This window comes from Arachis stenosperma, chromosome 3 (assembly GCF_014773155.1).
Source record: "Arachis stenosperma cultivar V10309 chromosome 3, arast.V10309.gnm1.PFL2, whole genome shotgun sequence".
Taxonomy (NCBI): Eukaryota; Viridiplantae; Streptophyta; class Magnoliopsida; order Fabales; family Fabaceae; genus Arachis; species Arachis stenosperma.
In genome coordinates, this window is record NC_080379.1 from 37,875,008 (window position 1) to 37,947,096 (window position 72,089).

Consider the following 72,089-nt stretch of genomic DNA (forward strand, 5'->3'; position numbering starts at 1 on the left):
TTTGTTTTCTCAAAGAAACTTAGGAGATATGTTTGCTTTTGTCTCGTATCGAGTTAAGAGACACTTTATTTTTATTCTCTTGAGTAACAAAACTAGAAGTGAAGTAGAGAGGAAGAAGTGACACACAGATGTATCTTGGTTCAGCTACCTAGTACAATGTAGCCTACATCTAGTCTCCATCATAATTATGATGGGATTTCACTAACTTTTTCAACATATTACATACACCAATGTTTTTCTAGGATCTACCCAATCCTATCTGGGACAAATTCATATTCTAACACAATCTGAATTTGACTAGATCTCAATCTAGCTTTCAACAGTAAAGTGCTAACCCAACTTACAAGGGAATCTCCACAGGATCATGACTTAAAACAGAAATATGTATAAAGAAAATCTGAAACATCTTATGGCTTTTTCTCCAAGTTTTACTCACTATTTTTTACCTCTCATTGGCTTTTTCTTACAAACCTCACCATGTTTGCCTTTTTTCAATGAGACTCAGACAGACTAAATTGAGAAAAAGAGAATACTAAATGAGAACCATGAAGAAGAAGAACTCAAAAGCTTAGGAAGCTATAAGAACTGAACATTGTGCTTCGTTCTTACTCTCTTGCCTTCAACCCTTGGCCATTCATCCTTATTATAGAAGAGTGAAGCTTCCCAGGTTGAAGCTAGTTCACAGTCCATACTATCTTCTTCTCCTTCACAGAGCTTGCAATGGCTTTGTCTGTGAGGAGAGAGAAATCTGAATCGGTTGCATGCAACTTACCCATTCTCTCTCATTCTTTTTTCAAGTTTCTTCAATCTTGACCGTAGAGCCTTGCTTTAGCTTCAAGTTTTATTTCTGAGCATTGATGAGCTTCTAACAATTGTTGACTTTGCTTTCTTCATTGTTGCTTGTTCTGTTCTTGGTTCTTGGAAGATTTCTCCTTGATTCCTTGGTGAAGCACAAAAGAAGAAAGAAATTTTTTTATGTGTTCTGACCGAAGAGTGACTAGCTTCTTGGTTGTAGTTCTTTATTCTTGATTAGATTTGAAAACAAGCTTTTTGTTCTTCACACCATCATAGCTACTGTATTTTTTTCTTTCTTTCTTCCTTGTTGGAAGGTGTGACCAAAGTGAAAGAGAGAGGAGAGAGAAGAAAGAATTTGGCTTTCGGTGGAAGCGTCAAAAAAATTAATTGGAATGTATTTGGGGTTTAAGTGTCTGAAAGTTGGAAGTGTAGTTGATTACCGAATGGGCCTGGATTTTTATTTGGGCCATGTAACTTGTGGCTAGGTTCAGCCATTTCCTATCTTGGATCAAGATTGGGGTATTTAGTGTAGACTTGTTTAATGGGTGATCAATCTGTAAGTCATATTGTGTGCATATATGGGCCAGACCGGGTTTGGGCTGGATCTCAAGTTTCTTAGACCAATTTGGTTAACTTATTTTCTTGCACACTAAACTAAATAAATTAAACAAATAATTGACACTTAGCTTATAATGTTTGTTCATCACAGAAATTTGTTTTCCAAACTCAACAAATCTAGATCAAAATATCCAATAAATCAAATTATTTCTAACTTAAAGTAAAATAAATATAATCAAATAAAAATATTAAATAGTTTATTATATTCACATAAAAAAACGAATATTGAATTCGCGTAATAAAAATATCTCAACCTAAATGTTATTGTTGTCTATAACACAATCTAATAACATAAATTAATTTAACCCTCTTCTAAACAAATTTGACATAAATCTATCTAACACTAAAATACCTAGCCATTAAAAAAAAAAAGAGACAAAGACCAACCCCAAAGCCCAATGCCCTGGCTACGTGCCATGTCTCATTCAATTGGCCAATGTTCCCTGAACACAAAACTTGGCGGCTTGACATAATGCTCAAAGCAAATCCATCAAGATATGCAAGAATCTAAAGAAAATCTCTCAAATGAAAGAGATCACATATGCATGCTTTACATATGCTTCTTTCAACCATATCTTATATGCTCAGAATACAAAAACTGTACGTGAATATCTCATATGTACAGTACCTGAGATCTTATTTTAAATATAAAAAAAAATACTCAAAATAGTTCTTGAAATTTAAACCCCTACTCAATTTGGTCTCCCACTTTAATCAATGACAAACTAAATCGCTTAAACTCGAAAACGTGCATCCCTGTTAGTCCCTTGGAGAAGAGCCGTGTAAACATTAATGATATGGAATGTCAAGTGCCAGGTTGGTATCCTAGTTGTATGCTGATATGGGCCAAATTTGAATATTATTCAAATTGGTCTGAAATTAGTTTATGATACTCAAATTAGTCCATTTTCAATTATAAAATCCTAATCCCCAAATTCTTGTCTTCTTCTCTTCGTCCTCTCTTCTCGTCTCTAAAACCCAAAAATCTAAAACCTAAACAAACACCAAAAGCAATTACAAAAGCAAGTAGCACTATTATCATCATCATCAAAGGTCTTAACATCACTCTCCAAGCTTGATGGTTATTAGTGGCTAAGAAAAGGGGGTTGAATCTTAGCCCATTTTTTCTGCTGTATCGTATTTTTAGTTTCTCATAGAAACTTAGGAGATATTTTATTTTTGTCTCGTGGTTATCTGAGAGACATTTTCATTTTGTCTCCTAAGCAATAGAAACAGAATTAAGGTAGAGAAGAAGAAATAACACCCAGATGTATCTTGGTTCAGCTACTAGGTACAATGTAGCCTACATCCAGTCTCTATCACAACAATGATAGAATTTCACTATCTTTAACAGATTATTACAATCATTAATTCTTTCCCTAGGATCTACCTAATCCTATTTGGGACAAATCCAGATTCTAAACCTAATCTGAACTTAACTAGGACTCAAACCTAACTTTCAACAGCAAAGTGCTAACCCAATTTGCAAGGGAATCTCCACAGGATCATAAAACAAAACAAAAAGATGTACAAAGCAAACCTGAGACATCTTATGGCTTTTTCTTATAGTTTAACTCACTGCCTTTTTTCTCTCATTGGCTTTTTCTTACAAACCTCACCATGTTTGCCTTTTACAATGAGACTCAGACAGATTAAACTAAGAAAAATAAAATACTAAATGAACTACATGAAGGAGAAGAACTCAAACAGCTTGGGTAGCTATAAGAGTGAACTCTGTGCTTTTTACTTACTCTCCTTATCTTCAACCCTTGACCGTTCACCCTTAATATAGAAGAGTGAAGCTACCATGGTTGAATCAAGTTCAACCCTCACACTTTCTTCTTCTACAACATCAGAGATAGCATCAGCTTCATCAAAGAGGAGAGAGAAGACCGATTCTGTTGCATGCAACTCACCTCTTCTCTCTCATCCTTTTTCTTCTAGCTTCATCAATCTTGACCATTGATCTTGACTCTGGCTCCAAGTTTTGATTCTGAACGTTGATGTGCTTCTGAACCAAGATGGCTTCACGTTCTCTATTGTTGCTCGTTCCATGCTTGTGACCTTGTAGCTTTCTTCTTGGTTCCTCGGTGAAGCACAAATGAGAAAAGAAACTTTTGATGTGCTTTGACCGAGAGAGACTAGCTACTCAGTTGTAGCCCCTTTTCTTTGCTTTGATTTGGCAATACCCTTTTTCCTTTCAAAGCTCCAAAGCCTCTGTACTTTCCCTTTTCTTTCTTTCTTTCTTTCTTGGAAAAGTGAGTGACGTGACCGAAGCAAGAGAAAGAAGAGAGAGAAGAGAGAAATGATAGCTTTCGGTGAAAGTTTCAAGTAATTAATTGAATTGAATTTTAAAGTTCCAGTTACCAAGAGTGGGAGAACTGTATGAAACTTGTGGTCATTTTACTGATTGGGCTTGGTTCCTTTCTTTTGGCTCTTTTTCTTTCTTCAGCCACTAACTTTGAGTCAAATTTGTACAAGGCTGAATTTGTTTATTGATCAAGATGAGCTTGTTTAATTGGGCCAATATAAAACTTAATTTACTTTTCTGCACACTAAACCAAATACATCAAACAAACAATTGGTAATATTTTAATAAACATCTTATTAACATTTTAATAATGTTTAATCATCATTTTAATATTAGTTTTTCAAACTCAATAAAGCTTGTCATCCTCCAATTGAAATCATGCAAAATTTCTTTCGGAATACGTATCGCACAAACTAGTTTTTCACATCCATCAGCCTATCAGAAGACATTATAATGGATTCCATACTGCAAAATAACAAACACATGTGAATCCAACCTCAAATTGAAATCATCTTTATATTTTTTTCAAAGACATAACTTTACCTCATAGTTTGGACAAAGATAAAATAGTCTACCTGAATTTTCTGTCGTCATTGAGTACTTTATCACCGTCTGAAACCCGCACTTGCAGAAAACAACGTTCTTACCTCTCTTATTGCGCATTCTATTGCTGTTGTAAGGTCTCCCAGTAAGGTTGTTCCTACTTGAGTTACTTTGAGTTCTCTTCGCACCTCCTATCATCATACACGCAGAAGAGAAAACAAGAAGAATTGGAAAATAAAAGAGAGGATGAAGAGGAAAATACAAGAATTTGAAGATTAGGATTTTATAATTGAAAATGGACTAATTTAGGTATTATAAACTAATTTCTAATACCAATTTGAATCATATTTAATTTTCGTCCACATCAACATACAGTTGGAATGCTAACTTGACACTTAACGTTTTAAATCATTAACGTTTACACGGCCTTCTCCAAAGGACTAATGGGGATGCATATTTTCGAGTTTAGGAGATTTAGTTAGTCATTTATTAATAAAGAACTAAATTGAGTAACAATTTAAATTTCAAACCATTTTAAATATTTACTCTTTAAATATATCTTGAGTAGATCCAAAAACTATTCAATTGTGAAGTTACTTATAATGAATGTTCACCATTCAAGACATAGCCAAAATGTCAATGGATATACAATATCCAAGATGTGATGTATTGTATAAAATGGTAAATACCATATTACACATAAATATAAATAAAATATTTTTTTTTGTTATTCACAATATTTTTCGGTTTGATAGATTAAGGATTAATTCGTTGTGAATCGAAATTCAATTTAAGAGTTTGCCACAAGTTAATAAATACTGCATACATAAAGTGGGATTCAAAACCCTAGTTGTTTAAGCAAATAAAATACTTATTTAATTTATATAAAAAAATCCAAAGAAATTACATAGTCCAAATCTGAAAAAAGAAAAAAACACAGAAAAAGAAAACAAGTGGGTAATTTTTTCTGGGTGTTAAATATTCACGCGGAAAACGAATTTTTTGTCAAAAAAAAAAAAGCGTGAACGATGTCGTTTCAAGAATCAGATAGCAAAAGCCCTAATTCCATCAAAATGGAGAGCGGATAAGATATTTCCATGGTTTACCCATTTCCATTTTCCGTAGGTAGCTTGTTCATGTCTTCAACCTTTAATGCTTCATATTTCTTCTGCTAACATCAATCACAATCACAAATTCACAATGTACACAAATGTTTCCAAAGCCCATGCATTTCCTCTCGCCGCCAAATTTTCTTCGCAACCCAGATGCTTCAATTCACCCATCGCCTTAAAACCACGATCTTTACCTCATCACTATAATCAAAAACCCTCCCAAAACCCTAGCTTGAAGAAGGTAGTCAACCCCCGTGGCTTGATGCTAAAATTTGCCAGAAGATATTGTAAAGCCAGAAGCTTCTCAAGCTCTTATGCTGGAAAAATGGATGGAGGGACTAGTTCTAATGGTGCTGGAAAACAACTTCCTTGGTTAGCAGCCAATGAAACCAAAGCGTTGGAGAGAGCGAAACCGAATAAGATTAGTAGCTCTATTCAGGAAGGTTCAGGAAAGAAGGTGAATACCAAGTCCTCTTGGGAGCAATCGGTTGAGAGGTTAGAGAAATCACTAGTTCATGATCATGAAGGTTTTTCTAAGCCAGGACCATCATTAGCAAGTAAAGAAAGGAATAGTGGATTGGCTGAGAAAGTGAGAGTTCAGAGGACTGTGAGAAGTGATTATGGAACCAGGTATGGGAAGTTTGATAATCATGATGATGGTGAAGTAGGTGATGGTGAAATAGAGGAAGCCATTGATGATCCAAGGTGGGATAACATAAAGAACAGGTACAGGGGGATGGGGGAAGCAAAAGTTGGATCAGAAAGGCCTGAGTTTAGAAGATGGAATAAGCAGGAAAATTGGGGTAGAAAGACTTGGAAAGAGGCCACAGAATCCACTGTGCCTAAGATTGTTGGTGAGGGAATCTATGGGGTTGGACCGGTTTTGGCTGCACTGTCAGCTGAACGTAGGGAATTCTATGCATTGTACGTGCAAGAAGGTTTGGATTTGAGTAGTAACAATAGGAAGAAAAAGGACAAGAAAGGATTTGAGAAAGTTCTGAAGATTGCGGAAAAGGTTGGTTTAACTATAAAAGATACATCAAAACATGATCTAAATATGGTAGCTGATAACCGTCCTCATCAGGGTTTGGTATTAGATGCTTCACCACTGGAGATGGTAAAAATAATGCAATTGGATCCTGTTTCTGTTGATGAAGGGAAGGGTTCTCTCTGGGTAGCCTTGGATGAAGTTACCGATCCTCAAAATTTAGGGGCAATAATTAGGTCTTCATACTTTTTTGGAGCTTCTGGGATAGTGTTATGTGCGAAGAATTCAGCTCCATTGAGTGGTGTTGTCAGCAAAGCAAGTGCAGGCTCACTTGAATTAATGGAACTTAGATATTGCAAGAATATGATGCAATTCTTGGTGTCTTCAGCTGAAAATGGTTGGCGAGTTCTTGGGGGATCTGTCTCCTCTAGAGCTATTCCTTTGGATGAGGTTGAGCCTGGTCCACCAACTATTCTTGTTTTGGGCAGTGAGGGTACTGGTTTGAGGCCTCTGGTAGAGAGATCATGTACTCAGTTAGTTAGGATTCCTGGGAACATTCCTTCTGATTTAGATAATAGTGAAGTCAACGATGTGAACCATGAGAGCTCTGGTAGAGAGTTCCTGTCATTTTTGGCCGTGGAAAGCTTAAATGTGAGTGTTGCCGCAGGCGTTCTTCTTCATCACTTAATTGGGAAAAATTCGGCTGGTTCTTTGCCAGACGGGTATACACAGACCAACTCATCTGAGTGAGATTGCAGGGGGATAGTTTCAACTTTCATGTAGTCTTCTGTCTTCTCACCTTAGTGTCTCATGAATCATTGTTCCCTTCTTTATTACTATTATTTTCAATATAGTTATGTTTCTCCTTATCTTTAGCTTGACCATGTTACCATTTTATGATCATTTAAACAAGTTTTTCTGATCATAAGTGAGGTGAAATCACAAACTTGACTGATTTTCAATGTGAAGCCTAAATCTATTTGTGACAATATTCATAGCAATGATCACTTGAACCAATAGTTGAAACTTGTTTTGGCTTCAACTTCCAACCTATCTGACACTATTGATTTACTTCATGTTGAGTTTGAATTATTCTTTCAAGCTTCATATGTGAGCTTTTATGTCTCAGGTTTATTACATTTGAAAATTTTTTATTTGCCAGTAAAGTTGACAGGCTGCAATCAATAAAAGCGAATTGAAGCTGTGTAATGGTAAAATTGATAGCCGAGACTTCAAATATTTTAGGAGACACTTGGATTGATTAATTCCAGGGAGTGATTATGGTAAACGTAACTGCAGCATTACAAGTCATCATTTGCGATGCTTAAGCAGGTGAGCTTACATTTCATGTGCATTAAACACAGCAGTCCAGTTCTGTGAGGGACTTTGATTGTTGTTGCTCCTGGATGCATTTTCATGTCAGTAGTTTAGTTATGACCGCTTAATTCCATGGCATATGAGGTTTTCCTCAACAGAAGTTGATATAATGGTATTCTTCCCTGTAAATGCTTTCCAAACTAACGCTTGCTGTTTTATAACTTACAATTAGGTACACTTGGTAAGCATGATTCTTGAATGCCCTCCAATGCAGCTCTTACTTACTCTTCCGCTGTTTGCAATTGGGCTGCTGTTGCTGTCTCCAGTACTATGCAGATGAGTCGGACAAAATTGGAAAGATACAAAGACGATTCGCATATTGTCTTAACAAAATTGGAACGATACAGAGACGATTAACATGGCTCTTTGCATACGGGTATGGGGGAACTAAGATGATACAGACCTTTTGCACTTGCAATTGCCATCATCATTCAATAATAGACAGACAGATAGACCATCAACACATCCCCCCAAGGGTAGTGCCATTTTTCTTTCCATAAAGTGCTTGCTTCTTGTGTCCATAGTTGATAGTTTACAGTTACAATGACTCAATAAATAAAGGGACTATTCAAGTGAAGCAAGTTTTTTCACAACATGAGAGGATGTTAGTCAATAGCATAAATATCATGGTTCATTGATTCATGGTTAGCTTGCATTGCATAAAATAATATGAATGAAGGGAAATGGGAAATGGAAAATGGGCCACATTAGCAGGGTGAGCGGTATTCCATTAGAATTTGAACATCAAAATCAATAATAGCTGGCATTGGCAATATCATGTGATTAAGTAAGGTGGGGGCACAGTTACACTTGGATCCCAAGTTGCGTTTCTGGAAATCGTTTGTTCCATTCCAAATTTCCAATGCATCATTTTCATCAGAGACGAATACCGAATATACGCCTTATGTGATTGTGATGCCATGGTCATGGTCCCATTTAGTTTTCATTAGTGTGGTATTATAGTAGGTGATCCTTTTCTTATGTTATAATAATATTAAAACCAGCATGATTTTCAATAATTGTCAGCTTCTGCAAGAGCTATTTCCTTCGAATTAATAAATAATCTTGTTTTGAAGTTTAATTACGATTCCAATTACAATTTTCGATTATGATCTTTTTTTTTTTTAGTATTAAAAGCAGGAGCATGCTTCATGGATCCCCACATGGGCAATCTGTAGACACCAAATTACGAGATTAGATCTTCTGTTTTCTGCTTTGTCCCTAAGCTCCTTCCGAAATCCTACGTCATTTTTAAGCATATTCATATTTTGCGTTACAGATTTTTATTAAAAAACACATCTGAAGATACATAATATAATCATTTGAAAAATAAATGAGAGAATCCATCCATTGTTATGGTATTAATCACTAGGGCTAGTGACTCCATCGGCCCATCCTTCGGCTTTTTGTTTGGGCAAATTGAGTTCTAGGAGGAGTTGATATTTAAAATGATCTTCGAAATTTGACACCGACTCAATTTGACCTTCCAATTTTTAATTGGGTACCAATTTATGTTCAACTCCGTCACGGAAGTAATGATGTGGCACCCAAACCTCACCACATACCTCTCCTTCTTTCTCTTACCATCACCATCACCACCTCTCTTCTACTAACACTCTCTCTCCCCCAACAAACAACAGCATTCACAATCCACCAACACTCACATATTTCCACCGCCATAGCTTTGAAGAGCATAATACCTACACTCATCATTCTTTCATGACAGCAAGCAAACAGCAAGCCAATGAATGTGACATCGTTAAGGGAAACACCATGAACCACTATTTGTGAAAAGAGTTACAATGCTTGCTTACCGTGACCATTCATCGCCATGCCGCAAATAACGGCACCCCAAGAAATAACATCCTTATGCACAATCATGTTGAAAATCTTGAACCCCATTTTCATGTAACTACACTTAGCATACATGTTGAACAATGCATTCCCAATGTTACCATCAATCACAATGTCACACCACCTATTGCCCCAAATTCGAAGTACCCTCAGAATCACCCTCACCCATTGCACCCATCTTTGTGTTCCTATTAAGAGGAATCTAAAGTGTGGTGTTGTATTTTTTTTTTCTATTTTTCTTCAATTTGTTAATGTTAATGATTGTTAATTTGTTGGGAAAGAAAGACGTTGATAGAGGGAAGATGGTGATGGTGATGGTAAGAAAGAGAAGATCAAATAATAGAAAGGTCCTTCATAAATGGCGGTGAAAATGTGTGGGTGTTGGTGGGTTGTGAATGTTATTGTTTGTTGGGAGAGGGAGGGTGTTGGTAGAGGGGAAGTGGTGATGGCGATGATAAGAGGAAGAAAGAGAGGCATGTGGTGAGGTTTGGATTTCATGTCATCACTCTGGTGACGGAGTTGGACGAAAGGACCAATCTGAACCACGTCTTAAAATTTTAGGGTATAAATTGAGTCAATTGAAAATTAGATGGTTAAATTGAGTCGGTGGTCAAATTTCAAGGATCATTTTGAATATTAACTCGTTCTATAAGAGGTAAAATTAATAGGTCTGATATAACATTCAACAAGACTGTTACAGTTAAAGTTTTGGTTGAATAATTAAATATGTTGTCTCTGAATATATTGCATCTGGATTCAAATTTTGGTAATAACTAAATAGTGAATAAAATCTTTAAATCTGTGTGTATAATATAATGTCTAAAATTGAGAGTTGTTCAGTCTATCCAAAAAAAATCAATAGAACTAATTTTGTACCATAAGGACAAAGAAAGAAGGATCATTTAACATGGCTTTCTTTAGCCCTTCACATAGATTAGGATACAAATACAATTGTGGCAGAGATAGATCAGATTAGAATATTTGGACAGAGAATTGCACCCTCGAAGTTGCTTCTCTTGTCCTCCACTATTGTACTATCTCTTATTATCTCCTTTAAAAAAAAAAAAAGGATGATTGTACTTAATTTGCTTCAATGATTCTAGCTAAATCTAATCCGAGTGTTATTTTCCACGTCCAAAAATAAAATTAATTTGAGATATGCTGGATATGAGGGTACACGTTATTATATTGTGAACTAATCACATCTTTTTTCTAATTAGTAAGATTAAGCATTGCTCTATATGTTAAAAAGTTACATGTAACGTAAGTAATAACACATATGAAAGGGGCATGTGCAAACTTCCGTGTTCTAGTTGTCGTTATAGGTTGTAAAATAACTTTTTTTTAAAAGGAAAAAGAAGAAAATTTAAGGGTTCAAATATATCATAATAATAACTAATAAAGAACTATATAAATGCGAGGAATAATATTCGGATCCTAAGAAAAGCATCTTTCATGTTTATTGGGTGATTAAAGACCGAATAAGCACGTGACACCTTGCATGCTACCATTGTTCCCTTCAAACGTATGAATAACCACCAATCCAACGGTCTCTCCCCCTCTTCATCAGTCACAAACTCACAATATTCAAAACAAATTTCGAAACGAAAATGAAATGTTAAGTTATTGTATGATTAAAGATATTTATTTTAATAAAACATTACGTTAAAATTCTTTAATTATTGTTCTAACAAAAAAAAAAAAATCTAAAAGCCTTCTTTATCCTTCCCTTTTCCAAACTTTCTCTTTCAGACCTTCTTTTTTTTTGAAAGAGACTTTATTAATATAAATTTGGTTAATAGTTATAATATTTTCAAAAAATCATATATAACTTTGTTTGGTTATCAAAAGGCCAAATACTTTAAATTAGTTTCTCAAAAGATACTAATATAAGTCAGAGTATTTATTTTGTCAATTAAATAAATAATTGTGTAATATATTATCACCTAACAATAGAATGACTAATTTGTCTTTTATGAATTAATTTAAGGTATTTTAGTTTTAGAAGATAAATTCTTACACAAGTTATTTTTGAGAGGGGCCTAAAAAGAAAAGAAAAAAAAATAAAATTAAGGGCCTAAAAAAATAAAAAATTAATATATTTTTAATATTTATTTTATATAGTTAAGTTGGAAATATAAAATTAGGCGGTCTGACCATCATAATTCATAAGCTCCTTCTTCCGTTCATTCTCTCTCATCCCAGCTTGTTCTGTGTTGCGCTGTGCTGTGCTGTGCGTTGCGTTAACATTTCTCTTTCTCTCTCTTCCCCAGTTGCTGCTGCTGCTGCTTCTGCTAATTGCTATGCTTGTTTCCTTCTTCTGAAGAGAGACCCAACAACACATTCTCTAACACAATGCCTTCCTTGGACACTCTCGATTGGTTTCTCTTCTCCCTCAGCAGGATCTTTTGTACTCCATTCGCCGTTTTCATTCAGATCCAGGTTTTCCATCTCTCCTTCCCTTTCTCTATCTCTCTAATTTTTTCACATACCCATTAATAAAAAAATGTTCCATTTTACCCCCTTTTGCGGCAATTGTTTAGCCGAACGAGCTTTTGAGTCGTCTATTTGACTGCAAATTCAGTTCAACTGCTATTATTTATCTCTCTATTCTTTTTGTTCTGTTTCAATTATAGTCATTTCTTTATAACACTTGATGAGTTGGTGTTGTCAGATTCTGTGAGGTAATTCTTGTTCAATGTTACATGTTATTTCCTTCCTATCATCTCACGAACCGTGACCTGATAGAATTTCGGGAGATACAATGTGAACTTGATACAATTTTGGTTACAACAACCAAACTTCTCACTTTTTGGTTTCTTTCTTTCTTTCTTTAGAGACCAGAATGGAGGTCTCAGTGGGGCACAGCTAAACTGTGATTGTTATTTTAGTTTTGGATTAGGAATTTAGGATTGGTGGCTTACTTTGCGTTTGTTTCATGGCGTGTGATTCAGTTAGCTTTCCAATTTCTACTTTTTCTCTGGAATGTATTCACTGAATTTATCGTTCAATAATCATACTTGAATTGAGAAATAAGTTTGCATCCTACCGTGGCATGTTCACATATATGACTTGATATCCGCAATCCCTGTTGTTGAGAAACCTAGTAGGCTTTGAAGTCACATCTAGAATATACTTCACTATAAGCAACATTGTAGAATTTAGAGATACAAAGTTCTACTTCTACATTATTAAAAAGGCTTTACCCAAGTTCAAGGCGATTAACTGAAGTGAAATTCCATGGTTACTGAATGAAGTGGAATGAATGAAGGTAATGCAACCTTACGTATTTGAATACATGCCGGATAAATTAATGACTTGACAGCCTTTAAATATAAACGATGTTGATCTTGCCTTGAATAACAATGATATTGATCTTGTGTAAGGTTTCTAATTTTCCTTGAAATCTTGTTCTGTATTCCTGGCCCCATGATGATCAGGAGAAAATCTACCGTGCTACCATGTCATAAAAACTACAATTTTTTTTCTCAGGGATGTTTAATTTGTTTAGCACTTGCTTTGGGTTGGGCTCTTGCTGCTTATGTCAGGTATTCACGGCTAATGACAAAGTTCAGATTACTTTCGTGGTCACATCAATGAAAAATTTACGGTATTTTCCCCCCTCACAGGAACAGAGAGATAAAGCAAATGAACGATGCTATGAGGAATGGCAATAGCTTTCCTTTCCTTTATCATGACATTAATGAACTTGAGCACTCCAATCAGGTCAATCTTCCAAGAGTATCAGTAGTTATGCCTCTAAAAGGCTTTGGAGAACACAATCTGCATAATTGGAGGACTCAGGTGAGAATTCACAGAACACATTACCGGAAGTTATCTGATGGTGCTATGCGTTCTAGGCTACATTTTCTTTTTCAAGTTTCCTATGAATTATGATTTAGAAATTCAAAGTTTAACTTAATCTTATTATGTATTTATGTATTTAACATGCTTTATTATGCATTATCCAGATTTCTAATTTCCAAGTGTAAGTTGTTTGGTTTCTTGGTACTGCAGGAATACTAATTATTCCTGTTTTTCAGTAATCTGTATAAAGGTTTACTATTGGTTTTATTGTAATGATAGAATATCCTTGTTAACTAATGGTAGCAGTTTATTTTGTTTAGTGTTAACCATTGTTGTATCTTTTTCTTTCAGAAGGTTTCCCCCTAAACTTTTCATTTCAATAGAAAGTTTTGGTTTATGCAGATAACATCTCTTTATGGTGGCCCTCTAGAATTTCTTTTTGTGGTAGAAAGTACAGAGGATCCTGCTTACCATGCTGTATCACGGCTAATATTAGAATTTGAGGTAAAATAAGTCCACAAGATCTTCTTTCTACTTTTTCCTTTTTGGTTTTTACTTCAATTTCCCTATTGGAACCAGCAAAATGCCCTCATTTAGGGTTGATTCTGGTCCTTTGGTTATCTGCTGCTCTTTTGGCAGTATGTGATTTTCTTCTTTGCATCTCACTAAATTGGATCCCTGTTTGATATATATAGGATTACGTTGATGCTAAAATCATTGTAGCTGGTTTGTCGACAACTTGTAGTCAAAAGATTCACAATCAGTTGGTACGTAATTTTATTAACACGTATTTTGATCGTCTTTTCGAATAAAGTAGGTCCATGTTCCATGCTCTATTAGTAACCGTTAACTACAGTCTTGTTTCAAACAGAAATTAATGTTGATTGGTGATGATCCTAGTACTATTAGTTGTTGGGAAGTATCTCCTCTATATAAAACTTCCTATGCAAATGCATGTGTTATGGATTGGACTTGCCATATTTGATATGAAAATCGAGGATGATTTCTTTTTTAAGATATTTTTGTTGCCTGTCCTTGGTGGATGCTAGATGGAATTTACGTAGTATAACTTGGTATTGGCACCTGAGCAGGTTGGAGTGGAGAGAATGCACAAAGATACCAAGTATGTGTTGTTTTTGGATGATGATGTTAGGCTACATCCTGGATCAATTGGAGCACTCACTCGTGAGATGGAAAAGAACCCTGATGTATAAATTTGTCTTTTGTTTTCCTTTTCAAAGTGTTTGATTTTAGAATAATTACGGTTTTACGTTCCCAAATTATTTGACTACAACCTTTGCTACTTTGATGCTTTGCAGATATTTATTCAAACTGGATACCCGCTGGATTTGCCATCCGGAAGTCTAGGGAGTTACTGCATATATGAATACCATATGGTACACAAGTGGCTTTATATCTTGATTCTTTTATCTTTATACTGCATATCTCTGTATGGGATTGCTTAAAAATTAAAATTAAATCTGTAAATGAAGCTGAACTAATTGAATTTGATTTCTTAGCATTTGTTAAACAAATCTTTATGAAATATAGTAAAATATTTAATTATAGTTCTCAATCTCATTTCTTCTAATCCTTTTTCAATCATTCCATTACAGCCTTGTTCAATGGGCTTTGCAACTGGTGGAAAAACATTCTTCCTGTGGGGAGGGTGTATGATGGCAAGTAGCTTGTAGCCTTGTACCTTTTTTTTCTGTTAGTACCTTTTGTTGCTTTGAGAAAACAATCATTCCAACTATTTAGTTTCTCTCCAGATGCATGCTGATGATTTTAGGCAAGACCGTTATGGAGTGGTATCAGGACTTAAAGATGGTGGATATTCTGATGATATGACCCTTGCAGCCATATCTGGTACATACCTTTGGTTAAACACTTTGGATCATTAATTGATTATTGTATAAAAAAACAGATTGTTTTTAAGAAGATTTAACAATCTAGTGCATTAAATTGTACTCTCTGATGCTTACACAAATGCACATTTTGCACTACCATTTGAAGTAGTTTTCCTTTTTTTCCTCAATAGACCAAAAAATGTTCATGTCTGATATTTGTGATGTTTTAGAGAGTAAGTGTATTGAACGTCCAGCAAGTCAACTATAACAGAGTGGACCTACTTGTTTAGCTTTTTACTTCTCCTATATCTTTCACTCTTTTTTTTTTTTTTTTGTTATGTTGTTTATTGCTTTTGAAATTATAGATAAAAGACAGAAAACAGTGAGAGAAGAGAGAACATATATTTTTCACTAGTAGAATTGTATACCTTAATCCTTATATAAACTAACTTAACTCTCTATTTATACTAATAAGCTACCAAGTAGTAATGTAGTGCAATATTTAAGCCCAATATGATTCCTAACAATCCAAATATTGTCTATGCAGGGGCACACAAAAGGCTCATTACTTCTCCTCCTGTTGCTGTCTTTCCTCACCCCCTTGCAAGTGATCTTAACTTTGGAAGGTATGTATATGATACCACCCTTCTAAAAGTTAAAGTTCTCTTTCGATATTTGGCATTAGAACCTTTTTTTTTTAACATATGCAGATACTGGAATTACTTAAGGAAACAAACATTTGTTTTGGAGTCATACATATCAAATGTTAACTGGATGATGAATCGTGCATTATTCGGTACCCACTGCTATTTGTCATGGGGATTTGTAGCACCATATTTTATGGCATTGATTCATGTTGCAGCAGGATTGAGATTTTATGTAAACGGATACTCGGTTGAAGAAACACCCTACACTTTCGGTGGTGAGCATACTACTTTCCCTTTGTAGGTATGTTTTTTGTGGAGATGAGTTGGCAGCATTCAGGAAACCTGTCATTTTGGAACGTATAAAAATACTTGTATATAAGCAGGTCATTAGAAGCTTATGTTGTTATTTCATTGCCTTCTACCTGTGACTGTGAGGTACTAAAATTGAACAATGAAATCGATTTGTCTGTTTGTTGACTGTAATCTTATAGGGTGGTCTATTTGTTGAATTGTTCCAGTTATGCAATAAATGACATGCAATCGTATCCAACAAATAGATTTGTCTTCCTGCAGTATGAGTCGCATTTTCCCTACTGGGACATTTCTATATTTAGAATAATTAAACAAGTTTACCATAAAGAAAACAATAAGTTAGGAGAACTCTCTTATTAAGCTTTACATTTTCAGTTCCTGCATTCTGACACATGCCTTTTTTTCATAGGTTTATCATTGGTCACCATTCTGGCCATTTGCACTCTTGTTGAGCTTCTTTCTATGTGGAACTTGACAAGGATAGAAGTTAAGCTATGCAACATGCTTTCTCCAGAGGCATCACAACTATCGCTTGCCTCCTATAATTGGGGTCTCGTAAGTATTTCTCCAAGCTTACTCTGCGGATAGAATTATACTCCAATTTTTTCATCAAAAAGCAAATTCTCAATTGAGTCATATTTTATAAAAATGAACTGGTAACAAAGCATGCTGCAGGATTGACAACGGTAAGTACATATAATACCTAGCGAAACACCAATCTATGAAAACATGTTAACTGTAAGATCAAGTAGAAAATAGAAAATGTAATGCATGCGGTAGTGTGAGAATAAGTTGCAGTTTATATATATGTTAAACTTTAAGGGATGTAAAAATATGCCTGCTCCACTAGTTGGTAAGAGTGATTTCTCATGGACAGGTGTTCGTTGCAATCCTGGTTGATAACTTTCTATACCCTTTATCTGCTGTTCGATCTCACTTTTCTCAATCTATAAATTGGTCTGGTATCCGCTATTACTTGAAGGATGGGAAAATTCATAAGGTAAGTAGTCCAATGCTTTATGCCATCTTATTGGGGGCAGATTAGATACAGATTTGTGTAATATCCTGTATAGAAAGACAAGATGAACTTTTTGCAGCTGATTTCTCAGTTGAAATTGATTTGTTTGAATATATGCACAGATCGAAAGAACTCAAAGAAGCAAGGACATGGATCCAGTATTCACAGACTTGGGTGGAAAACATCTATATGGAAAGAAAGGGTTGCCAATGAGGGGTTCATTCCTTAGTTCTTTGTCCAGAACTTTGGCACAATGGCATCAACCCAAGAAATTTGATTGCTAGTGGAAAGGTCATCAACTCGTGTCTATTCTATCTGTCTGTCTGTCTGTCTTATTGCCTTAGTTGGGAAGCTAGGGCATTGTAGGACGTTGGTCTTATTTATTGTTTGGTGCATTGATGATTGGTAATTAGGAAATTTGATAACTAGGAAAGGGCAATTATGTCTCTTGCCTCTTATCTCATTACCTCATTTGGGAAAGCATGGGTTTTAGTAGATCAGTTTATTCATTGTTTGGTGCATTCATGATTGATTGATTTTAGAGTGATAGGAATCTAGTTCCATTTTTTTGTCCAACACATTCAAATCCATACGATTCTTCAGCCCAAAGCCTTCTCTGCGTGGGGTTGATTTTGTAATTGTAACATTTCAGTGATGTAATTTATGTAATACAGTATTCAAGAGTTGCCAAAGTCTTTTTTATACAGCAATACAGCAATACAACTAGCTAGCTATTAGCATTTATTTTTAATTTCGATTACTACTACAACGCATGAGAGTCAGACCCATCACTGGCTTACTCATAAGTCCGTGACGAAGCACAAAATTACTACAAATTGATCATAAAAAACCGTCTATTTTATAGTTTATCCTACTAAAATAGCTATAAAAATGGTGGTTCCCAAGAATGCAATTTGTTTTACGGTCTCGATAAACCCCGACCACAACGACCATATAATGATTTTCACAAAAATATTTGTTATCACTTTATTTTTTCCTGGACCGAGTTTGTATTATCAAAACCTTAAATCCTGAGGGTCTTTTTATTTAAATTAATAAAATATAATATTTACTGAAATGTGTAATGTATAGATGAATCAAGATTTTAAATATCTATTAATCTATTATACACTGAGTACATAAACAAAAAAATTTATTTACTATACAAATCAGTTATACAGAATATGAATGATTAAAAATTCAGTCTTGTTACACATACAAATTTTTTGAACAAACAAGTTTAAATAAGTTAACAAAACTCACTTACATAAAGCGCACGTAAAATTATGCCTTTTTCTTTGCGTTTTTCCTCCAATATTTATATCCCGCATTCCTCCTCCTTCTCTTCTTCTTTTTCTCCCTCCTTCTTTTTCTTTTTTGCGTTTCTCCTCCTTTTTCTTCGCGTTCTTTTGTCTTTGGGCGTTTCATACTCGTCGTCGTTTCAAATTTTTTCCTTCCTCCTTTTTCTATTGATTTTGCAACATTATGTATTTTTTCTTTATTTGATTTTGTTCTCCTAAAAATAATTATGAGAAAATAAAATAAGATAAAGAAGAAGCAACAGCAAAAGATAAGGAGGAGACGAGAAAGAATTTTGAATTATGCAGAACTTATTAAAATACAAATACACTGCAAAATTTCCAAATTACACCGAAACAAGAATGGAACAGATTCATTACAATAATAATTCTGATTCAGAATTTTTACACAAAAATTTTTTTACAAATGCAAAAAAATATTTCTTTTAATTCATTTTTTTTATTTCTTTCTTTCTTTTAGTTGAATGGATGTAAGTTTATCATCTTTCAAGTAATTTTATAGCATTTTATGTGTTTCTTCTTTTTCTTTGTTTGATTTTTTTTATGCTTGTTAATAGGGTAAAACAAGAAGAAACTTGAGAAGGTAAAACAAGAAGAAAAAGATGAATAAAAAAAGAAGAAAATATTGATGAAAAAGAAGCAGCAGCAGAAGATGAGGAAGATGAATAGAAAGAATTTTAAATTTTGCAAAATTTATCAGAATATAAATACACCGAAAACTTTCCAAAATACACCGAAAGTTTTTCAAAATACACCAAAATGTGAATTGGCACAAATTCATTACAATAATAATTCAGATTTAGAACTCTTATACAAAAAATTTGTTACAAATGCACAAAAATATTTCTTTTAATGCATTTTTTTTTCTTTCTTTTCCTTATTTCTTTCTTTTTTTTAATTAAATGAATGTACGTTTATCACTTCCAATTAATTTTGCAGCATTATGTATTTTTTCTTAATCTTTGTTTGATTTTTTGTTTTTAGGACTTGTTTGGGTGAGCTTCTAAGAAAATATATTTTTTCAAGTTATCTTTTTTTAAAAAATCTTATAAAAAAATAAAAGTAATTTTATGTTTGGATATCTCATACAAAAATATCTTTTTATTTATTAATTATGTTTGGTTATAACCACTGGTGGCTCAACACTCAACAGGCACTATAGTGCCTGTTTAGCCGCTTTTCTATTATTTTTTAAGAAATTATTTTTATTTTTTTGTTAATATATTATTTATTTTTAAAATTTATTAAATAAATATTTTTTTATTATTTTAATATTAACGTGACTTTATTTATATTATATTTTGTTAAAATTAAAATTATTATAAAAAATCTTTAAAATATTATATTATAAAAACACATAATAAATAAGTATTATATATATATATATATATATATATATATATATATATATTTTGTCAGAAAAAACATAGTTCAACAAATAATTATAATAATATTTTCTGATTCAAAAAGATTATATATAAACCAAAATACATATTAGTTATTTATAAAAGATTATTTTTATTTAAATTTTATAGATATTTATATTTGTCTTTATCTTTTTTTAAGTGATAGGTCAAAATATGGATCTAAATCTAAAAAGGCCTTCATTTTCCTATAAATAATAAAAAATAGAAGAAATAAAAATACTTATTTTTTTCGTTTTTAAATATCAAACTATAAGAATAATTAATAAAAAAATAGAAGAATATAAAAATAATGTACCTGAGAAAAATTTTCCTAATTCATCATACATCTCCTTATCAATAACTTTTTGAGTTTTGAAAAACTGTCAAATTTATTGACCATAAAAATAACTATATAAAAATAACTATATAAACGCTTCAAGATTATTCAATTAAATTGATTCCTTATTATAGGAATGAATTCAATTAATTATAGATTTGATAAAATAATTTAAAAATTAAAAAGAAAAAATATTTAAAAAATAAATATAAAAATTTTATAAGTTATTTAATTTTTAGAACGTTAAAATTTAAAAATTTAAATTAAATAAGATATTACAAAATTTATTTTGTTGTTATTATGTATAATAAAATCAAGATAAATATTTCTAAAGTAATTATTTATAAAAATTATAAAATTTATTTATTTATTTTTTTAACGGTGTTTAATTTGAAACAAAGATAAAAATTTATATTCAAAGTATTTTGTTAATTTTATATTTATAATTCTAATAGTTAAAGAATTTTCTTTTTAAATTTTATTTTTAATTTATTAAATTATCTTTAATTTATTATTTTTTTAAATTATTAATTTATACTTTTATTATATTTTCTTATTGTATCACACACTATTATTTTCTCTTACTATTATTTTTTATCACACACTATTATTATTTATTGCCTTGTTCTCCTTCTCATTTTCTTTTTCTCCTCTCACCTTCTTTTCACCCGATCATAATTAATGATCATCAAGTACCATTATCGTAACTTTCAATCTTATCTATCACTTTGATCTATAATCATTTATTGAGTTAGCTTTTATGAGTCATTGAAGTGTTGTTAAAAGAATTGATTTTTGTGTCTTTTGAATATCTAGATGTATAAAAATAATAGTTTTTTATTGATGAGCATTTTAAGTTGTCTTATTATTCTATTAGAAAAAGATGTACGGCATAAAGCATTCAAAATTTTTGCTCAAATTATCAAAATTTGATGTCAATAATCCATAAAATAAAATAATATCAAAATATATTATTTTTAACTAATTTAATAAAATAGTACTGTTACGGTGGGTAACCGGAGATTGATGGACTGGATGGAATTGGATGGCCCAATCGTCCGCGGAGGGTGGCTTCTGAGCTAGTCTGCACGTTGGAGCCTCCTTCCGACTTGTACTCATGGGTGAATGGGGCGTGGTACCTGCAAAGACACTCCGATGCCTAAGTTAGCAAGGGTGTGAGCAGGTCTAGAGAGTATTGGGCTTAGAGATACCTGAGGGGTGTCAGTGTATTTATAGTGGTGAGCCAATAACCACCGTTGGAGTAGTGCCATATTTTTAGGATTCTAACTGTCCCTTTATCTTAGGGAGGTTAAGATATGGTTCGAAGAAGTGGTTAGAGAGATTTTAGGGGCGGTTACTCATTTGAATGAGTGTTTACCTGCCAGCTAATCTCGTGCCCGACTTCTTTAAAACAAATCGTAGTCAATACCGACTTCTTGACACCAAGTCGGTGCGTAATAAGGCTCAATCTTCTGGACTAAGCCTTTCTTTTGGACCTGGGCCTTTATTATTGGGCCAGGGTATGAACAGTGCCCCTACTTGAGCCCAAGATTCCTTTAGGGCTTGGGTTCAAGTATTTAACTCGGGTTCGTAGCCGACTTTCTCGGAGGAAATACGGGTTTTTAAACCGACGTGATTTTCGCGACCTTTTGTTTCTGACAGTTACGTCTATTCAAGCATCGTGTCCGTTAGGGATGCACTTAGGGATTGATGGCTTTGGTAACGGTGCACTCTCATTAATGACTGCTCCGTTTTTACCATTATGCCCCTTAGCATGTTTATAAATACTTTCCCTTTCTTTCATTTTTCCGTTTCTGCAATCTTTCAAATTTCTTCTTTCTTCGTTCGTGCTGCATTCTTGCGTTTGAAGACTTCAACCTCCACCTTTTCAGATAAAGGTTAGCTTTTCTTCTTTTATGATACGCCTTGTGTTTGCATGCTTTTATTTTGCGGGTAGATAGGTTGGTTTGTAGATTTTGGCTTCGTGTCTCCTCCCTTTAGAGACCGTGTTTTTTTATTTTTCTTTTCTTTTTTCTTTTTGTAGGTTTCTGTTACCCTTTATAAGAAAAAATAAAATGGCTTCCGTAGATGTTCTTTCTCAGTGGGTTGATGTTACGGTCCTGGGGGAGGAACCCTTGGTCGATGCTGAGTTTATTACTCATCTTCGTACTCACCACAGGGTTTGTACTTCGGAGGAGGACGAGCCAAAATATGAGTTGGTAATCCCGGGTCCGGAAGACCGGGTTTGTTTTGGGGGGGCCAATGATGCGGCCCCTCATTTTTTCTTTATGTATGAATGTATGATCACCCGTTTGGGTGTTTTTCTTCCTTTCTCAGATTTTGAATTATCTGTTTTACACCACTGTCGAGTTGCCCCTACCCAACTTCACCCCAACTCTTGGGGTTTCTTGAAAATTTATCAGTTTATTAGCCATGCTTTGGACTTTCCGACCTCTTTGAGGATTTTCTTCTTTCTTTTTCACATGACTAAGCCCTTTAATGGGCTAAACAATAAACAACAATGGGTTTCCTTCCGAGCCATACAAGGTCGGAGAATTTTTACCCTTTTTGACGAGTCCTTCCATGACTTTAAAAATTACTTTTTCAAAGTGCAAGCTGTAGAGGGTCACCACCCCTTTTTTCTGGACGACCACTCCTCTCCTCGCTTTCCTTTATACTGGCTGGAGGCTTCTCCTTGTGAAAAGTACAGCCTAGACGACCTGGACGAGGTGGAGGCGGCCATTGTGGGCTTTTTCCGAGAAGTGTGGGGGAGGGCCCCATACTTGGACACTAGGAAATTCCTCCAGGGATCGCCGACCTTTGTTCAGTCGCAACTAGGTAGCATATGTATTCCTTATTTCCGACTTGTATCTGCCGACTTTCGGTTTGCCGACTTGTAATCTTTGCTATTTGTTTCTTTTGCAGACATGGCAAGGAAGAATGCTCAGGAATCTTACCAGAGAGTTCAGGAGGCTAAGGCAAAGTCCCGGGCCAGGGCAGGTGGTGCCAGGGCAATCATCTCTCCTCCTCCTCCTCCTCCTCCTCCCCAAAACGTGGGGACTCCCTCTCAGCCCATTGTGATTTCTTCAACTTTGTCTCGGCCACTCCCTTCCGCCCGACTTCTTCCTGAGCCGGAGAAGAAGAAGCGCAAGACTTTAGAGTCTGGCTCTTCTTTTGACGGTGGGGTTAAGGCGGATGCTCTCGCATTCGTCCGAAAGAACATCTATCCTCATATAAGTATGGATGATGTTTCTGTTCGAAACCACCTCACCGCTCTGGCTGAGGAGAGTTTTAGGGCGGCGGGTGTTTGTGGGAAGCTTTTGGACATTTTTTAGAAGACTCCTCTCAGCTCTTTGGGGGTAACCTCGAAGGTTGAAGAGTTGGAGGGGAGGCTTCTTTCTTACCAGGACCACGAGAGGGAGTTGAAGGAGGAGGTAGCTAAACTGAGGGCGGAGAGAGATAGCCTCCGGGAGAAGGAGAGCAAGCTGCGGGCCCAATGCAACATGGAGGCAAACTTGAGGAAGATAGCACAGGAGAGTTACCAGAGTTTATTTCAAGATCTTGTGTCTGTGAAGAAGGATTTGCTGAATTCTCGGAATGTGTACGCCGAGTTGGAGGACTCTATCGCTGATGGTGCCGAGGAGTCTTGGAGGATTTTTCTGGAGCAAGTCAGAGTTATTGCTCCCGACTTGGATCTTTCTCCTTTACATCCTGACAAAGTTGTTATTGATGGTGCTATCGTGGATCCTCCTGCCCCCGTGATCGTTTCCGAGTCAGAATTGAAGACTCGGGGGCAGAGGATCATTGAGTCCCCTCCTCGTTCTAAGGACACTCCGAGTTCTTCAGTTATTCCTCCGATTTCCTCTTCATCTCCTGTGGCTGCCTCTCTTCCTGGTCCTGATGGCGCTCTTCCTGACTCTGGTGGTGGTGATCCGTCTACTTCTCTGAAAAAATAACTTTTTTATGGCTATATGGGGGCTCGGCCTGTGAGTCCCCCCTTTTTTAAACTCTTTTATTTCTTGTTGGTTGGTTGAACAATTTCTTTTGGCCTTTTAAGGCCGTAAACAAAATATTTTATAAGTACCCTTTTTTAATAAGGGATTTTTATGTTAGCGAAATGGATACCCTTTTTTGGATAAGGGTTTAAGTTACCTTTATGCGTGTATGCTTTTCTGATTTTTCGAAGTCCCGTTGATCTTTTCTGAAAAACCTTTGGCTTGTTTGTTTTTCTGAGCTTTTTGTTTAAGGACTTTTGGGACAGTCTTTAAACTTCTTCCTAGGTTTTCCTATCTCTTTTCGTTATCCCTCATACTCAACTTTGTTTTATCGAGTTCTTATGACTTAGGTTATTTTTGCGATGCGTTTTTCTTCTACTCGGTTCTTCACTCCGATTTATGGATCGAAGTGTTCCCGAGCTTTTCTACTCGGGATCTCGTTTCGACTTATGAGTCGGATTTGTTCCCGAGTTTTTACGATCGGCTTTTTATAACCTCTTTACACCGACTTGTACCTCGTCGTTTTATCCTGACGACCATTTAGGTCGGTTCATGGGATTTTCACGTTTTGTCGAGCTTAAGTCGGCGCGTTTCGTAGAAAGACAAAAAATAAAAAATGAAAAGGATTTTATAAGAGATGTCGTAGATGAAAAAAGATCTTTATTAATCGGGGAGGTACCTTTTTGCTACTAAGGGTTTGACAGTCTATTTCCCTTAGCCTCTATTATGATGCCTCGTTAAAAACCCTTCTCCAGAAAAAACCCTTTTGGGAAAAAATCATGAAGTTGGGAAAAGAGTACATCAGGGAGTAGAGTTCGCTTTTAGCTATAGTACCTTTTCATGTTACAAGCATGCCACGACCTCGGGAGCTCGGTGCCGTTCAGGTCGATTATTTTATAATAATCTTTTCCTAAAACTTCATTGACTTTGTATGGTCCCTTCCAATTTGCGGCGAGCTTTCCTTCTCCTGATTTGTTGACTCCAATGTCGTTTCTGATTAAAACCAAATCATCTGGAGCAAATGTTCTTCGAATGACTTTTTTGTTGTACCTTGTAGTCATCCTTTGCTTTAACGCTGCTTCTCTTATCTAGGCATCTTCTCGGACTTCGGGGAGCAGGTCGAGCTCCTCTCTGTGCCCTTGTATGTTTCCGATCTCGTCGTGGAGAATTACCCTTGGGCTTTGCTCATTGATTTCTATTGGTATCATTGCTTCCACGCCATAAACTAGTCGAAAGGGCGTTTCTCCAGTGGCGGATTGGGGGGTTGTCCTGTAAGCCCATAGCACTTGAGGGAGCTCTTCAGCCCAAGCTCCTTTTGCTTCTTGTAGTCTCTTCTTTAGTCCTGCCAGTATGACTTTGTTGGCTGCCTCGGCTTGCCCATTGGCTTGTGGGTGCTCCACCGAGGTGAACTGATGTTTGATTTTCATACTGGCTACTAGGCTTCTGAAGGTAGCGTCGGTGAATTGGGTCCCATTATCTGTAGTAATGGAATAAGGTATCCCATATCTTGTGATGATATTTTTGTAGAGGAACCTCCGACTTCTTTGGGCGGTGATGGTGGCCAATGGTTCTGCTTCTATCCACTTTGTGAAATAATCTATTTCCACGATCAGGTATTTGACTTGTCCTGGTGCTTGGGGAAAAGGATCTAACAAATCCATTCCCCATTTTGCAAAAGGCCATGGAGAAGTGATACTGATGAGCTCTTCTGGTGGAGCCACGTGGAAATTTGCATGCATCTGACATGGTTGACATTTTTTCACAAATTCTGTGGCATCTTTCTACAAGGTCGGCCAGTAGAATCCAGCTCGGATTACATTCCTGGCTAATGACCTTGCTCCGAGATGGTTTCCGCAGATTCCACTGTGTACTTCCTCCAACACCTCGTCAGTTCTTGAGGTCGGTACACACTTTAATAGTGGTGTTGATATCCCCCTTCTGTAAAGGATATTTCTCACCAAGGTGTAGTGTTGTGCTTCCCTTCGGATCTTTTTAGCTTCTTTCTCCTCTTTGGGGAGGATGTCGAATTTCATGTATTCAACTAAAGGGTTCATCCATCCGAGGTCTAAACCGACTACCTCAAGTACTTCTTGTTTATCTTTTATTACTGAGGGTTCTGGAGGGTTTCTTGGATCAGGCTTCTGTTGTTCCCACCTGGTTTGGTACTTGCTAACTTGGATAGGGCGTCTGCTCTGCTGTTTAGATCCCGAGTTATGTGTTTGACCTCGGTTTCTGCAAAGCGCCCGAGGTATTCTAAAGTTTTTTCCAAGTACCTCTTCATATTTGGGTCCTTTGCCTGATACTCTCCACTTATTTGGGAGGTCACCACTTGCGAGTCGCTGTATATCATCATCTTTGTAGCACCGACTTCTTCTGCTAGTTTTAGCCCAGCAATCAAGGCTTCATATTCTGCCTGATTATTTGAGGCTGGGAATTCAAATTTTAGAGAAAGCTCTATCTGGGTTCCTCTTTCATCTACCAATATTATGCCTGTGCCGCTTCCCGTTTTGTTGGAGGATCCATCTACATAAAGTTCCCATGTAGTTGGTTTTTCCTCTTGATCCCCTGCGTATTCTGCAACGAAGTCGGCGAGGCATTGAGCTTTGATCGCTGTCCGAGTTTCATATCTTAAGTCGAACTCGGAAAGCTCTATTGCCCATTGGACCATTCTCCCTGCAACATCCGTCTTTTGGAGGATTTGCTTCATGGGTTGGTTCGTACGGACTCTTATTGTATGGGCCTGAAAGTAGGGTCGTAGCCTTCGTGAGGCTATTACTAAGGAGTAGGCAAACTTTTCTAGTTTGTGGTACCTTAGTTCGGGGCCTTGTAGAACTTTACTGCTGAAGTAGACTGGATGTTGTCCGACCTCGTCTTCTTTTATCAGGGCTGATGAGACAGCCTTGTTTGCTACGGATAAGTACAGGACGAGGTCTTTCCCAGGTACTGGTCGGGTTAGAATAGGAGGTTGGCTTAAAAACTTTTTGAACTCCTGGAATGCCTCCTCGCATTCAGGAGTCCATTCGAACTGGCATCCCTTTCTTAATAAGGAGAATAGTGGCAGGGATTTCAATGCCGAGCCTGCCAAAAATCTGGAGAGAGCTGCAAGTCGGCCGTTTAGCTGCTGGACTTCTCTCAAACAAGTCGGACTTTTCATTTCTAGGATGGCTCTACACTTGTCGGGGTTAGCTTCGATCCCTCTTTGTGTTAGCATAAACCCTAGAAATTTCCCTGCTTCCACCGCGAAGGCGCACTTTGCGGGGTTTAATCTCATCCCGTGCAGCCTTATGGTGTCAAAGACATGAGAGAGGTCTGACAAGAGGTCGACTTCCTTCTTGGTCTTTACCAGCATGTCGTCGACGTATACTTCCATTAGACCTCCCAGATGAGGGGAAAACACTTTATTCATCAACCTTTGATATGTGGCCCCTGCATTCTTTAATCCAAATGGCATGACTACGTAGCAGAAATTAGCTCTGGGTGTGATGAATGATGTTTTCTCCTGGTCGGGCTCGTACATCGGGATTTGATTATATCCCGAGTAGGCATCCATGAACGATAAGTATTGATACCCCGAGCTGGAATCCACTAGGGTATCAATATTTGGTAGGGGATAAGGGTCCTTGGGACATGCCTTATTTAAGTAGGTGTAGTCGACACACATTCTCCATTTGCCATTCTGTTTTTTGACTAGCACTGTATTGGCTAGCCATGTTGGGTACTTGACTTCTCTGATGAAGCCAGCTTCCAGGAGTGCCTGTACTTGTTCTTCTACTATTAGGGTTCGTTCTAGGCCGAGCTTCCGTCTTCTTTGCTGCACAGGTCGGGATCCTGGATAAACCGAGAGTTTGTGGGACATGAGCTCGGGATCTATCCCAGGCATGTCCGAAGCTTTCCAAGCGAAAAGGTCGGAGTTATCTCTTAGGAGCTTAGCCAATCCTTGTTTTAGGGTTTCCCCTAGATTGGCTCCTATATGAGTATTTTTCCCTTCCTCTTTACCGACCTGTATTTCCTCGGTTTTTCCTCCCGGTTGTGGTCGCAGCTCTTCTTTGGCCCTTGCGCCCCCAAGTTCTATCGTGTGAACTTCTCTGCCTTTTCCTCTCAGATTTAGGCTTTCATTGTAGCATTTCCTCGCCAATTTTTGGTCTCCCCTTACCGTTGCTATTCCCGCTGAGGTCGGGAATTTCATGCAGAGGTGAGGAGTGGATACCACTGCTCCGAGTTGATTGAGGGTGGCTCTGCCGATTAAAGCATTATATGCTGACCCCACATCGATGACTATGAAGTCTATACTCAGAGTCTTTGATTTTTCCCCTTTTCCAAAAGTAGTGTGAAGGGGCAAAAAGCCTAGTGGTTTTATTGGCGTGTCCCCTAATCCATATAGGGTGTCGGGGTATGCTCTTAATTCTTTCTCATCTAACCCTAGCTTGTCGAAAGCGGGCTTAAAAAGGATGTCCGCCGAGCTTCCTTGATCTACTAGGGTTCTGTGGAGATGGGCATTTGCTAGGATCATGGTTATCACTACTCGATTATCATGTCTAGGGATTATTCCTTGCCCATCTTCTTTTGTGAATGAAATGGTAGGGAGGTCGGATGACTCTTCTCTGACCTGATAAACTCTTTTGAGATGTCTTTTGTGAGAGGATTTGGTAAGTCCCCCTCCCGCGAACCCTCCTGAGATCATATGGATATGTCTTTCTGGAGTTTGCGGTGGTGGGTCTCTTCTATCCATGTCGTCTCGCTTTCTCTTTCCTTGACCATCTGACCTTTCTATGAGATATCTATCAAGCCGACCTTCTCTAGCCAGCTTTTCTATCACATTTTTAAGGTCGTAACAATCGTTTGTAGAGTGACCATATATTTTATGGTACTCGCAGTAGTCGTTGCGGCTTCCCCCTTTTTTATTTTTAATGGGTCTAGGGGGTGGCAATCTCTCTGTGTTACAAATCTCTCTATATACGTCCACTATAGAAACTTTCAGAGGAGTATAAGAGTGATATTTTCTTGGCCTTTCGAGACCGAGTTCTTCCTTTTTCTTAGCTTCCCTTTCCCTCTCTTTTGTTGAGGGAGGGGGCCCCGATCGCCAACTCAGATCTCTTAATTTAGCGTTTTCCTCCATGTTGATGTACTTTTCAGCTCTCTCCTGTACATCACTCAAGGAGGCGGGGTGTCTTTTGGATATGGACTGCGAGAAAGGACCTTCTCTAAGTCCATTGACTAACCCCATTATGACTGCCTCTGTGGGCAGGTCTTGAATCTCCAAACATGCTTTGTTGAATCTTTCCATATAGGTTCGTAAAGATTCTCCGACCTCCTGTTTTATTCCCAGGAGGCTCGGTGCATGTTTCACTTTGTCTTTCTGGATTGAGAACCTCATCAAAAACTTCCTCGAGAGGTCTTCAAAACTAGTAACCGACCTCAGGGGGAGGCTATCGAACCACTTCATCGCTGCTTTCGATAGAGTGGTCGGAAAAGCTTTGCATCGTGTAGTGTCGGAAGCATCAGCTAGATACATCCGACTTTTGAAGTTGCTTAGATGATGCTTAGGATCCGTGGTTCCGTCATAGAGGTCCATATCAGAGCTTTTGAAGTTTCTCGGGACTTTAGCCCTCATTATGTCCTCACTGAAGGGATCCTCCCCACCTAACGGTGGTTCTTCTTGTTCGTCGCGGGAGTTGCGACTTTTGAGGGAGGATTCCAACTTTAAGAGTTTTCTTTCTAACTCTTTTCATCGTTCCATCTCCTCTTTTAAGCTCTTTTCAGTTTCCTTTTGTCGTTCTCGCTCCTGCTCTAATTGTTCCAGGCGGCTGTGGACTAATCCCATGAGTTCAGTTACATGGGGTGGTCCTTCTTTTTCTGACTCGCGCCCTTCTGAGGAGTTTACCTTCGGATTCTTTATTCCGGAAGTGCCTTTCATGTGTTGATTATCGATTTCTTGGTGGAAGGTGAGGTCCACATCGTTGTTGCCTGTGTCCAGATTCTCTTGTTCAGAGTCTGTCTCCACATGGCCTTCTTCGTAGGATCTATCTGCCATCGTTGGATGATCTCTCAGGTCCCCGGCAACGGCGCCAATGTTACGGTGGGTAACCGGAGATTGATGGACTGGATGGAATTGGATGGCCCAATCGTCCGCGGAGGGTGGCTTCTGAGCTAGTCTGCACGTTGGAGCCTCCTTCCGACTTGTACTCGTGGGTGAATGGGGGGTGGTACCTGCAAAGACACTCCGATGCCTAAGTTAGCAAGGGTGTGAGCAGGTCTAGAGAGTATTGGGCTTAGAGATACCTGAGGGGTGTCAGTGTATTTATAGTGGTGAGCCAATAACCACCGTTGGAGTAGTGCCATATTTTTAGGATGCTAACCGTCCCTTTATCTTAAGGAGGTTAAGATATGGTTCGAAGAAGTGGTTAGAGAGATTTTAGGGGCGGTTACTCATTTGAATGAGTGTTTACCTGCCAGCTAATCTCGTGCCCGACTTCTTTAAAACAAATCGTAGTCAATACCGACTTCTTGACACCAAGTCGGTGCGTAATAAGGCTCAATCTTCTGGACTAAGCCTTTCTTTTGGACCTGGGCCTTTATTATTGGGCCAGGGTATGAACAAGTACATTATTGTAAGTTTTTAACTAATAATTATAAATTTAAGTTGCAATTTAATATAGGCCCTTAGAATAAAAGACTATTATTATTTCTTATATTTGACTACTTTTATATAAGTTGTACGTTTGTTTTATTGGGTAAATTAATTAAACTATATTTATTATTTTATTTTGCATGTTTTGAAATAATACGATCCTACTATAAGGATGACATTAGTTTTCATAATCTAATAGAAACCTTCTTATTATTTTGTTTGTCACTTAAATACTATCTATAAAAAAATAATTACTTAAAGTGAAACACTGTAAAAAGAGAGGCATTTTTTTTAATTTAGAGTTTTAATTTGTTTCTTAATCATCACTTGATATAACTCAAATTGAATATGTTAAAAAATTCTCTCTGTCTCTCACTCACTCATATTCTTAACTTCTTCTGTAATAAATTTTTTAAATTATCTAATGCATAAAAGGTCATATCTTTGCATTTATTTTAAAAGTTAAAAGTTAAAAATAAATGATATTAGTATTTTTAACAAAATTAAAATAAAAAAATAGAAGGCTCTTAATATGTTCTTTTGTACCAGAATATTACAGTTTATTATATTATTATTTTATCTATGTACCACAGAAAAAAAAGGAAAATTTTATACCTTATTATTTTTATTTATTTTACTTTATTTTTATTTTAATTTATTATATTATTATATCATCTTTGTACCACATAACAAAAAGTAGAATTCTATATATATCTTCTTGTTATTTATTTTACTGTGTTTTGGCTATCTAAATTAGGCCGTATAATATCGAAAAAGTTGAAACGTTAAAAAATATATAATAAAAAATTTATATGTTTATTGTGTTATCAGGTTATTTAAAAAAATTAATTAATAAATATTTTTATCCTACCACATCTTTCGTGTTATATATTATTTAATAGTCAATAAAAAAATAATATTAACCAACATAGAATTGATTAAAAATTCAAAAAAGGATTAGCAAAATATCCATGAGAATTTTTTTATTTTACCATTGATAGGTATAATTTTTTTGCGTCTTTTATATGCCAATCAAATAATTAGTACCATATGTCAAATGAATAATATTAAATTAATAAATTTTTTTGCAATATAAGTTATTTATTTTAATTTAATTATGAACGAATTTGCACGTACTTAAATATCAGTACTCTATATCATTAATTGTTTAGGAAATAAACATATCAATATTTTAACAAATCATTGGTAGGTGTAAATTTTTTTTTGCGTCTTTTCTATATTAATCAAATAAGAATTTAATTTTGATGTTCTATTAGTGTAAAATAGTTTCACGTGTATCTAATTACACAATGCTATCAAAATTAAACTCATCAAATAATCAGGGTTATATATACCAAACAATATTGTGAAATGCAAAATTATTAAATTTTTTGTTATATAATTTATTTAATTTAATTTAAAATAAATATTTATATACTCAAATTTTAATTACAATACTTTATATAATCAATAATTTAAAAAAATAAAAAATAATATCATTCAATACAAAAAAAATTTAAAAAAATGAGATTTAACTAAAAGGTAATAATTTGTAATTGTAGTAAATGAAGGCAATACAATCACGATGTTGAAAGAAGGAAAAGGATGGCAATAATGAAAATACAGAAGAGTGCATCTAGTGGTGAGAGAAAAAGCACTACTAATCCAATAATGAGATTAAAAAAATTAATAACAGAAGAATGAGATCAAACTCTTGGTATAAAATACTCACATAAAGAATATACCCAAAACAAAATGATAAGATCTATACAAAAATTATTTATCACTGCTAATTATTCTTTTTCTCCTTTCATACCTGGCATCGAAAATTAACATTTGACATCATCGTTATTTAGTTAAGAAAATTACAAAAACTTATCCAAATAATTGTTATATACAGAGAAGCACATTCAGAATAAAGAATAGAATTAAGAAAAATTGAAAAGGATAAATTATTAAAATGAAGAATTGAAGAAGAGGTTACGCGTTTCTACGGTTATTAGTGAAAACACGGAATGAAAATGAGATAGAAAAATATGTGTTATTGTTAACGGTGGAAGTTTTTTTTATTTAAAGTAACTAACGCATGCATGTACGGAGAACTTCTATCATTAAGGGTAATATTGGAACATAAAGTTGGAGACCAAAAACTCAGTATTGATATTATATATTGTTATAGATATAAAGTACCTTTTTATTTATTTATTACGTGAAAATCACATTTTTTTTAAAGAAAAAAGATCTTTAAAAAAAAGATGTAAATTTTAACTTCTCAAAAAAGATGTCTTTTTTATTTTTTTTAGTGCTTTTACTTTTACTACTAGAAATTTACCAAACCGTTAAAAAATAAAAAAATATTTATTTTATTAAAAATATTTTTTTATCAACTTAATGGCGTCCAAATAAGTACTTATTCTTGTTAAGAGAGTAAAACAAGAAGAAATTTGAGAAAGTAAAATAAGAAGAAAAAGATGAATAAGAAAAAAAAAAGATGATGACGATGAAAAAAAAGACACAGCAACATCAAAAGATAAGGAGAAGGAAGAGCAAGAGTTTTGAATTATACAGAACTTATTAGAATACAAATACATGGAAAAAATTTTCAAAATATACCAAAAGTTTCCAAATTACATCGAAATAAGAATGAAACAGATTTATCACAATAATAATTCAAATTCAGAACTCCTACACCGAAATTTTGCTACAAATATACAAAAATATTTTTTTAATGTATTTTTTTCTTTTTTTCTTATTTCTTTATTTTCTTAGTTGAATGAATGTAGATTCATCCTCTTCCAAGTAATTTTGCAGCATTATGTGTTTCTTCTTCTTTTTTGTTTGATTTCTTTGTTTTTATTCTTGTTAAGAGAGTAAAACAAGAAAGAAATTTGAGAAGATAAAATAAGAAGAAAAAGATGAATAAGAAAAAAGAAAGAAAATGATGATGATGAAAAAGAAGAAAAAATAGCAGCAGAAGATGAGAGGAAGAAGAGGAAGAACTTTGAATTATGTAAAATTTATCAGAATACAAATACACCAAAATTTCTTTACAATAACAAATAAATTTCTTAGTTTTATACCAAAATTTTGCTACAAATACACAGAAATATTTTTTTTAATGATTATAACACACAAACTGAGTTTGAAAATAACACACAAAAATGACTGAATTATTAACAAAAAACATCTAAATCAATTTTGGATTAGGCTACATCATCAATATGGCAAAATTTCTACGATAACGATAATAATAATGATGCTAACGATAATGACGAAACGTATAAAAAGAAGACGATGATAATCATGACGATGAGGATGATGGAGGAGAAGGACCAGGGGCAAAGCTAGACAATATTTATCAGGGGGCCAATTTTTTTTAGTTTTTTATTTTAACAAAAAAATTTTAAAATAACTTTATATATAATTTTAATTAAAAATAACAACTAAAACTTAAAATTTACTTTTTATAAGATAACTGAACATATTGTATATTAAAATAATGGTTTAATTACTCTGTTGGTCCCTATAGTTTCGCAAAATTTTCAATTAGGTCCTTATACTTTTTTTTCTTTTTAATTGAGTTCTTACACCAATTTTTTTTTTTCAATTAAGTCCCTACCATGACCAAACAGTTTGATTTAATGAAATATTCCATTTCTAAATTAAAGATTCTCTATCTTTTTTCCTAATTTCCTAATTCTCTTTCACTCTTATTTTCTTAAAGACCAAAATAACCCTCCCAGACTTAAACGAAAACTGTCCATTCTCCCAAACTTAAAGAAAAATCTCTTCACATTCTTCTCATTCTTCGTTCGTTGGTTGCACACTTTGTCATCTGCCGAGATCAACTCCACTGGAACATTGTTGGAGGGTTTCGCTTCTCCGGTGTCACCGCCATCGTTGTAGGCGTTGCTGCTACTTCTAGGTAAGACAACGCTTAACCTTGTCAGTCATTAAAAGTGTTTCTTTTTTTCTACTGGAAAAATCTGCCACATTGTTTTATTAGAGCTTCCTTTTGTTTCTAAAAATGGTTGAATAGGAATTTATGGTATTGTATTTTCTTATTTTTGGTATGCAGTTATGGGTGATTCAGATTTTACCATTGAGGTCCACCATGGTGACAAATTTGTTGACAGTGGACACGGATTAGAGTATTTAGGAGGAATGGTTGTGGAAGATTTACATTTTGACGTTGATGAATGGTCATTGCAAGAGATTGTGAGTGAGCTAAAGCAACTAGGATATAAGGAATATGTCAGGGTATGGTAAAAGGAACTTGGGATGGATTTGAAGTCAAGTCTTAGAGAGATGAAGTCCGATGGAGATACGATGAGAATGGCTAGGTCGCTGATGTTAAGTTCCTGCAAACATTGCGAGATATACGTTGTCGATGGAGTCAGAGAAGGTAACGAGATTGAAATCACTTCTAGTAATGTTGATTATGTGCCAAAGGAAGGTGAAGACAGTGGCTCTAGCTCTGGATTGATAGAGGTTGAAGTGAAACTTCTGTTACCTGCAGTAATTGTATGTATGTGGCCAATATGGACACAACAGGAGACACTGTCCAAATCCTATAGTGACAGGTATTGATTGCTCCTTTATTTTGTTCATGTGTTGAAGAATTATTACTAATTGCTATTTTATGTTGTAGCTCCTGAAGGCACACAAGGATCTAATGCTGCTGCTAGAATTGGAGGAGGTGATTTTGCTGCTAATGAATCTGGTGCTGCTGCTAATGAATCTGGTGCTGCTGTTGAAGCAAATTGATCTGAAGCTACTCTTACTGCTAAAAGTGATGATAGACTTATTCATCCAAAGTAATTTATAATATTTTTTCTATTTTAAGATAGATAATAAAAATTTTATTAAAAGAAAATAGGATACAATTTATATTTACTCTTTATACATAAGCAACATTATATATAATTTACTCATGACTCCTATAAAAAAAAGAGGTAAGTAAAAAAGATGAAGAAGACGCATAACAATTTTGATCGATGTTATCTCATTACTCAATTCCTAAAGTCAGAAATGAAATTAGACACCTAAGAAATGTAATTTAAATATTGAGAAGACTCAATATGTGAAGATTTATGATAAATTAACTTGTATGGTATAAAAATGATAAAATTTATAATAAAAATTTATAGAAACTTAAAAAAAATAGAAACAAAAGGAAGAAAATAAAAAAGATAGAGCACAATAACGAATAATGATGTTTAATAGTTCATAAAAAATTAAAGAGTAAAAATAATGTATCATAGGAGAAAAAAGTATGACCGAATGGAAGAGTAGCTAGTAAAGAGATAAGATCTTCTTCTAGAATATATAACTTTTAAAGTGAATAAATTATGCGAAATACAGAAATAAGTAAAATAAAAAAGGAAAGAATGAAATTTTGTTTTTTTTTTTTTATAAATTGAAGAAATATTTTTTGACCATATAATTAATGGTGGACATATAATTATTAGACAATAAATTAAAAAAAATATTAATAGAAATATTAGATTTGATATTAAAATAAAAAAATAAAGAAATATAAACAAAAATAAAAATTTAAAATTTAAAATCAAAATATTTAGAATAAAGTGACAAATAGTATCAATAAAGTCCTCCATGATAACAGATATGGACATATTACCTATAAATTAATCCCTATTATTAGGATAGAAGGCTTTAATTCGATCTAATTTGTCTACATTTTTTATTGTGGAGGACTTCGTTGGTATTTTTTTTTTAGAAATTAATTTATCAGAAGTATAAATCTTCAAAGTTTATTTGTCACTTTACTCAAATATTTAAGATTAAAAAAGAAATTAATTTTTTTTTGTAAATAATGACTTTTCATTAACGTGGCAATAACTTGAATCAAATAACATATATTTAAATTAATTAAATTAATTAATTAATATAATAAATTAATTATAATTATTTACCTCAATAAAGTAAGTTAAACAAATAAAAAAATATCTTATAAATATGTGATCTAAAAATTATAACCATTTTTAAAACTATTGATCAAAATAGATAAGATGAAAAAATTAATACAAATTAAAAAAATTAACTTATTTATTCTAATCGAATCAAATAATTAATATAATTAATTGATTATAGTTAATGTGATCAATCAAAATATTAAATAATTTAATATTTATGTCAATCAAATAAAATAAATAATTAATTATAATACTTTTAAAAATTATTAATCAAAATACACAAGACAAAAGATTAATACAAAGTAAAAAAATTATTTATTTATTTCACCCAAATTAAATAATCTATCTATTCTATTATATAAAAATCGAATGTCTGCACTTAATGATGGAGCTGACGTGGCATGCTCTGGAGAGTGTTTCCCGATTTAATTATTTTAACTCATTCAATACAATTTATTACCATGACTTAATTATATCAACCAATTGATTTGATCAGATATTTAAATATTAATATAATTTATTATAATATATATTACTTAATTAATTTTACTACATTAATTATAATTTGTTATATTAGTTAATTAATTAATTTATTTATAAAGTCTGAAATAAAATAAATAATTTATTGTTTATTCTAATTGAATTCATTAAATTTAATTATACATTATATACGAATTAATAATAATTTGTAAATCACTTTATATTATATATGTATTAACAAAATATTATATATGTCTTAATGTGTTAATTAAATATTATATATGCACAGAAAAATAAATACAAAGATGATTTATATAATATTAATAATATTATATTAGCACGGTGATTTTTTTTGTTCTGATATCATATAGTATTAATAATGATAATATTATTATATAGTATTATATAAACTTTCTAATATTAGTATAGAAAATTGGAAAATTATTCCTTATGGCAATCATTCTTAGTAGAATAGTGTGTCCTTTATATAGTATTGATAATTGTTACTTAATTTAAAGTAATTGTATGTTAGTATCTTAAATTTATTTTCAATAATGACCTAAATAGATAAATCTAATTAAATTGAATGATTATATAAAATAATTTATATTATTAATATACTAAAATTAAATTTATTTTTTTGTACATAATTTTATAGGTAAATTTTATACAAGATTAAGTAATTTTTTATTTTTTTATTTGTTTTATCTATGTTACTTTATTTAATTTAAAGTAGCGTCATATTTACAATTACTGCCAGTATGATATTTTATAAAATATGAAAATCAATTTTTTTATAATTTAAATATCAATGTTTGAATAGAAGAACTTAACAGACTCACAATGAGAGAGAGAGAAGGAAATTTACCTAGAGAAAAGAAACTCGGCATGAGAATGGTGGCGACGGGCTCAACAACGACGGTAACAGAATGAGCAGCGATGATGACATAAGCTGTGAACAGTGATGGACCCAGAAAAATTTAGTAATGGGGACAAAAATATAATAAAATTTAGGTATGGATATTTTTTTTGCTTCCCATGATATTCAACAAGTTAAGGACTGCTAATCCGTCATGAATTTGAATTTCATTTAAGGATCTACAATTAGCCGGCAACGAGTTGCTATACATACGAGACAGAATTCGAACCCTCAATACTTATTTAAGCGGACGACTAAGTTGATCACTTGATCAATCTAAATTGGTTTATATATATTCAAAATTTAAAATTAGAACTATCTAATACATATTGATAAGAACTAGAAATATACACACAATCATTATTATAATATTTAAAATAATAAAAATATAATTTCATACACATAGTATAATATTTAAAATAATAAAAAATATTTATAAGGATTTTTTTATTTTTAACATGATTAAATATTATTTTTTATATATATTTTTAAACAATTATTTTACTTAATTGTTAAATCTACTTATTATAATTTTTATAGTATAAATAAATTTTTTAACCAAAATAATTACAGTATATTAATACATAGATAATATATTTTTTTATCTTAAACAATTTTTAAAAAATCACTAATAATTTAAGTTGTATTTAATTAGAAAACTAAGTTTTAATTTAATTATTAATTAATTAATTAATTAATATAATTAATTATCACTCATTTTTGAGTGTATTTATTTATTTTTCATACTAAATCAAATTTAACAATATAATTATTATTATGTGTTAAGTTTAACAAAATATTTTTTAACATAAAATACAAAGAACTATTTATATTTTATTTTGAGACAAATATAATATAATAAGTGGTATATATGTATATAAGTATTAATTTTTTTCAAAAAAATTTGTGGGGGCAAATACCCCCTCAGTATTAAACGTGGGTTAGTCTCTGGCTGTGAAGGAAGATGGGAGTTGTGAATAGGTAAGCGGCGATGGACTCAGCAACAACATGACAGGAGCTATGCGATTTTTTTGTGAAGAAGTTGAAAAGAAGAAGATTTTAGGTGAGGATGATTAAGTTTATCTTGCATGGCTATAGAATATAGACTGAAACTATGAATCATGTGTGATGTGAGGCAAATCCTAATTACTATAAAAAGTGTTTATATGTATATATTCGAGGCGGGTACACCCTAAACCCGACGATACATGTCTCAAGCAAAATCTGTCCCGACTCGAGTTAAGTTATTACCCTTTTTATACGGGTATAGACGGGTCGGGTACCTGCGTATTCGAAAACTCCTGCCAAGTCTAACCACGTATTGATTCTTCTTTTATTAAGGGTTTATCGCTAGCCAATGGATTGCTATATACACAAGGCGAGATTCTAACTCCTAATAGTTATTTAAGCGGACGAGTGAAATGATCACTTAACAAAGTCAAATTGATTAAAATAAATACTAATTATTTTTAATATTTTAATATTAAAAATTTTAAGAGTTTGATTTTAATTATAACTTTATAAAAAATATTTATAATAATTATTATTATTATTATATATATTATTTAATTTTTTAATAAAATTTTTAATATAATTTTATGTATTATCCCGTACAAAGTACGGAAACATACACTAGTTAATGTAATTAGTTATAGTTAATATGGTCCAACAAAATATTAAATAATTTAATATTTATCTCAATCGAATTAAATAAATATGAATTAATGTATTTAAATAAATTAAATAAAATAAATAAAAATTTTATCTTTAAAAAGATGTTACATTAGCTATGTTATTAATTGATAAAATTTAATTTTAATAATATATAATAAATAAATAGATAGATAATAAACAATAGATTTAACTACTAACGAAAAGTACTTATTTAGTCCATCTTTATTCATTACATTCTAATATGGTGTGAGAAGGGGTTTATCTCATTCAAGTGACTAACGAGTGTGATGCAGTGGGTAGCATTCATATTCTTGCAGCACAGTTCAAATGCTCAAATTTATAATAAAGTCTTTGGTTTCACAATGAGGGGCGAGGCCAAGCTGTAATGCTATATACACATTTTTCAATAAGCTCTCTCCGTTTTTTCATATACCAAATTCCACCGAAAGCAACGAATAAAAGAAAAAGTATCCACATTCGACAGCAAACAAAAGCTTTCCCCTTTAACTTCTCTTTCAACATTCCGTGCGGTCCCAGAGTGAGGTCAAAGAGGAAGCAACTTAACACAAAGCAAAGCTGAGATGGGGTGCTGCTTCCATGGCTCCACAACCATTCCACCCATGGAAACCTCCACAGCTTCAGTTGCTGGACAATACTCGTCGAATCTCAGACAAGAAGTTCTGTTGCAAATAGCAGAATGCAAAGTTCATCTTATGGATGAAGGACAAGCCCTTGAATTGGCTCAAGGCCACTTCATGATCACCAAAGCCTTTGATGAGAATGTGTCTCTTGCTACAATCATAAAGGTAGATGATCTTCAATGGCCCTTGACGAAAGATGAGCCAGTGGTGAAGCTTGATGCTCTCCATTACCTGTTCTCATTGCCTGTGAAAGATGGTGAGCCTCTTAGCTATGGTGTTACTTTTTCACAAAACAGCTTTGCAAGTATGACTTTGTTGGATTCTTTTCTAAAGGAGCATTGTTGCTTTTCTGGCTTGAAACTGAGTAAGAACAACAATGATCTTGATTGGAGGGAATTTGCTCCTAGGGTTGATGATTACAACCATTTTCTAGCCAAGGCAATTGCTGGTGGGACAGGTCAGATTGTGAAGGGTATCTTCATATGCAGCAATGCTTACACAAACAAGGTTTAGTATTTTTGTTTTCATGTCCAATTAGTGGAGCAATTTAATGCTTTCTTTCTTGTTTTATGAACCATGAACTTTGTAACTTACTGAAGCTAGAAAATGCATGAAATACGTATAAAGTTTAGGGGTTACAGTTTAGGGTTTATGGTAAGAAAGAAGCAATTTAAAAAGCATATCACTAATTAGGTAAATTTGTCTTGTTGAGGAAAAATCAGGTCCAAAAAGGAGGTGAGACAATCCTGAACAGTCATGCAGATGAGAGAAATGGTGTTGTTGCCAGAGAAAAAATAGCTGCTGCCTCAAAGAAGAGCAAGATAAATAAAAATCTCAAACGGTATTAAAAAAAAGAAGAATGCTATGGAGCCATCAAAATTTATTATTCTTGGCCATTAATGCAATGTTTAAAAATTTGGGATAAAGTATGTTGTTGGATTATTAGACTAAAGAAATTGAGTTAATGACTAAGTGATGACCAAAAACAATAAATTCTGATGGTCCCTAGCATTTCTCTAAAAAAAAATAGCATGTGAAATGGTTATATCATGTTATGTCTTGCTACTATTAGTTATCTCTTGCATTGTGTTGGTTTTGCAATCTAGTGTGAGGAAACTATCAAAGATGACAGAAAAGTTGAGCAAATCCTTGCTGAATGGAGTTGGCATAGTTAGCGGAAGTGTGATTACCCCTGTTCTTAAATCCAAAACAGGAAAGAAATTCCTAAAGATGCTTCCTGGAGAGGTGTTGTTGGCTTCTCTTGATGCACTCAGTAAGGTTCTTACAAGAATATGATATATCATACTTGTCCAAGCATCACCATCACCTTTGACTTCTCTGTTTCTGTTGTAATCAAATGTTGTAGACAAGGTTCTTGATGCAGCTGAAGCGGCCGAAAAACAAACCTTTTCTGCTACCTCCAAAGCTGCATCTGGAATGGTTTCTAAGAGGTAAAGGCAATTCAGTATAGTTATTGCATTGCATTGCATATTTATGTTACATTATGATGTGCTTTGATAATTCGTTTATCAATATCTTCATCTAGTATCAGTGACAAGTATGAGAGTAACTTGATGATCCATGAGAATACAGGTTTGGGGAAGATGCAGGGGAAGCTACTGAGCATGTGCTTGCAACGGCGGGGCATGCTGCTAACGCTGCTTGGAATGTGTTTAAGATAAGGAAGGCCATTAATCCAGCATCCTCAGCAACCACTGGAGTATTGAAAAATGTTGCCAAGAATACAAAGTTTTAAATGTTTAAAATCCCACTCCCACACCCTGCCAAGCAGCCACTCAAGTAATGGATGTAACTGCTGTATTTTTCATTTATGACTTTCTTAAATCTTAAGGAGTTTGCCGGATTTGTCAATATTTATCTTTAGATATCACTAACAGAAGCTACCTTTGAATATCAAATCACAAGTGGTTCACTTGGCTCAATTTGGGTAAATAACTTAAATAAGTTCTTTTGAAAAAAGAGTTTAAAACATAAAGACTTTTATTAAAAGCAGTTATTTTGTATTTGGATTTTTAGTTATAAAAGTATTTATTTTAAAGTTGTAGCGTTTGGATAAATAACTCAAAAAATAATTTTTTTTACAGAAGAGAATGAATATTAAAATAACTATGATAACAAATACTTTTCAATATTAAATATTGATTTTACATAATCTAATCACTAATATTGTGTATGATATGGTAGGTGAACATAAAAAATAAATATAAAATGTGTGTCAATGTATATTTTGTTGCTATTTTATATTTTTTTACTCCTATTAGAACTCTCTTCTCTTTTATAGAAATAAAAAACTTGCTATAATTAACTATAAAAATAATAGTAAGCTATAAAATCACATATGAAAAAAATAAAATTAAAATTGAAATTTCATACCACAGTTAAATACAACTTTAGTAATAAAAAATAGAATGATAAAATGATAAAAAAAAAATACTTAGAAGGAATATATGTAGTAGGTTGTTCAAATGCAATATTGTCTGAAAATGGTGGTGCAAGATCAATACTTCCATATGGTGAGGTTTGGAACATTGCGTGAGAATAATGGTGGAATTATGATGGAGAGCCAGTGGTTCTAGGAGACCTTGCGTGAAAATGGTAGTGAATGGTCAGTATTTTTCACAAAGTGAAGAAGGAAAATATATTTTTTTGTTTTGAAATTAAATTTTTTTAAATAAGTGGTAGAATGACTTATCGAGAAGTGAAAAAGTCATATATTTCTTTAAAAAGCTGCAAATTAACTTTTCGAGAAGTTAAAAATTTTTACTAAAATGGTGCCAAACACACGTATTATGACTTTTCATAATCCAAAAGTAAAAAAAAAAAAAACTTCTGCTATTTTTCAAACGAGCTCTTAAGAAGTTTGCCGGATTGGTCAATATGTAATATGTTTTTATTTAAAATATTATGTTTACTGATGTAATGTTTTAAACTATATTTTCATTGAGTCACCCAAAAAAAACTATATTTTCATTATTGTAAATATATTTTAAATATGAATTATAATTTAGTGGAGTAGCTCTTAGTATTGAAACCCTATGCTTTTAAGTTTAGATCAGGTATTTAAGTGTGGAGATACGACATCCGAGTGATAAAGAAGAGAGAGAGAGAAGATGGAAGAAGAAAGCGGAAAGCTAAGTATATACAAAGCAGCGAGAAGCATAAAGCGGAGAGAGAACAACCTATACAACGCATTGAGATCGATATACGATGATTCCATATTTGTGGGTGAGATCTCTGAGCTGTGGCCTCAGCTGCCTCTTGTTGCAAACCTCCGTTGCGGGCTTTGGTACCATCCTCGCTTCCATGCCACCTGTTACTTCAAGTCCACCGACGGCCATTCCAACAATTGTTCCTTCAATACCTCTCGCCTCAATCTCCATCTCGCTCTTCTCGCTGCCTCGGTATGACCTCATTTATTTTAGGGATTCAATCTCTTTTCTTTTTGTTTTAATGTAATTTGATTATTATTGGTTAGGACAGAAGGGAGGGTGCATGATTGTTGATTCTACTCGCAGAGGGAAGCGCTTCCCTGACAGCATGTCCAGAACTATACCCATCTGGACATGTATTTTAAATCGCGCCATTATGGATTTCAAGAACCAATTAAACGATGAGTCTTCTTCTGAGTGGGATTGCTCTTTGCATCTCCCTCTCTGGGTTCCCGAAACAGAGAAGGCTTCCATCGAGAAGCGTTTAGATGAATGGACACAACAACTGAAAGCCAGTGGTGCTGATATTGCTTCCATTGCCGCAGGCTTGAGGAAACCCCTGCGCCCTCTATGGATTTCTCAAAAGAGTGTTATCTGGTTAAATGAAGTACCTGACCATGATTCTTGGGATTTCACACCCATTATACTTGTCTCTGCGTCTGCATCTTCGTCGGGTGTAAACCAACACAGGACTACCTCTGAGTTTAGCTGGAATTACATACCTGGTGCTGGAGATGATGAAGAAAGCTGGGCTAGGGGTTTAACTCCTATTCTCTTTTGGAATCATGTTTATGATATTATAAACTCAGGTCCTCATGTATGTAATCCCAAAGTTGCGGATATAGTTGAAAAGAATAGGGTAAACCGAGCTTATAAGGGAGAAAATGCGCCACAAATCTCAGTTAAATCTTCCAACTCACCTTGTCTTTCCCATCAAGAACCATTGTCTACCACTACTGCCGATATTTCAAACATTCAAATTAACACCGACTCTTCTCATCACGATTTGAGAATATCTTGGTTAGGATCAACTAATATGGCACTTGGAACATCTCAAATTGGTATTGATGCCCTTTCATAGCACCGTTGATATGCTTATTCTCAAAATGTTTGTTTTCTGTGGCCGAGCATTATTATGTTTGGTGCAGCTGCAGATTCCGCTGACATTGATTGCATACTGAATTGTGATCGCGAGTCCATCTCTGTCTCTATTCCCAGTGCGGAAGCATACTTGCATCTCCCAACTCTAGTGAGTATATATGAAGTGGAGTCAAACCTTGATTTTATCTAATTGATTTTTATACTCATTTAATTTTATATCTTTTGATACCAGAGTTCAAAGTTTGATCGTTTTTCCTTGTTCAACAATCTACATTCGGCGGTGAACTTTGCACAGTTGAATCTCAGCCAGGGAAAAAGACTTCTTGTTTGTTGTGATAACGGTAAAGCCTCTCGACTCGAGTATCCTCTTTCTATTTATGTGAAAACCTAATAACATCATAAAGATGTTCCGTTAATTATGTGTCCTGATTTAATAGCAAATCATTTCACATGACCTGCCTAATGCACTAACCTTGCTTGATTTTTCAGGGGAAGACATTAGTGTATGCGTTTGTCTAGCCATTTTGATGTCCTTATTTGATGAAAAAGGTAATCTCATTAGTTAACGATTTACAAACAAATTTGCTTATGAATTCATACCATACTCATTGACATTTTTGTTTAGGTACTTACGATGATGGGAAATCATTTAGTGTGACACGCGTCACTAAATGGGATATGCGGCGTAGGCTCGTATATGTATGTAAGTTTGCAACAAATGCTCGACCATCCAGAGGAAATTTGAGACAAGTTTTTAACTTTCTTATTGGTGGAAATGGCGTACAACAATCCCCCATAGACGAGTGATTCCCCCCCCCCCCCCCCCCCCCAAAAAAAAATCTAATATTATTATTTATTATGGCCCTAATTGGTTTTGCATTGCGCCTGAGCCACTTGTACCAAATGTATCGTAGATTGTACCAAAATTTTGACACTGAATAACCTATTTATGGCTTCGTTAGTATCCGTATAAGGTAATTGTCAAATAAAAAAGAAAACGTCATACTCACAGGACAACGTTACATCCACAAGACCTCAAGGACCATTTCAGGCGCCGTGTCCTAGAACCTAGACCGCATTTGTTTATAAATACCGGACACAGAAGTACATAATTGTTTTTGGTATGAACAAAGATATTGTATAAGACCAAAAAAAAAAGATATTGTATTAAGAGATATTGTGTTTAGAGATATGAAATTAATATATTTTATATTTATTATGATAAGAAGGATATAGAAAATAAAAAATAGATTATATTTTTTATTTTTTTATTTTTTTATTTTTAAATAAAAAAATAAATTAAATTTTTATAATTTATTTTAATTTATCACTAAATAAAATATAAGAATATTAATTTTTATGTCTTGATTTTTTGTGTTTTATTCTTAGTATTTTTATCTTGTTCTATTATCGGAATCAAATACAATTTTATAGATGGTTGATCCTTTCCTATTGCAAAAGCAAGATATCGTAAATTATTTATTTGGTCTCAAGATTTAATTCTTAATAAATGGCTCTTGAAAAAAATGATTGCTATGGTGGTCTCAATTTTTTGTAACGAAGGGGTTCAGCTAACAACTTTTTTAAATTGTATTTTATATTAATTAATTGTTATTAATTAATAATTATTTAAATTTTATTTTTTAAAAAATACTAAATTAATAGTTATTAATTACAATTGTTTAAAATTAATTTGTTAGAAGTTATTTATTTATATTTTTTCATAAAAAATATTTTTTATATCCAAACATCAGTGACATTTTGTACTTTTTCAAAAGTAAAAACAATCTCATAGTAATGTAAAACTCCGAGGAACGAAAATAACAATGCAAAGATAAGGATAGAGAACTAATTACGTCATAAGCCAACTCCTTTCTAATTCAAATTCTTTTAAAAATTAAGGGTAAAACACTTATATCAACAAAAAGTATTCGATTTATACATTTTAGTAATAGATCGAATTAATGTTTATCGACAAAAGATTCAATGGTCCCACAACGTTTGGGCTATTAAATGGTCCTATAATAAAATATATTTTTTTAAGTTTTTTAGTAACTATTAAATAATCATTTTTTAATTTTAATTACAAATTAACTCCATATATTTTATTTAATTATAAAAACTATTTCTTCTTTTATAAATTATTAATTTATGAATCAACTATTATATTTATTAACAATAAAAAAATAACAAATTAGATCTTCCATTGATCGTAATAAAGCTTTTGGCCATTCCAATGGATTAAAAGTTTATATTTAACCCGTGACGTTCGTCCAGGGCCGTGAAATCGTGTTTTTTTGAAAACCAATCGATTGGATTACAGTTTATCACAAAACAATCAATTGAAAATTGCAAGGCAGCATGATTTTCGCATAAATCAATCTATTGGTCATAGTATTTCAATCGATTGGACGATGAATAACATGTGGATTTTTTATAATTTAATCGATTGTTTATACCTTCCAATCAATTGAATGCTTCAAAACAACCTGAGGTTCAGAATTCAATCGATTGCTTTTGTTACTCAATCGATTGAATTCACCAAAACAATATGGATTTACCCAATTCAATCGATTGAAGTGTATACTACGCCTATTTCAATTTTGTTATCGTTTTTATAAATTATTAACTTATTATTCATCTATCTTATCTTTAAAATTCTATCTTCAATTTTTAAGGTTTTATTTTGATTTAGATACTCTAATCTTATCTTTTCTTTAATATTAACATTATAAATTGGTGAATAATCCATCACCAATTATTCAATATCCAATTTTTTTTTATTTTTATCCGTCTATTTAACATCCACTATTTGTTCATCGTTTGACAATCACTGTTGCAGCAATCAACAAAGGTCCAGTCAATTTTTTCATTGTAGTGTTTAGAAAATAATCCATCGTTTTGATTATAAAATCGAGGTCAGTAAATAGAATCTCTAATTTTGTAATTCTTCGTTTCGATACTTTATTCGTGAAATTGATTGTGTAATGAAAAAATATTTTTTTTTATCTTTTATTAATTCACAGACATTGAAAAATACTAAAAAGTAAATATATGTTATTATTTTTTATTATTAATTAGCTAGCAATCAGGGACGGACCTAGAGGGGGCGAGTAGTGGACTGGACCCCCCAAATTTTAAGAAACTATACTTATATAAGATTTGTGTTTAAAAAATAAAAAATATTAAGTAATTTAATAGTTTTATATGTATTATTTTTCACTATGTAATAGATCTACGTCTTAATTGTTTAATTCACTAATATTTTTTACCTAACTAATTTAATATCATACCCACAAGTCTTTGTACCTTTCAAATTAGTTTTTATATAAGTTCTATATTTATTTTAAAAAAAAATCATTTGTTTTTTTATATTAATATATTTAACATTCATATTTTTATATTAAGTAGAACTTACGTAATTATGTTTTGGTAATCACATTATGCACTCTAGATATTATTTTCTTGTAAAAAATATTAATTCTTCTTTTAAATTTACGTTGGTAAAAGAAAAATTTTATAAAGATATCGTATATCTTGTATTCTATAAGGGTATCGTGTCTTTTAAATAATTAATAATTTATAATTTATTTTCAATTTTTTTTTAAATTTTTGAATTAAGGAATTTTAATAAATAAGATATCGGATAATTTTTAGCTAAACTTATTATAAATTATTGGTATTTTATAACTTTATAATGTACTATTTATATTGTTATATTTTCTTTATGTAATTATGATATTAAAAATAAAATTGTGAAAAAAATTATAATTATATGTATCTTACTAAATCTGTTAAAAAATTAACTCCAATAACTATATGTTAATTATTTTTATAGATTAAAAAAATTATTTAAAAATTGGCACCTCTATATTAAAATCTCTAGATCCGTCCTTATTAGCAATATTAGAATATATCTATTTTTTGTTTTGTTATAAGATGGAATATACTGAATTTTTTTTTTCGTTGGACATTTTTAAGATGTGAGGTATATTTACGGACACTGAGATGAATGAGCAATACCAGGAGGAGGATGACATTAACAAACAAGAAGAGCAAGTTTGTGACCAAGATATGATGGATGAACAGAATGAATTCGAACAAGATTTTGGAGATGAAGTTACTGAGGGAGCATATTTTTCTGAATCTGATCAGTCAGAAGATATTCTTGAAGCTACTTATGCGGTTGACTCCATGCAAGACATTACAACTTTGAACTTTAGTGAAAATTTTGCGGAGAAAATTGACAAATATCACTTTTCTACTTTGCAGCTTGCATTTGATTTTTATCTGAAGTACTCAAAGTCGAAGGACTTTAGTGCAAGGAAGAGCAAGACCTTCAAGAATAGTATTGGCGAGATTTACAAACAAAAGTTTGTATGTCATAGGCAAGGATTCAGGGAGGAGAAATATTACACGATGGAAAAAAGGAAGAAGAAGCCTCGATTGAAAACAAGAACTGGGTGTGAAGCCCAAATAGATGTTAAATTTGTACCAGAAACTGGAAGGTGGCATATCTTTTATTTCTCTGACAAACACAACCATGATCTATTGGATACAAAATTTAGTGCTATGTTGCCTGCCCACAGGAAAATGTCAGAGGCAGATATTATGCAAATGATGAACATGCTAAAGTCTGAGATTAGCACTTCACAGATATTTGGTCTTCTAGCTAGTCAAGCAGGCGGGTATGAATTTGTTGGCTATGGTCCCAGAGATATGTACAATGAGATTGCTCGGCAAAGGCATCAAATTCCTGGTGATGCAGCACGAGTGTTGAAGAAGTTGGAGGATATGCGGTTGAAGGATCCACAATTATATTTCAAGGCATGTCACGATTCAAGAGGTTTGTTACGTAACTTGTTTTGGTCTGATGGGATTAGCCAACTAGACTATCGACTCTTCGGGGATATTATTGCTTTTGATGCTACGTACAAGAAGAACAAGTATAGTTGTCCATTAGTCATATTCAGCGGGGTTAACCACCACAACCAAACAATTGTTTTTGCTAATGCGTTAATTGTGGACGAAACTACTAATACATATATTTGGCTCCTGTGTCAGCTCATGTTTGCAATGAAGGGCAAGACCCCGACCTCAATAATAACTGATGGGGCCATGGTGATTAGGAATGCAGTAAGAGATGTATTTTTCGAAATCAGACATAGATTATGCGCTTGACACTTTATTCGAAATACAACTAGCAATATCGAAAATCCATCGTTTACATATAAATTCAGAAAAGTCATGTTGGGAGACTATGAGATTCCCGTGTTTAAGCGTAAGTGGGTTCATCTTATTGAAGAATTTGGCATTGAGGATAAACCGTGGGTGATCAACATGTATGAAGAGAAGCATATGTGGGCTACTGCATATATAAGAAAAAAATTCTTTGCTGGCTTTAGAATTACCTCAAGTTGTGAAGGTTTACACTCAGTTGTGGCAAGGTATGTGGGGTCGCGATATGATCTGACAAGTTTTGTAGAGCATTTTCAAAGGTGTGTTGCACACTTGCGCTTTAAAGAATGTAATGCTGATTATGAATCTACACGTGAGGTGCCCGTCATGCAGACTTGTATAGAGCTGCTAGCAAGATATACTGCTGAGTTATACACTCATGAGATATTTCTTCTGTTTCGGCCATTTCTCTCTAGAGCTGGATCAATGCGGGTGCTAAACGTAGAGAATAATGATGATTGCATAAAATACATTGTGTGTAAGCATGGGAGGCCCGATTTTATGTGGACCGTTGATTTTCGTCAAGAAGAAATGATCTTCATGTGTACATGTTTAAGAATGGAGTCATTTGGAATTCCCTGCGAACATATTGTGAAAGTTCTGGTTGACAGAGACATTTGTGAGATTCTCCGGTCATTGATATTGGATAGATGGACAAAAAAGATTAAATCAGCACTCAATGATCCAAGTGGGTTCACCAGGGATGCTGTTGTTATTAGTCATCAAAGTGCCTTGATGGAATTTTTGAAGCAATTGGCTGTTGTTGCTGCTAAAGTACCAGAGAGATATGAAGAGACACGTGACACAATTATGGGATTGTACTCATCTTACAATGCTGCAAACGAGGGCATTAATCAACCTCAGTCAGGTGTAGCTAAAAGTAGCAATCCGTATGTGCATCAAAGCGGTGTAGGCTTAGGACAACTATCTAGGAAGAAGAGGCAACGTTGTAGTGTTTGTCAAATGGAAGGACGTAAGAAGACAACATGTCCTTGGCAAAAGGACATTGACAACAACATTATAGAAGATGAAGCTAATGGTTCAGATGATGGCGACATGTATATTGAACCGTGGCTGATTTAGATAGCGATGATTAGCAACCTCTATAAACTAAATATTTTTGCGTAGAGAATCGGTTTCATATTTGTATTTATTTATTTTTTATCACTATATTAATAATATTTTATATATTCTTCCAATAGTCGTACTTATGCTTTTTAGATGAAATAATTGTCAAATAAATATCAGTAAGCAAAAAATAGGGTATAAAAATCGGTCAAACCGGCGGTTAACTGATAAACCGATAAAAAAATCGGACGGGTTTTTAGTAGTTTTTCTGTTTAAATTGCCGCACCAACAGCGTCGTTTAATGGGCTGGAGAAAAAAACAATGTCATGAAAACTTATTCGAACCGGCCGGTTTTCGAAATTGGATAGGATTATGCCGGTCTTTGCATGCTGAAGAAAGGGGAATGAACCCTAGTCTCAGACAGAACCACTCACACCTCTCATCTCGAGCCTCTACAGTCCACTCTCACTAGGGGTGTTCAAAACCGATCCAATTAGAAACAAAACCGACTAACTGAACCCAAAAAACTGATAACTGAACAAACCAAAAAAAAAAAAAAAATTAAGCAAAAATGATTTTTGCAGTTTTTTGCAGTTCAGTTAGGATTTTCGGTTCTGATAGAGAAAACCCTAACCGAACGGGTGTTATTAAAAAACCCTAATATAAAAGCATCCCCTTCCACAATCCACAGTTACATTCCATGTGACCTAAATTAGCTACTCCAGGAACCCAAACTCCCTCAAGCCCTCTCTCAAGCGCCGAATATCAGCGCTGAACCTCCTTCTTCTTCACCACCAACGACGCTGCCGGACAGTACCATCGCGGTGGCGCATCTCTTTCCCCTCCTTCTGCCTTCCTCCTAGGCTCGTAGGGCTTCTCTCTCTCCCTCACCCTCGACGAAGCCCAACAGCATGCACGGACGCACTAGACGCAGTCGAAGCCGCTGCCGTTCGTTGCCCATCGGCCGTCAGTAGTCGCCCGTCGCTCATCGCTCGTCGCTCATCGCTCGTCACCCGTTCGTAGAAGCAGTATTGTCCGTACATCTCTGGGTTTTTGGTTCGTGGCCACCATCATCTCACCATCATGGATCTCTGTCGTCCTCTGTAACGGACTCTATGTCTAAGCCTCAGGTTTGTTTTTTTATTTTAAAATTCTGATTTTTTTTTTAATTCTGGTTTAGTCTGCTTATTGAAGTTAATTTGTATTGAACACTTAATTAGCTTGTTCTTGATTATATGGTTGAGTTGTTGAATTTGAGGTTGTTTTTTAATTCTGAACTTTTATTCTGTTGTTAATTTAGGGTAATTCTGGTTTAGGGTTGACTTTGAACCTTTTGTTTATTCAGTTTTAATGCAAGAAAGGGGAATTAGCTTGGTTGTATTTCACTATTTCTGATTCAGTCTTGTTCTATTTTTTATTCAGTTTGGTTCTATTTCTGATTTAGTCTCTTGCTTTTATTTTTGCTTGATTTTTTTGAGTATTATTGTACCATCTGCTTCCTCCAATTTTGCGAAATTGTTAATGACCTAAATTTGGTGTGCTTCTGCTAATTTGATGTTACTGATTTCCTAGTCGAATTGATTATTGTTAGAGGAAATGTGTCTTTTATGTACCATTTACGGGTTTATTGATGATTGTATTTGTTTCTCATTTTAAAGGATGATACACCAAGGCCCGGTCAGCCTGGTCCTGCACCTCGTCCTGCTGGTGGAGTAGGAGCTGCCCCTGGGTATATTGGAGGTTGAGAAAGCAGATCACAACGTGAGAGTAACGTTAGTAGAGCTTTACAATGAGGAAACAACGGATTCTGTGCCTCCTGAGAAAACTGTAAAATCTGAAGATGATAATTTTAAAAGTCCTATCGCTCTACTGGAGGATTGGAAAGGGGGCTTCCATTGTTAATTTAGGAAGAATTGATTAAAATTCTGTAATATATATACTTCGTATATGTCTTAGCAATATATGAATAGATTATTAAAATGCTTTGATATACTTGCATGGTGGTTTTTTTTCTGGTCGACATTCTATAGATCAGTCTAATGTTGAACAAATGAAAAGAACAAAATAGAATGCAAACAAATAAAAGGCCATGGAATGTTTTTACATAAATTAATTATATAAAATAAAATATATAATTCACAAGACATAAAATTTATATGGCATTGTTGTTGAAATAATAAATGAGAATGACATTAATTCATAAAAAAATATGAGTTTTTGAAACTAAAATATCTCTATATGCATAGATGTAGAGAAAAATTATAAAAGTCACAAGCAATGAATATCTATTTAAGAAGTCATTGAAAAATAACTAAAGAAGTCCTTCAAACATAAAACCAAAGTATAGTCATATATCTAGATTACTGCTATTATCATTAGATCTTGTTCTATTTTGTGTGCATATTTCAAAACTCATTGGCCGACGCTATAAATTATGAATTCTTCTGGTTGATCCGACTCCGGAGTAAATGCACAACGGTTATCATGCAAATATCGTGATCCTCAAGCATCAATTTATTTATTATAAATTGGTACAAAAAATAGGGACTAAATATTAGAGAGTTGTTTCTTAAATGCTCATCTTATTGTTACCATTTGGTTTAAACTCAAAAGTCATATCCATTCACTTCTTTACCCAAGTTGCAGAGTTCCAGCTTGAACTGCATTGAGGTATATCTTCTGGCCTTTTAACAGCTTGAACTTGCTCCAGTACGTTTGCCTGATTTCATTTAACTAGTTAAATAATAAAAACAAAATATCAGCAAATAAGCTTATAAATATTTTTTCTTGGCCTTACTAGTGTATTGATAACACGTTCACGATAGTGAATTCTGTCATTATTAAAATGGGTGTCCAAGTGATAGATTGTGCGATCGTCAACCGAGATTACCATTAGATACCAGTGGTCACCCTCTTGAACAGGAACAAATATCTATACCATAAAATTTGCCCGTGAGTTATGAATGTTAATGTTGAAAAACTACTTTCAACAAAGAATATCCAAAAAAAAAATTCTTACAAATTTTAAATCAGCAGTAGGTTGCATAAATTTATAGATATAGGGTTCCATCTTCTTCCTTAAATTTATCTTGCTGAAGACATCCACCTAATTCATTAATGCAAACCAATATAACTGTTAGTACATGATAAAGCATGGTTCTATATCAACATTACATTTATAACTTATAATCAGTAAAATTATCTTGTTAGGGATTATATAACATATCACAAATCTGGGTGGAAGTTGCCATGTTGTCTTCAAACTTACATCAGATTGTTCATTAGTGCATCTCATTGCCGCTAATTCAAGAATCTGAACCATAATCCAAATATATTACTAGAATGTGCAAAAATCAAAAGTAAATTAATTAATAGATTATTTGGGTACCTTATCCGTAATGGGTCTGTCAGGTATGAAATGTTCAAAGTCTGATCTAGTTGCTCTGATTGTATCTGTTATCACAAGTTCTTCACTGTATCAATAAAAAACCAAAACACATTAGATTGGTCCTCATTCATCGACAACAGTGATAATATCAACTTAACTTACGATAGATCTAGCAAGGCTGAAAATGCATATGCACATGCCTTTATCTGATCTTCCAAAAGACGCATGGTTGGAGTTGGCATAAATTTACAATACATTGACTACAAAGTTTGACACAAAAGTATTAGCAATACACAACTAAATGGTTAATTAGCAGTACTCATAAGAGACTAGATAATTAAAGATTAGTGTCTAAGTGGTAATTACGTTCGTAATGGAAAAGAAATAACAGGTCTTCTATAGTCATTTGTGGGTTGGCTCAGTGCATAAGATGCCTTGGATTTATTGGATGATCTGGACTTAATTTTTGGCTTTCTAATATCTCCTGGGAAAGTGAAGGGTATTTTTTCTGTGTCCCTATAGTGGTCTTACCCTAGAAAAAAAATAGATTCACTCAATTCTTATTATCATGTTAAGAATATACTAGTAAAAAATATGAGTTGTTGTCTATTACTACAAATGCATATAACTTAGATATATTTTTCTTTTTTGTTGCGGCTCTTATAGTTGGGGATACTGGGTTGTCCATATTGATCTCAATTTTGAAGGCATCATCGTGAATGAAAGACCCCTTGTCCAGTTCAATAAGATCATCTTCATTGTCTGATATAGCAGTATGAATATTAATATCCAAACTCTTAGCCTTAAATCTATTTGAGAATGGACGTGTCTTTTGTACAAAAAGCTTGGTCGGAATCTCGAAATCATTGTTCAGACTGAGTTGTGATATCATTGTCTCAATGCGGCTAACAGATTCAAGGATTTTATCAATCTTTTCATCCCGAGCCATGTTTACAACTCTCATTAACTGCAAACATTTTAGGTAAAATAATGTCATATAAATGTAAAAATAAAAAAAGAGTGATAAAAAATGTTTATACTATATAGATTGTATGACATAATATAAATTGCATTACTGGTTCTCAAATTAAATTACCTCCATGCTACGGAGGACCTCTTCCACCTTACTAGACAATTCTTCACTTTTATTTAGATTCTTGCTTTGAATAACATCATCACTGATAACTATGTCATCCTAAAATATGAAAACTTAAAAGATTAAATTACTCATAATACATTCTACTAAAATTTAAAAACCGATTACGTCTTACCTTAGCACTAGGAATTGTAGTTCCAATTTGATCACCAAAATCAACTGTGATAATGTCACAGTCTATAGCCAATGACATATTCTGTATATTACATGCATCGTTCAGGACTAAATCTTTGTTATAAGAAATATCCATGATTATTATCAACTAAAGAATATTGTATGAGTAGATTTGGTTGAAAGGCAAATACTTAAAATAAGTTGTCAACGTATAAAAAATTAGTTGGATTGAGCACATATATATACACCCAAAAAAGATAACCAAATTTTAATTCTATCTTTTTTAAAATTTTTAAATTAAGTGAACAATCTTAAACCTGTTTAAGATATCTTATCTTTTGGTTAAAATCAAATACAAAGCAAATTTTATCTTGATTTTTATTTACAATTTAACAAAATAAATTTGATTATTTCATATGATTATATCTTATCTATAATTATTTTTAAGTAGATAAATACTCAACTAATAATAATAATTTTTATTAGATGCATCAGATTAATAATTAAATAAAAATAGTATTAAAACTGGTTGATAGAAACCATACCTAATCAAGCCTCCACCAATCGATTGAAATAATAATAAGTGTACTCCAATTGATTACAATAACAAAACAATTGATTGGAACAGTAATTAAGTGTACTTCAATCGATTACAATAACAATACAATCGATTGAATTAGTAATTGAGGATAATTCAATCGATTGCATTAAAAACCAATCGATTGAAAACAGTATTTAAGTGTACTCCAATCGATTGCAGTAACAAATCAATCGATTGCAACAGTAATTAAGTGTACTTCAATCGATTGGAGTAAGAAAACAATCGATTGAATTAGCAATTGAGGGTACATCAATCGATTTCACTACCAAAACAATCGATTGAATCCATACAAACACCCGATTGCAAGCATTTTTCAATCGATTGGTTTCAAGAACTGATTGCATCTTAAGGATATAGATAAACTTACGAAAGATTTAGCTGCATACAAAAGTCCCACTGAATATTCAAGAACTCTACATGTGAATTAAGTTCCCAGATTTACATGCATAGATAAGATGTTTTTTTGCCACTTTAGCTTCTTTGTATAATAAGAAAGTTAGATTGCCATAATACTTTCTTTAAAAACAAAGTAAGTTTAAAAAAGTTGCACTACCTAATAAAAGCACAAGAAATTTTTGCCATCATGTATGAAAATGGCAGATAGCAAATATGATTTACAGGGCTGAAATCATTTAAAAGTTTTAAAATACCCAATGAACAATAATACTTAGAACTCTCAAAAGAGAAATGACACATTTCATGATACAGTGAAAATAACACTTAGATTTTGTCCTAGATTTTTTTTGTAACTCAATAACATTAACTCTCATCCAAGAATCAATGGGTATCATAGGATCATGTGGAGTTCTAGATAACAATTTCTTCATGGTCCAGGCCTTGGGATGATGCCCCTTGGGTTTGTGATGCCTAGATTAGTGTATAGAAGATCAATTGCTTCTCCTTGACGATTGATAGCTTCATTTTGCCTGTCTTGACGCTGCCTCATATCAGCAAATTGCTCCTCCATATATACTTTCATGCTTCGCAATTCATCCATCAAATCTCGCATTGTTGGCAAAGGAGGGGGTGGTGATGGGGGTTCCTGTGATTGTGCTTGCACCTCAGGGTCTTGTGGTTGTCCTTGGATCTGAGGTTCTTGGGCATCCGAATCTCTTCCCCTTTGTTTTAGAGTGCTGTCATCAATCTTGGATACATTACTCAAGACAACACTTTTTTCTTCACTCAAGTAAATTCCAAGCCAGGTGAAAATCTTGGCCCAATGGCAAGCATATCCTAAACCAACACTTGATTTTCCTTTCTTCATTTCAAGCATATGATGAACCATAAAATAAGGCCAGTTTATCTCCTTTCCAGTCACCATAGCCCAAAACACTAGAATATCTTCGTTAAACAAGATTCCATGGTTATGTTTTCTTGGAATCAACATATATGAAAATAAATATATTAATATGCGTTTCTCATTACCCAACCCACTGCAACTTATATTACCTCTAGCATTCATATATAGATTCTCATACTGTAGACTCTGCAAAACAACCATTCTATTATATTCACCCCATTCCTCGTCTGCCACAATACCTCCAGTAAATTTTGCCTCATGATAAACTAAATTCCATTGTTCAGCTAATTGTTCCAAAGTAACTCTATAATGCTATGACCCTAAATCAAACTCCATCAGCGGCATTACCTTCTCACCCTCTTCATCAGGTTTAGGAACAATATAATTCAAAGTACTATAAACAGCCCTAACCAAATGCGGGTAATAATCATCCTTAGTTTGTACAAAATCAGTTAAGTGTTGTGTTTGCAAAGCATTCCACACCAAATTATAATGACTATTATGAATGAACTCGGCTGTTATGTACCTGGGAGGAACAATTGTCCTTGACTCAAACTTCTCCACATAGTTCTTCAATACCCTCGGAGACGGCAGCCACCTTGCCATATAATGGGATGAAGTAATTAGTCTGGTGGAGGCATAGCTTTCTCCCTCAACCCTAGCTCTTTTGGCATTCTTAGTTCTGGCCATTATGGGAATATTAGTTTGGTAGGTTTTGTAATAATTTGGATGAGGGTTTATATTATGTATGTAGTTTGGAGTGGATGTTGGTGAGATTAGAGAAGAAGAAGAGAGAAGCTTTCGGGATTTTAGAGAGATGAGGGAGGAACCGAAATGGTGTTCTTAAGTTTCAAAACGGGGAGAGAGTGGGTGTGAATACGCATGGTTTTCTGGTTTAATAGATAGCGCATTTCAAATTTCAATCGATTGGATTACATTACCAATCGATTGAATCCAGAAAAAAAATTATTTACCTCACTTTCCAATCGATTGAATTCTCATGCCAATCGATTAAATTGGAATTCACGTACACACTCCAATCGATTGAATTGGGTAAATCCATATTGTTTTGGTGAATTCAATCAATTACGTAAGTAACAAAAACAATCGATTGAATTGTGAACCTCAGGTTGTTTTGAAGCATTCAATTGATTGGAAGATATAAATAATCGATTGAATTATAAAAAATCCAGTTATTCATCGTCTAATTGATTGAAATACTATGACCAATTGATTGATTTATGCGAAAACCATGCTGCCTTGCAATTTTTAATCGATTATTTTGTGACAAACTGTAATCCAATCAATTGGTTCTCAAGGAAATACGATTTCACGGCCCTGGACGAACGTCACGAATCAAATATAAACTTTTAATCCATTGGAATGGCAAAATCTTTATTACGATCAATGAAAGATCTAATTCGTTATTGTTTTTGTTTTTGATTGTTAATAAACATAATAGTTGATTCATAAAATCATAATTTATAAAAGAAAAAATAGTTTTTATTATTAAATAAAATATATGGGGTTAATTTGTAATTAAAATTAGAAAAAGACTATTTAGCAGTTATTAAAGAAACTTAAAAAACATGTTTTGTTATGGGACCATTTAATGGTTAAAACGTTCTGGGACCATCGAATCCTAAGCCAGAACGTTTGGACCAATAAATGGTCCCATAACAAAACATATTTTTAAAGTTTTTTTAATAACTGCTAAATAGTCATTTTCTAATTTTAATTACAAATGAACCCTATATATTTTATTTAATTATAAAAACTATTTTTCTTTTATAAATTATTATTTTATGAATCAACCATTATGTTTATTAACAATAAAAAATAAAAACAATAACGAATTAGATCTTCCATTGATCATAATAAAGCTTTTGCCATTCCAATGGATTAAAAGTTTATATTTGATCTGTGACGTTCATCCAGGGCCGTGAAATCGTGTTTCCTTGAAAACCAATCGATTGGATTATCAAAACAATCAATTGATTACAACTCAATCGATTGGCTTACAATTTGTCACAAAACAATCGATTGAAAATTACAAGGCAGCATGATTTTTGCATAAATCAATTGATTGGTCATAGTATTTCAATCGATTGGATGATGAATAACATTTGGATTTTTTATAATTCAATCGATTATTTATACATTCCAATCGATTGAATGCTTCAAAATAACCTGAGGTTCACAATTCAATCGATTATTTTTGTTACTTACTCAATCGATTGAATTCACCAAAACAATATGGATTTACCCAATTCAATCAATTGGAGTGTGTACGTGAATTCCAATTCAATTGATTGGCATGAGAATTCAATCGATTGTAAAGTGAGGTAAATGATGTTTTTTCTGGATTCAATCGATTGGTAATGTAATCCAATCGATTGAACTTTGAAATACGCTATCTATTAAACCAGAAAACCATGCGTATTCACACTCACTCTCTCCCTATTTTGAAACCTAAGAACACCATTTCGGTTCCTCCATCCTCTCTCTAAAATTCAGAAAGCTTCTCTCTTCTTCTTCTCCAATCTCACCAACATCCACTCCAAACTACATACATAATATAAACCCTCATCTAAATCTTTACAAAATCTACCAAACCAATATTCCCATAATGGCCAGAACTAAGAACGCCAACAGAGCTAGGGTTGAGGGAGAAAGCTCTGCCTCCGCCAGACTAATTGCTTCATCCCATTACATGACAAGGTGGCTACCGTCTCCAAGGGCATTGAAGAACTATGTGGAGAAGTTCGAGTCAAGGGCAATTGTTCCTCCCAGGTACATGATGAGCGGATATTTTATACGCTTTTTGGGGGTAATTTCATGTAGATTTTAGTATGTTTTAATTAGTTTTCAATAGAATTCTATTAGTTTTTAAGCAAAAATCATATTTCTGGACTTTACTATGAGTGTGTGTATTTTTCTGTAATTTCAGGTATTTTCTGGCTGAAATTGAGGGAGCTGAGCAAAAATCTGACTTAGGCTGAAAAAGGACTGCTGATGCTGTTGGATCCTGACCTCCTTGCACTCGAAATGGATTTTCTGGAGCTACAGGAGTCCAATTGACGCGCTCTCAACGGCGTTGGAAAGTAGACATCCAGGGCTTTCCAGCAATATATAATAGTCCATACTTTGCGCAAGGATAGACGACGTAACTTGGCGTTGAACGCCAAGTTCATGCTGCTGTCTGGAGTTAAACGCCAGAAAAACGTCATGATCCGGAGTTGAACGCCCAAAACACGTCATAACCTGGAGTTTAACGCCAAGAAAGGCCTCTACTCGTGGATAGCTTTGATCTCAGCCCCAGCACACACCAAGTGGGCCCCAGAAGTGGATTTCTGCACCAATTATCTTAGTTTACTCATTTTCTGTAAACCTAGGTTACTAGTTTACTATTTAAACAACTTTTACAGACATTTCTTGTACCTCATGACATTTTCAGATCTGAATTACATACTCTTTGACGGCATGAGTCTCTAAACTCCATTGTTGGGGGTGAGGAGCTCTGCAGCGTCTCGATGATTTAATACAATTCCTTTGTTTTCCATTCAAACACGCTTGTTCTTATCTAAGATGTTTATTCGCGCTTAATTGTGAAGAAGGTGATGACCCGTGACACTCATCACCTTCCTCAATCCATGAACGTGTGCCTGACAACCACCTCCGTTCTACATCAGACTGAATGAATATCTCTTAGATTCCTTAATCAGAATCTTCGTGGTATAAGCCGGATTGATGGCGGCATTCATGAGAATCCGGAAAGTCTAAACCTTGTCTGTGGTATTCCGAGTAGGATTCCGGGATTGAATGACTGTGACGTGCTTCAAACTCCTGAGGGCTGGGCGTTAGTGACAGACGCAAAAGAATCAATGGATTCTATTCCAACCTGATTGAGAACCGACAGATGATTAGCCGTGCTGTGACAGAGCATAGGAACGTTTTCACTGAGAGGATGGGAGGTAGCCATTGACAACGGTGACACCCTACATAGAGCTTGCCATGGAAGGAGCCTTGCGTGTGTTGAAGGATTTCAAGGAAGAGTTGAAGTCAAAGGACAAAGCATCTCCAAAACTCCAACATATTCCCCAGTACTGCAAAACAAGTAACTCTATTGTTCAAGTAGTAACTATTTATTTTATGCCCTTTTCTTTATTAAAATACGAGGCTAAAGAACTCTATTGGTATCCTGACTAGGATTAATAAAATAAACATTGATTGCTTCAAGCCAATAATCTCCGTGGGATCGACCCTTACTCACGTAAGGTATTACTTGGACGACCCAGTGCACTTGCTGGTTAGTTGTGCGAATCACAAATTCGTGCACCAAGTTTTTGGCGCCGTTGCCGGGGATTATTGAGTTTGGACAATTGAAGGCTTATTTTATTTCTTAGATTAGGAATAATTTATTTTTGTTGTTACAGAGTCATTAAATTTTGATAGGATAGTTTCTTTTCAAAAATTTCTTGTTAATTTTTCGTGAAGTTTAGTGTTTTATTCTAAGTTTGGTGTTAATTGCATATTTCATATTTTCTTTAAAATTTTCGTGTTAGTGTTCTTGGTTCTTCCTTGATTTTTAAGTTGTTCTTGATAATTGGTTATACCCTTTGGAACCTTTTTCAAAAATATATCTTCTTTGATTTAATCTTGTGCCAAACTTCAAGTTTGGTGTTTTCTTGTTAATATTTTCATATTTTTTTCGAAAACTTTATTAAAGTTTCTAAAAATTTTAAGTTTGGTGTTCTTCCTTGTGTTCTTGGTGTTCTTGTGAATCTTCAAAGTGTTCTTGAGTTTTTCTTGTGTTTGAATCTTAAAATTTTTAAGTTTGGTGTTCCTTGGTGTTTTCCCTCCAAAAATTTTCGAAAATAAGGGACATTAGATCTAAAAATTTTAAGTCTTGTGTCTTTTGTGTGTTTTTCTCTTTCATCATAAAATTCAAAATTCAAAAAAAAAAAATAATAAATATATATATTTTATTTTTCTAACTAATTTTGAACTACTTTTTTTTTCGAAAATTTTATATTAAAAATTCAATTTTCAATTTCAAAATATTTTCACTTTCACTTATTTATTTCGTTTTTATTTTATAAAAATTTTAATTTTTATAAAATAAATAATACCAACATATTCCACAATCCTTTATAAACAAATAACTCTATTGTTCAATATGGAAGCAAGTGGGAATGAACAGTCCAAGAGGACCCTGGGGTCATATGCTAACCCCACTACTGCTTCATATGGGAGTAGTATTTGTATACCCTCCATTGGAGTTAGTAGCTTTGAGCTGAATCCTCAGCTCATTATCATGGTGCAGCAAAACTGCCAGTATTTCGGTCTTCCACATGAAGAACCTACAGAGTTTCTGGCACAATTTCTGCAAATTGCTGATACAGTACATGATAAGGAAGTAGATCAGGATGTCTACAGACTATTACTGTTTCCATTTGCTGTAAAAGATCAAGCTAAGAGGTGGTTAAATAACCAGCCTAAGAACAGCATAAAAACATGGAAACAGCTGTCAGAAAAATTCCTGAATCACTATTTCCCTCCCAAACGGATGACACAGCTAAGGCTAAACATCCAAGGCTTCAAACAAGGAGATAATGAATCCCTTTATGATGCCTGGGAGAGATACAGAGAGATGCTAAGAAAATGCCCCTCTGAAATGTTTTCAGAATGGGTGCAATTAGACATCTTCTACTATGGGCTTACAGAAAAAGCTCAGATTTCTTTAGACCACTCAGCTGGTGGATCTATACACATGAGAAAAACAATTGAAGAAGCTCAAGAGCTTATTGATACAGTTGCCAGAAATCAGCATCTGTACCTAAGCAGTGAATCCTCTATGAAAGAAGAAGCTAAAACAGTAACTGCAGAACTCAGTCCAGTGGATCAGGCTAATGAATTCAATCAGCAATTAGATTTTCTAACTCAGCAACTAGCCGAATTCAAGGAAATATTACAGGAAACAAGAATGGCTAACAGGAACATGGAAGTGCAATTAAAGCAGACAGAAAAGCAACTGTCAAAACAAATAACAGAAGAATGCCAAGCAGTTCAATTAAGAAGTGGGAAAACATTAAATACCTCACTTCAAAGCAGCAGGAAACCAAGAAATGAACAAGAGGATACTCAAAATCCCTCTGAGGACAATCAGAGCCCAGAGAGGAACAAAGCTGGCGCTGAACGCCCAGACCATGCTCATTCGTGGCGTTCAACGCCAGAAACAAGCATGAATCCGGCGTTGAACGCTCAAAGGGAGCATGGTTCTGGCGTTCAAATGCCAGTAACAAACAAGGAAGTGGCGTCTAACGCCACTCCAGCTCCCACCACTGGCATTCAATTGCCAGTGGGGAATCAGTCACATACAAGTGCTGACCTTCCTAAAAAGGCTTCCCAATCCACTTCTGTAGGTAATAAACCTGCAGTAATTAAGGTTGAGGAATACAAAGCCAAAATGCCTTATCCTCAAAAACTCCGCCAAGCGGAACAGGATAAGCAATTTGCTCGCTTTGCAGACTATCTCAGGACTCTTGAAATAAAGATTCCGTTTGCAGAAGCACTTGAGCAAATACCTTCTTATGCTAAGTTCATGAAAGAAATCTTAAGTCATAAGAAGGATTGGAGGGAAACTGAAAAAGTCTACCTCACTGAAGAATGTAGTGCAGTCATTCTGAAAAGCTTACCTGAGAAGCTTAAAGATCCTGGGAGCTTTATGATACCATGCACATTAGAGGGTAATTGTACCAAGCAAGCTTTATGTGATCTTGGGGCAAGTATCAACTTAATACCTGCATCTACCATCAGAAAGCTTGGTTTAACTGAAGAAATTAAACCAACCAGGATATGTCTTCAACTTACTGATGGCTCCATTAAATACCCATCAGGCGTGATTGAAGACGTGATTGTCAAGGTTGGGCCATTCGCCTTTCCTACTGACTTTGTGGTGCTGGAAATGGAGGAGCACAAGAGTGCAACTCTCATTCTAGGAAGACCTTTCCTAGCAACTGGCCGAACCCTCATTGATGTCCAAAAAGGGGAAGTAACCTTGAGAGTCAATGAGGAGGAGTTCAAGTTGAATGTTGTCAAAGCAATGCAACATCCAGACACCCCAAATGACTGCATGAGTGTTGATATTATTGACTCTTTGGTAAGAGAGGTCAATATGGCTGAGAGTCCCGAATCAGAGCTAGAGGACATCTTTAAAGACGTCCAGCCTGATCTGGAGGAGTCAGAAAAAATAGTGGAATCTCTGAAAATCCCTCAGGAAGAGGAGAAACCTCCTAAACCCGAGCTCAAACCATTACCACCTTCCCTAAAATATGCATTTTTGGGAGAAGGTGATACCTTTCCTGTAATCATAAGCTCTACCTTAGAACCACAGGAAGAGGAAGCACTAATTCAAGTGCTAAGGACACACAAGACAGCTCTTGGGTGGTCCATCAGTGATCTTAAGGGCATTAGCCCAGCTAGATGCATGCACAAAATCTTACTGGAGGGTGACGCCAAACCAGTGGTTCAACCACAAAGGCGGCTGAACCCAGCCATGAAGGAAGTAGTGCAGAAAGAGGTCACTAAGTTACTAGAGGCTGGGATCATTTATCCTATTTCTGACAGCCCCTGGGTGAGCCCTGTCTAAGTCGTCCCTAAGAAAGGTGGCATGACAGTGGTTCATAATGAAAAAAATGAACTGGTACCTACAAGAACAGTTACTGGGTGGCGCATGTGTATTGATTACAGAAGGCTCAATACAGCCACCAGAAAGGATCATTTTCCTTTACCATTCATAGACCAGATGCTAGAAAGACTAGCAGGTCATGAATACTACTGCTTCCTGGATGGATATTCAGGTTATAATCAGATTGCAGTAGATCCCCAAGATCAGGAGAAAACGGCATTCACATGCCCATCTGGAGTATTTGCATACAGAAGGATGCCATTTGGCCTGTGCAATGCACCTGCAACCTTTCAGAGGTGCATGCTCTCCATTTTCTCTGATATGGTGGAAAAATTCCTGGAAGTCTTCATGGACGACTTTTCAGTATTTGGAGACTCATTTAGCTCCTGCCTTAACCATTTAGCACTTGTTCTGAAAAGATGCCAAGAGACTAACCTGGTTTTAAACTGGGAAAAATGTCACTTTATGGTGACTGAAGGAATTGTCCTTGGGCACAAAATTTCGAACAAGGGAATAGAGGTGGATCAAGCTAAGGTAGAAGTAATTGAAAAATTACCACCACCTGCCAATGTTAAGGCAATCAGAAGCTTTCTGGGGCATGCAGGATTCTATAGGAGGTTTATAAAGGATTTTTCAAAAATCGCCAAACCTCTAAGCAACCTGCTAGCTACTGACACGCCATTTATCTTTGATGAAGAGTGTCTGCAGGCATTTGAGACTCTGAAAGCTAAATTGGTCACAGCACCAATCATCTCTGCACCAGACTGGACATTACCATTTGAATTGATGTGTGATGCCAGTGACCATGCCATTGGTGCAGTGTTGGGACAAAGGCATGACAAGCTTCTGCACGTCATTTACTATGCCAGCCGTGTTCTAAATGATGCACAGAAGAATTACACAACCACAGAAAAAGAGCTACTTGCAGTGGTTTACGCCATTGACAAATTCAGATCCTATTTAGTAGGATCAAAAGTGATTGTGTACACTGATCATGCTGCTCTTAAATATCTACTCACAAAGTAGGATTCAAAACCCAGACTCATCAGATGGGTGTTGCTTCTGCAAGAGTTTGATATAGAAATAAGAGACAGAAAAGGAACAGAAAATCAAGTAGCAGATCACCTGTCCCGAATAGAACCAGTAGAAAGGGCGTCCCTCCCTCTCACTGAGATCTCTGAAACCTTTCCGGATGAGCAACTGTTCGCCATCCAGGAAGTGCCATGGTTTGCAGACATTGCAAACTACAAGGCAGTGAGATTCATACCCAAAGAGTACAGTAGGGTGCAATCAAAGAAATTAATCACAGATGCAAAATACTATCTCTGGGATGAACCATATCTCTTCAAGAGATGTGCAGACGGAGTAATCCGTAGATGTGTGCCTAAAGAGGAAGCACAGAAGATCCTTTGGCATTGCCATGGATCACAGTATGGAGGACATTTTGGAAGTGAGCGAACAGCCACAAGAGTCCTCCAAAGTGGCTTCTACTGGCCCACTCTCTATAAAGATTCCCGAGCATTTGTGCTTAATTGTGACAGTTGCCAAAGATCAGGCAACCTACCTCACAGTTATGCCATGCCTCAACAAGGAATCTTGGAGATTGAGTTGTTTGATGTATGGGGCATTGACTTCATGGGACCTTTCCCACCATCATACTCAAACACTTATATTCTGGTGGCAGTGGATTATGTATCCAAATGGGTGGAGGCTATTGCAACACCCACTAATGACACTAAAACAGTGTTGAAATTCCTCCAGAAACATATCTTCAGCAGATTTGGTATCCCTAGAGTGTTAATCAGTGATGGGGGCACTCATTTCTGTAATAAACAGCTTTATGCTGCTCTGGTTCGTTATGGAGTTAGTCACCGGGTAGCTACTCCATATCACCCACAGACTAATGGGCAAGCTGAAGTCTCAAATAGAGAACTCAAAAGAATCCTGGAACGGACTGTACTTAACCGTAGAAAGGATTGGGCAAGAAGCTTGGATGATGCTCTGTGGGCATACAGAACAGCATTTAAGACCCCTATAGGGACCTCTCCATACCAGCTTGTGTATGGAAAGGCGTGTCACTTGCCAGTGGAACTGGAACACAAGGCCTACTGGGCAACCAGATTCCTGAACCTTGATGCCAAGTTAGCTGGAGAAAGACGATTGCTTCAGTTAAATGAGCTAGAGGAATTTAGACTCAATGCTTTCGAGAATGCAAAAATTTACAAAGAGAAAGCAAAAAGATGGCATGATAAGAAATTGTCATCCAGAGTCTTTGAGCCAGGGCAGAAAGTTCTGCTATTTAATTCCAGGCTCAAAATATTCCCCGGGAAATTAAAATCCCGGTGGAGAGGTCCATATGTGATTACAAGCGTATCACCATATGGATACGTAGAGCTTCAGGATAATGAATCCAACAAAAAGTTCACGGTTAATGGACAGAGAATTAAACATTATCTTGAAAGTAACTTCGAGCAAGAATGCTCGAAACTGAGACTTGATTAGAACTCAGTGATAGTCCAGCTAATGACATTAAAGAAGCGCTTGCTGGGAGGCAACCCAGCCATTTACAAAGTATATTTACTAATTATATAAATTTTCTTTTTTTTACAGGTATAGGTCCAAATCTCTTCAAGGTAAAATAGCAATTGGTTGAAGTCACAGAGTTACAGGAAAATTTGGAAGCTCACTGGCGTGAAAAAGCCAGTAAGAAATACTTTGGGCGTTAAACGCCCAAAAGAAGCTCCCACTGGGCGTTTAACGCCAGTAAGGGTAGCCATCTGGGCGTTAAACGCCAGAAAGGAGCATCTTCTGGGCGTTAAACGCCAGAAAGGAGCATCTTCTGGGCGTTTAACGCCAGTCTGCTAGCATCCTGGGCGTTCAGAAAAACGCCCAGTGACGAAGGACTTTCTGGCGTTCAACGCCAGAAAGAAGCACCAAATGGGCGTTGAACGCCCAGGAGAAGCAACATGTGGGCGTTGAACGCCCAAAACATGCACCATGTGGGCGTTCAACGCCAGGATGATGGGAGGAGGTAAAATTCGTTTTTCTTTACAAATTTTCTAAATTTTTAAGTTTCAATTCATGATTTCTTGCATAAACATGTTTCAAAATGTCATCCTTCAAAATCAAATTGGTTTTCTAAGAATCCTAATTTCTAAAATCCCTTTTTCAAACATATCAAATGTATCTTAATTCCTAAACACAAATCTTTTTTCAAATATTTTTAATTTCTTCTCATATCTTTTTCAACTCATCTTATCTTTATTTGAAAATGCCTTTCCTTCTACTCCTCTCCTTTCCTTTCTTTTGCTTGAGGACAAGCAAACCCCTAAGTTTGGTGTGATTTGCCATGATCACTGAGCTAAAACTCATTAAGATCATGGCACCTAAGAGAACAGGAAGAGCAAGGATGTGAACTTAAGGGAGCTGAAGCGTCAGATTCTTGAAGACACCCCACAGACTAGAGGAACATCCACTTCCCAAAATACAGGTTGTTAAGTTCTAATTCCAGCTTTAACTCTGTGATAGTATTATTATAGGATTTTACCTTAGATGTTATATAGTAGTAGTAGTAATTAGTATGTCTATTTTGATTTTATTTCCAATTAAGCTATAATTTATTTTTCTCATCATCATCAGGCATGAATAAAGTAGTAGAATTTTTTTAGAATAAAGAAGTAATCTATATTTATGAGTTCTTAGTAATAAAGACTATAATTAATTATATGTGGTGGCAATACTTTTTGTTCTCTGAATGAATGCTTGAACAGTGCATAAATTTTATCTTGAATTTTATGAATATTGGCTCCTGAAAGAATGAGGAACACGAAAAATATTATTGATGATCTGAAAAATCATGAAATTGATTCTTGAAGCAAGAAAAAGCAGTTCAAAAAAAAAAAAAACAAGCCATGAGCACTAGCCAAGAGCAAAAAAAAGGGGATCCAAGGCTTTGAGCATCAATGGATAGGAGGGGCCAAGGAAATAAAATCCAGGCCTAAGCGGCTAAACCAAGCTGTCCCTAACCATATGCTTGTGGCATGCAGGTCCAAGTTACAAGCTTGAGACTGAGTGGTTAAAGTCGTGATCCAAAGCAAAAGAGTGTGCTTAAGAGCTCTGGACACCACTAACTGGGGACTTTAGCAAAGCTAAGTCACAATCTGAAAAGGTTCACCCAGTTATGTGTCTGTGGCATTTATGTATCTGGTGGTAATACTGGAAAACAAAGTGCTTAGGGCCACAACCAAGACTCATAAAATAACTGTGTTCAAGAATCAACATACTACACTAGGAGAGTCAATAATACTATCTGAATTCTGAGTTCCTAAGGATGCCAATTATTCTGAAAATTTAAAGATACAGGGGGATGCCAAAACTGTTCAGAAACAAAAAGCTACAAGCCCCGCTCATCTAATAAGAATATGAGCTTCATTTAAAACTCTAAAATATTATTACTTCTTAATTTCTGCTAAAGCCTATTTTATTTATCTAGTTGCTTGAGGACAAGCAACAGTTTAAGTTTGGTGTTGTGATGAGCGGATATTTTATACGCTTTTTGGGGGTAATTTCATGTAGATTTTAGTATATTTTAATTAGTTTTCAATAGAATTCTATTAGTTTTTAAGTAAAAATCATATTTCTGGACTTTACTATGAGTGTGTGTATTTTTCTGTAATTTCAGGTATTTTCTGGCTGAAATTGAGGGAGCTGAGCAAAAATCTGACTTAGGCTGAAAAAGGACTGCTGATGCTGTTGGATCCTGACCTCCCTGCACTCGAAATGGATTTTCTGGAGCTACAGGAGTCCAATTGACGCGCTCTCAACGGCGTTGGAAAGTAGACATCCAGGGCTTTCCAGCAATATATAATAGTCCATACTTTGCGCAAGGATAGACGACGTAACTTGGCGTTGAACGCCAAGTTCATGCTGCTGTCTGGAGTTAAACGCCAGAAAAACGTCATGATCCGGAGTTGAACGCCCAAAACACGTCATAACCTGGAGTTTAACGCCAAGAAAGGCCTCTACTCGTGGATAGCTTTGATCTCAGCCCCAGCACACACCAAGTGGGCCCCAGAAGTGGATTTCTGCACCAATTATCTTAGTTTACTCATTTTCTGTAAACCTAGGTTACTAGTTTACTATTTAAACAACTTTTACAGACATTTCTTGTACCTCATGACATTTTCAGATCTGAATTACATACTCTTTGATGGCATGAGTCTCTAAACTCCATTGTTGGGGGTGAGGAGCTCTGCAGCGTCTCGATGATTTAATACAATTCCTTTGTTTTCCATTCAAACACGCTTGTTCTTATCTAAGATGTTTATTCGCGCTTAATTGTGAAGAAGGTGATGACCCGTGACACTCATCACCTTCCTCAATCCATGAACGTGTGCCTGACAACCACCTCCGTTCTACATCAGACTGAATGAATATCTCTTAGATTCCTTAATCAGAATCTTCGTGGTATAAGCCGGATTGATGGCGGCATTCATGAGAATCCGGAAAGTCTAAACCTTGTCTGTGGTATTCCGAGTAGGATTCCGGGATTGAATGACTGTGACGTGCTTCAAACTCCTGAGGGTTGGGCGTTAGTGACAGACGCAAAAGAATCAATGGATTCTATTCCAACCTGATTGAGAACCGACAGATGATTAGCCGTGCTGTGACAGAGCATAGGAACGTTTTCACTGAGAGGATGGGAGGTAGCCATTGACAACGGTGACACCCTACATAGAGCTTGCCATGGAAGGAGCCTTGCGTGTGTTGAAGGATTTCAAGGAAGAGTTGAAGTCAAAGGACAAAGCATCTCCAAAACTCCAACATATTCCCCAGTACTGCAAAACAAGTAACTCTATTGTTCAAGTAGTAACTATTTATTTTATGCCCTTTTCTTTATTAAAATACGAGGCTAAAGAACTCTATTGGTATCCTGACTAGGATTAATAAAATAAACATTGATTGCTTCAAGCCAATAATCTCCGTGGGATCGACCCTTACTCACGTAAGGTATTACTTGGACGACCCAGTGCACTTGCTGGTTAGTTGTGCGAATCACAAATTCGTGCACCAGTACATAATAGCCGAGTTCATTCATAATAGTCATTATAATTTGCTGTGGAATGCTTTGCAAACACAACACTTAACTGATTTTGTACAAACTAAGGATGATTATTACCCGCATTTGGTTAGGGCTGTTTATAGTACTTTAAATTATGTTGTTCCTGAACCTGATGAAGAGGGTGAAGAGGTAATGCCGCTGATTGAGTTTGATTTAGGGTTACAGCATTATAGAGTTACTTTGGAACAATTAGCTGAACAATGGAATTTTTTATCATGGGGCAAAATTTACTAGAGGTATTGCGGCAGACGAGGAATGGGGTGAATGTAATAGAATGGATGGTATACAGAGTCTACAGTATGAGAATCCACATATTGGATGCTAGAGGTAATATAAGTTGCAGTGGGTTGGGTAATGAGCAGCGTATATTAATGTATTTGTTTTCATACATGTTAATTACAAGAAAACATAACCATGGAATCTTGTTTAACGAAGATATTCTAGTGCTTTGGGCTATGGTGACTGGAAAGGAGATAAATTGGCCTTATTTTATGGTTCATCATATGCTTGAAATG

General features: G+C 34.6%; 6 protein-coding genes across 10 annotated transcripts; all 6 read left to right on the forward strand.

Annotated features, from left to right (window-relative positions):
• Positions 1-5,329: 5,329 nt before the first annotated feature.
• Positions 5,330-8,760, forward strand: LOC130970228 (uncharacterized). Its single transcript, XM_057896240.1, has 3 exons — positions 5,330-7,146; positions 7,530-7,699; positions 7,917-8,760. The coding sequence occupies exon 1, from the start codon at positions 5,420-5,422 to the stop codon at positions 7,115-7,117; it is 1,698 nt and encodes a 565-aa protein (XP_057752223.1). The 5' UTR covers positions 5,330-5,419; the 3' UTR covers positions 7,118-7,146; positions 7,530-7,699; positions 7,917-8,760.
• A 3,009-nt stretch (positions 8,761-11,769) lies between these two features.
• Positions 11,770-17,969, forward strand: LOC130966606 (uncharacterized). Its single transcript, XM_057891422.1, has 14 exons — positions 11,770-12,040; positions 13,091-13,146; positions 13,228-13,402; positions 13,808-13,909; positions 14,101-14,172; positions 14,497-14,613; positions 14,725-14,802; positions 15,022-15,084; positions 15,178-15,274; positions 15,803-15,881; positions 15,966-16,177; positions 16,624-16,769; positions 17,092-17,214; positions 17,355-17,969. Exons 1-14 carry the CDS (start codon positions 11,954-11,956, stop codon positions 17,514-17,516), a joined length of 1,569 nt encoding a protein of 522 aa, XP_057747405.1. The 5' UTR covers positions 11,770-11,953; the 3' UTR covers positions 17,517-17,969.
• Positions 17,970-40,300: 22,331 nt separating this feature from the next.
• On the forward strand, positions 40,301-42,510 carry LOC130969924 (protein EARLY-RESPONSIVE TO DEHYDRATION 7, chloroplastic-like). 2 transcript variants are annotated; one of them, XM_057895844.1, is made up of 6 exons: positions 40,301-40,823; positions 41,001-41,074; positions 41,290-41,408; positions 41,674-41,840; positions 41,934-42,018; positions 42,161-42,510. In XM_057895844.1, the coding sequence occupies exons 1-6, from the start codon at positions 40,508-40,510 to the stop codon at positions 42,321-42,323; spliced, it is 924 nt and encodes a 307-aa protein (XP_057751827.1). In that variant the 5' UTR covers positions 40,301-40,507; the 3' UTR covers positions 42,324-42,510. The 2 variants fall into 2 exon arrangements, with proteins under 2 accessions (XP_057751827.1, XP_057751826.1); XM_057895843.1 differs by having other exon boundaries at positions 40,301-41,074.
• A 1,168-nt stretch (positions 42,511-43,678) lies between these two features.
• Positions 43,679-45,717, forward strand: LOC130967688 (uncharacterized protein C3F10.06c). 4 transcript variants are annotated; one of them, XM_057892659.1, is made up of 6 exons: positions 43,679-43,989; positions 44,069-44,858; positions 44,946-45,046; positions 45,131-45,239; positions 45,388-45,447; positions 45,524-45,717. In XM_057892659.1, exons 1-6 carry the CDS (start codon positions 43,699-43,701, stop codon positions 45,703-45,705), a joined length of 1,533 nt encoding a protein of 510 aa, XP_057748642.1. In that variant the 5' UTR covers positions 43,679-43,698; the 3' UTR covers positions 45,706-45,717. The 4 variants fall into 4 exon arrangements, with proteins under 4 accessions (XP_057748642.1, XP_057748645.1, XP_057748644.1 ...); XM_057892662.1 differs by having other exon boundaries at positions 44,952-45,046; positions 45,524-45,711; XM_057892661.1 differs by having other exon boundaries at positions 44,072-44,858; positions 45,524-45,711.
• Positions 45,718-48,906: 3,189 nt separating this feature from the next.
• On the forward strand, positions 48,907-50,079 carry LOC130965922 (protein FAR1-RELATED SEQUENCE 5-like). The gene has a single exon (XM_057890678.1). It carries the CDS (start codon positions 48,907-48,909, stop codon positions 50,077-50,079), a length of 1,173 nt encoding a protein of 390 aa, XP_057746661.1.
• A 66-nt stretch (positions 50,080-50,145) lies between these two features.
• LOC130965923 (protein FAR1-RELATED SEQUENCE 5-like) lies at positions 50,146-51,219 on the forward strand. Its single transcript, XM_057890679.1, has one exon. The coding sequence runs from the start codon at positions 50,146-50,148 to the stop codon at positions 51,217-51,219; it is 1,074 nt and encodes a 357-aa protein (XP_057746662.1).
• Positions 51,220-72,089: the final 20,870 nt, after the last annotated feature.

Coding starts and splice junctions, on each gene's coding strand:
- LOC130970228 (XM_057896240.1), top strand. CDS start 5,420: ATGCTTCATATTTCTTCTGCTAACATCAATCACAATCACAAATTCACA.
- LOC130966606 (XM_057891422.1), top strand. CDS start 11,954: ATGCCTTCCTTGGACACTCTCGATTGGTTTCTCTTCTCCCTCAGCAGG. Junction 13,910..14,100: donor GGCTAATATTAGAATTTGAG/GTAAAATAAGTC, acceptor TGATATATATAG/GATTACGTTGATGCTAAAAT. Junction 16,178..16,623: donor AACACCCTACACTTTCGGTG/GTGAGCATACTA, acceptor TTTTTTTCATAG/GTTTATCATTGGTCACCATT.
- LOC130969924 (XM_057895843.1), top strand. CDS start 40,508: ATGGGGTGCTGCTTCCATGGCTCCACAACCATTCCACCCATGGAAACC. Junction 41,409..41,673: donor ATAAATAAAAATCTCAAACG/GTATTAAAAAAA, acceptor TTTGCAATCTAG/TGTGAGGAAACTATCAAAGA. Junction 42,019..42,160: donor TCTGGAATGGTTTCTAAGAG/GTAAAGGCAATT, acceptor ATGAGAATACAG/GTTTGGGGAAGATGCAGGGG.
- LOC130967688 (XM_057892659.1), top strand. CDS start 43,699: ATGGAAGAAGAAAGCGGAAAGCTAAGTATATACAAAGCAGCGAGAAGC. Junction 43,990..44,068: donor TCGCTCTTCTCGCTGCCTCG/GTATGACCTCAT, acceptor TGGTTAGGACAG/AAGGGAGGGTGCATGATTGT. Junction 45,047..45,130: donor ACTTGCATCTCCCAACTCTA/GTGAGTATATAT, acceptor TTTTGATACCAG/AGTTCAAAGTTTGATCGTTT.
- LOC130965922 (XM_057890678.1), top strand. CDS start 48,907: ATGAATGAGCAATACCAGGAGGAGGATGACATTAACAAACAAGAAGAG.
- LOC130965923 (XM_057890679.1), top strand. CDS start 50,146: ATGTTGGGAGACTATGAGATTCCCGTGTTTAAGCGTAAGTGGGTTCAT.